Consider the following 68,628-nt stretch of genomic DNA (forward strand, 5'->3'; position numbering starts at 1 on the left):
CTCTCTCTCTCTCTCTCTCTCTCTCTCTCTCTCTCTCCCTCTCTCCGTCCCCTAGGTACGAGGAAGCTGGAATATGGTGGCTCTACGTGGCATGAGGCCTGTTTCATTTGCCACAGCTGTGAGCAGCCTATTGGCTCTAAGTCCTTCATCCCTGACAAGGATGAACACTACTGCGTGTCCTGCTATGAGGACAAGTTCGCCCCGCGCTGCACGCGCTGTAAAAAGGTACCACTGTGACTCATTTACTTAGTTGTTAGCCACTTAAAACCCTAGACAGAATACTTTGTTGACCGTGGCCTGAACATCTGGTATTAAAACATTTTCAGACACAAATGTTGCACGCTGATTTGCTATTTTTGAGGTTTTGCCTATAATGCTACAGTATGACCAAAATAGGGATGCCAGGCTTAAATTGGTTAAGCATAAGTGGATTAAATAATCATCATTTATCAGAAAATGCTACATCGTTGGTTAGTTAAGGTTAGCTGAGGAGAGGCTTCTGGCTCCTTTCTTTTTTTTTCTTTTTCTTTCTTCGTGTGTCCTCTTTTTGAGGACAAGAGGTAAAACAAGGACCAGTGCTGTAAAAGTGCTCAATCTTAACAGACAGACTCTCCACCTTGTGCTCTCTCCTCCACTTCACATTGTTTAATGTGTCTCGTTTTAGCGCACGCTGCTGTATTGTCACAAGTAGGCTACTTTGAACTGCCCCACTGTCTCAATAAGGTCTTTAAATGCCACTTATATGGATTCAAGTTCTCAGTCGCTGTCATTTGGATTGCATAGAAGCCAGCATATATGTCTTCTATGGAAGCATGTTGCGCAGCGAAAATAGCCTATCTACAAACTCTCAATGTGTCACAGTTCGGTTTGACAAATTGCACATTAGGGCCCTCATTTATCAATTGAGTGTAAAATCTGCCCCAAATTCGAGCGTCGGTTTTGTAGTACACTCACGTCGCCACGGCATTTATAAAGTGATCGCAAACAGCTGATCCCCCCCCTCTCATACACAGTTTACACACACACAGACGCACGCACTCACACACAACTTGCAAGCCCAACTGGTGTGTTCTTAAATAAATAAAGAACAAACACCTGCATGAATGTCTGTTTCTCCTCTCGCCTCGCTTGCCTTGCCAATTTCATATGACACAAAGACACATCGTTGATGTATTCCTTTAGTGAATACATATGTTTAGATGCCTGTGACAGCCTGATCAGCTGGTCAAACAATGCTGCTCCGCTTTTCTACGACAGAAAAATAGGTGAGGACAAAGCCTACGACAGCTCCCGTCCTGGCTCACGTTCAAATTCAAGGTTTTGTGGAAATGATAAATGCCGAAAATTGCGGTAATTACGGTGTGCACCCATATTTTGGCATACGCCGCTTTGATAAATGAGGGCCTAGGACTTTAGGCAATACAAAAAAGTTCAGCCGTGAGATTAGATTCTAGCTTTTTAATCCATGCATATCCATGTGTGTACTGTATATATTTTGACAGACCCTGGCTAAAGGTGGAGTGACCTATCGGGACGAGCCTTGGCATAAGGAGTGTTTTGTGTGCACTGGGTGTCAGATGCAGCTCGCCGGGCAGCACTTCACCTCCCGAGACGACAGCCCCTACTGCCTGGTGTGTTTTGGCAGCCTCTACGCCAAGAAGTGTGAAGCCTGCTGTAAACCCATCACAGGTCTGCACTATATATCACTGTGTTAAAATCCTTTAAAACCGGGAAAGCATCTGTGCCATTTTAGATATTAGCTACTGTATATTTGAACTCATTTTAACACATTCTCTGCCGAACCCAAGTTTCCAGAGTTTATTTGTATTGATCCAGCATAGCCTCGATTAGATCCACCGAGTAGTAGTAGCTTCCCGTCGCTAGGCGGCAGTGGCTGGTAGAGCAGCTGGATGGGAACCGTAAGGTTACTACCAGTTCCATCCCGGGCTCTCCCGGGGCCTTGCATGGTTTCCTCCGCCATCAGTGTATGAATGTGTGTGTCAATGGGTGAATGCAATGCACAATCTATGTAAAGCGCCTTGGATGAAGGCGCTATATAAATGCACCATTTACCATTTAGACAATGCTTGTTTCCACGGTGTGACGTCATTGAAATGTTTCCGCTCCGTCCACTTCTATTATAAGCGCGATCTTTAGCTGGGCTTTTCTCTGAATTGAGGTGCAGAATGAGGTGATTATACAGAACGTCGATGTTAGGAGCTCAATAACAAATCCCTGCGACCTCGCAGTTACTATATTAGCGGTTCTGACGAAAGAGTAGTAACTAGCGGCCGCCCCGGAGATGACAGATTACTACTTCCGGTTCGACTTTCCTGGTGTTTCAACTAAAAAGTCTGTGGAGGGCTTCACCATGACTAATTTGCATTGACGTTGATCTCCTCCTTTCACCAATGAATCTAGTGTGAATACTTCCACGGCCTTACTAAAGGATAAACTCTCTCAATATCTAATGTAAACAAGACCAACCAAAAGTGGTGACCTTGAATGGTGATATTGAATACGGTAGATTACACCACAGACGGCAAAGCATGGGTCACCAACTTTCGTGCAACACCCGATACCCGTGTTTGTGCGTCTCCGTTTACATAGACGAGCTCATTCATTCAGGAAACGGCACAAATGTGTCAGATGGATTATTTTTTCCTTTGTGGCAACAGAAAGAACAGGGAAATATAGGTCTTAAATGTTAACTAAGTAACGCCATTATTAAACGCTGTCTGTCTCTCGCTCCCTTGTGCCTCAGGCTTCGGAGGAGGGAAGTACATCTCATTCGAGGACCGCCAGTGGCACCAGACCTGCTTCACCTGCTCCCAGTGTTCGGTGACCCTGGTCGGAGCTGGCTTCTTCCCCGCCGACGGCGACAGGATCCTGTGTCGCGACTGCAACAGCAACAGCAACAGCAACCTATAGAGCCACTCCTCCCACTCCCTCCCCTTTACCTTGATCTATAGATTCTATACCATGCTCCTCAAGCAGCGTATGCAGAACCCCCAAACCATCGCCGAGGCTCTTAACACATGCATAACACGTACATAGATGTGCGTGTCCTTTTTGACTGTTTGTTCAGCCTCCCCTACTTCTTAACACATGCTTCCCTTCAGATTAGTGGTTCTCAAACTTTTATATATATATATTTTTTAACAAATTTCGAGGACCCCTCGTAACTCTGAGAATGTACAAATCTCTCATAGTTACAGATCTGTAAATGATCCATTTGGAACCCCCTTGAGGAAACCTGAAGATCCCTGGACGCTTTGAGAACCACTGCTTCAGATGATTCTTATACACACACACACACACACACACACTTATACACGCACACACACACTTATACACGCACGCACGCGCACGCACGCACGCACGCACGCACGCACACACACACACACACACACACACACACACACACACACATAGCCATATGCAGTGAAATATGAAGCGCTAATTTAACTCACATTTAAATGAACTCTCTAGATGTTACTAAGAGATGCTCTCTGATTTGGGTGTTTTTATTTTGTATTGTCCGCATTTATCGCCACAGTTATTTTGCCGAATGAAAAGAACAAAAAAACAGATAATAATGATCATATGAAACTAAGTTTATGCAGTGCCTTAACAGTAAAGTCAGATATTGTATGTTATGTAATGTCAAAACCTAAGAAAACCGCTATGCAATCATTTAGCGAATATTTGTTATGAATGAATTGGCCACCTCAGATGACGGTGGTGACATTCTGAAAAGCAGACCCAGGAGTCGGGACACAACTACTAGTATGTAAAGCTGTTGAGTCTGCATATGTTCAGGTGTGGTTGAGTTGCTGTTTTAATTGCATTTGTATGCATTGTTTTGAATGTCCTCGAGTGTCAGTTCTCCTTCTACACTGTCTTCATGTCCCTTCACCAGAGTGTCAGTTCTCCTTCTACACTGTCTTCATATCCCTTCACCAGAGTGTCAGTTCTCCTTCTACACTGTCTTCATGTCCCTTCACCAGAGTGTCAGTTCTCCTTCTACACTGTCTTCATGTCCCTTCACCAGAGTGTCAGTTCTCCTTCTACACTGTCTTCATGTCCCTTCACCAGAGTGTCAGTTCTCCTTCTACACTGTCTTCATGTCCCTTCACCAGAGCAACCTAGAGTAGTGCTTCTCAACCTGTTGTCTCGTTCGCTGCCCACCCATCTGTCCACGTAACACGGCCGGTTAAAGTGACATACATACTCTTACATAAGATCTGTGTGGCGAAATTAGGAGGGGAGGGGGAGAGAGATTTCTCACATTCTGTCCGTCGAATTTTCTCTCCGTTCGCTTGCTGACTGGGGCCATCCCGACGTGTACGTGAAATGTTTTCCTCTGGTCCTGGACTGGTATTTTAACTAACTAACTCAGCCATACTAAGCCAAATCTCAATTGATTGTTATAATTCAAAGGTCTCTATTATCTGTCAAGTGTCTATTTTAATGTGGTGTACCACTCAGGTTTATATTAGAAGTAGGTGATAAGTAGTGGCTTATTGTCAAACTATACACGGAGGCGTAAAAAACGTACGAGCACACCTCACCCACGTGAAAACCCGTCTCTGTTCAGTATGTTAAGGGTCAGATGGGTGGGCTGTGTGCATTTTCAGGATTTAAAGAAGAAAATCATGAGGTTTTTCTTTTTTACATAATCTTTTGATGTTTTATTATCATTAAAAATCTTAGTGTTTTGCCAATTATTTGGGGACCCACTTGCAATAACCCCACGGCCCACCAGTGGTACCCCGGCCCACAGGTTGAGAATCACTGACCTAGAGAGAGCAGGATAGGTACTGTATGGACATTGCTGCAGAAAGTGAGATTCATAAGGTGTGTGTAACCTTAGAGTTGAACCCTGGTCTTCTGTGTGGGAAACCCAACAGCTACCGGTCGTCCTAAGTGGAGAATGTGCGAAATGCAGGGTTCGATTTGTTAAAAAAACAAACAAAAAAACAAACAGGAGGGGCCCTATATACACTTAAATTGCAGATCTATAATATCACAACAGATCTGGTATAGAGTTTTAATAAAAATAAATAACATCATTTTGACAAATTTTACATTTTACAACGTACTTTTCTTTTGTATTGTTAAATTGTTAAATAGTGACATCAAACATAATTATTAAATATATCAAAGCCATAATGTTTTGACTTAATTCAGTCTGACCAGAAGCAGGGATCAAATATCCTAAAAACTCTAAACCTGGCGATAAAACATTAAGAGGGTATCAAAAGAAGAGGCAGGATTCCACCTCCACACACACCCTCCACAAGTCCAACCCTGGCAAAATGTGCATTATAGCCCAAATATACTGAGGAAGAGAGAGAGACCGAGATTGAAGAGAGATTGACAGAGCCATTATAAAGGTTTTAGAAGGTAGTCCAAGTTACTCGCAATCAAGTCATTTGCACTATGGATAAGATATTCTCTTGCTACCATGTTACGTGCACATACGAACACGATTCAAAGAATTTATTCATCAACCATATTCACATGGTGACCATTTTGCTATTACTGTGTACACAGGGTGTATGATGATGAAAGACTCACCACCATGTGAATATGGTGAATAGACCACTCTTTATCCTATATTGTCTTTTTGTTGACTTTTACATGTTGTATTCCTCATAAAGGCCCTGCCTTTCGTTTGTTGTCTTAAATGTTTCTATATTTCCACATTGCTCAGAGCCAGCATTTAAGAGTGAGAAATGGGCTTGCCCGAAAGAAGCCGGAATTAAATATTTCAGTGTATTGCTACAGTTTCAGTATGCATGTCTTTGTACTTCATGGCTATTTGCCACAATTAATATTTTGTTGCTGTTAATGTTGTTGTTTTGTTATGCTTGTTTGTCACATTTATATGAAAAGTAAAAAAAATAAAAGAATGCCCATATTTCATTGTTTGAGCTTTGATGCTGGCAAGTCAGAGTTGGCAAATGTGCTTTTTAAGATGGAAAAATAGACCATCAATGTGAGAACGATATAAACTTTCAAAACAGATGATGTGACCAAATTTGACATTGATGTGATTTATTTGTGAAGTCTTATCAAATAAATGTACATTAAATGATACTTTATGTGTTGTTTCTTTCTTCTACACACAGGCTACCTGTGTGTCTGTAATTGGATAACAATTCAGTTTGAACCTGTTTGTATCCTGTAACTTAAGTTTTCTGTGGTCTTGCTTCCAACATCCAGAGCTAATCCCAATGGTGTGCTAACCATCAAAAGTCTTTCTAGGAAAGCCCCCCTCCCTCCCTCGCCCTGTGTGCGTACGTGTGAGCGAGTGCATGCCTATGTGACAGACAGAGGGAGAGCGAGAAAGCATGTGCTTGTGTGTGTGTGTGTGTGTGTGTGTGTGTGTGTGTGTGTGTGTGTGTGTGTGTGTGTGTGTGTGTGTGTGTACGCATGAGCTGGTGTTTATGCTGACGAGACTGTTTCATGGCCTTGATGAAGCACACACACATACAGGCCAATAACAAACAGACCGCCAGATACGCTCTCCTGTCGGCATTGGTGGTGAATGCGCCACCCCCCCTCCAACTCCGTTTCAGATTTTTTCACCAAAAAAGGAAATGGAAAACTCATAGCCACATGGGGGGAGGGGGATGTGAGAGAGAGTGTGGGAGAGGGAAAGAGGGGAGGAGGGAGGATGTTCACATCTGGAGTTGCTCCATGGCACTTTCAGGGGGGGGAGGGGGGGTCAGTTGTGCTCACGCATACACATGCCGCGCGCACGTGCGATTGGATTTATGGGAAGGGGTACTTAGGCGAAGAGGTGATGGGTGACAGGAAAGGTCAACGAAACCATCTCACAAAGAACAATGTGGGCAGATCTCTGCCCAACTTCATATGAGAGCTGCATGCATCTTTTATAAACGCAAGAGAATTCAGTATGTTAACAAATTACGGTAACTCACACCCTGCTAGTATTACTATCCATTGCAATCGATGCACTGGCACTTTAGAATATGTCACTGAAAAGAAATGGATTGGAAATGAACTGTCAAACAGTCTGTTAATCAGTTGTTGGACTGTTACTGTAACTGGCCGCTGGAATGGACAGTTTTTCAAACTGCTGCAGTATGGCCTTCACGCCTTATGTGTTGTACTGTCCCCTGCTGATACTGTCCCCTTTGATTTTGCTGTGTGTGCTTGTTGTGCATAATGACGATTAAAAAAAGAATTGAATTGTAATAGACAAAGTCATGATCTGTGTCATGGCCTGCTCCCCTGCCCCTTCTCGTCATTATGTCCAACCCCTGGACATTTACAGTATGGCTTCCTCTTAGTTTTGGCCATGTTCTTCAGTCTTTGGACTTTTGGTTGCATCTATTGTGTTCATGTTCCTTGTTTGTTTTGTCTTGTTTTGTAGTTTGTGTTATTGCATTTTATATTCTATGCCTAGTTTCTGTGTGTGTTTTGGTCTATAGTATAATTGTTCCTGTGCTTATATTACTGTTTCTTGTCTATACCATGCAGTCCTGTGATTTACCACGTTTCCACCTGTGTCCTGTTAATCCCCTAGCTAGCCTGTTGATGTTATCCCTAGTAGTGTATCGTTGCTGTCGGGAGGAAACCATCTACATTTTTGAGGTTTTTTCCCCTGTAAATCACTGCTATTGAACACCCTTTACGTCTGCGTGTTGGTAAAAAAATATATTGAACCAATGAAAAGTAGTAAAAAGCACTTAGGAAAAAACCTCTTAACCCGTTTGCTAAAGTTTTTTGTTTGTTAATAAACCCCTATTCGACCTTCCCTTTCTCTGCCTCATCCTGCCTCTGTGCTGCAGATTCACCTCTTGAAGTGACACGAATACGTTAAACTAGTGGTAGGATGATGAGGCCAAGTGTTGCTCATAGGCAACACTTGACACTGTCATCACTAGATACTTTGAATCAATTTTGTTCAAACGCTTAACCACTTTAACCCTGGAGTCCCCGTTTTGGGCATGTCATTACAGGGGAAGAGCTCCAAAAGTTGTGATTTAACCGATGACAGACATTTCACAAAGAATCGGATGGCTGTTTATTGGAAAGAGATCATCCCCCTTAAACCCCATTTATACTTGTATAATACATCTAATAAATATAATAGTGTGCATAAATTAAGGCAACATTAATCATTTTAATATCTCATTCTATTCCTCTTTCTCTACTCTTCCAGCAAAAACAGGAAGAGACACAAAAAGGTTTCTCTTTTTGTTTGTTTTTTGTCTGTGTCAAGTAGAATCAAGCCTGCCCAGCTGGAAAGGCCTGAGAAAGTAGTGCATTCTGACCCTCCATTTAGCTTGTTATTGAAATGCCACGTTCACTTTAGCTCGTAAATGTTAATTCAATAAATAGCATCACAGCTTGATTCTCATACTCACTTAGAGAGGGTGATTCACCGCAGACAAAACACATTAGCTTGATTATTTAAGTGGCCCTAAAATACAACGTATTGAATCAATGAAATGATCATATTCAGGTCATGGGGCTGAAAAGAATAACATGAGTTATACTCTAGCTTCATTCTATCAGCCGTCTTTAACGGTGGACATGTGAGTGTGGCCTTTAGGCTGTGTGCCAAAGTTGTCATGTCCAAACTACGCAAAGATGGGGAAACATTTGACTAGAACTCGCTTTAGTTCACACAGATGCACATGCATGCACGCAGCACACACACACATATCGCTGAGATTATTGATACTATGTATACTGTCCTTCAGCGGTAACTTCTCAAACGTTTTAATTTCGAGGACCCTTAAAGAACTTCACTTCAAAAAAACTTTTGGTCATTTCATCGTCTACTCAGGCTTATGTGAACACCCCAGACAGTTTTTAAGTTGCTCGATTCAGTATTTAGATATTTGATATTCATTTTCGTTGCCCCGCCCCCTTCCTATACAAACCCATTGTAACTTCAAACTCCATTTTAACCAGTTTGATTAATCGAAAACCCCTTGTTTCCCAAACAGTTGGTCGGGACCCATGTTTGGGTCGCGGACCAAGTTTCATGGGTCGCAAGTTATAATATCTCCTTTTTTTTTTTCCAAAAACAACTTTTCATCAATTAAAAACATTTTTAATTGAGTAAGTATTTCATATAATAAAATTACAAAATCTAATAATTTCCATAAATAAATAAATAATAATAATAATAATAAATACATATATACAAAGCTTAAGAAGTAGTGGAAATAGCAGATCCACAAGTAGAAAATAGCAGATCTACTATTTTCACTAGTGTTGGTACGTTTCATTTCTCTTTTAGGTTGTGATCGAGCCAAAAAGTTTGGGAACCAGCACTGTACAGAATCCAGTCCCAAAGAAAGATAGACAAATAGGATAAACTAGTCTGTACTACTGTAGCATGATGAGATTGTTGCTTATTGTCATCACTAAATACTTGAATCAATTTTGTTCAAACGCTTAACCGCTTTAACCCTGGAGTCTAAAGTGGCTAACTGAGAGACAATTCACCAAGAATGGAATGGCTGTTTATTGGTGGCTCTTCCCCCTTAAACCTGATTTATACATGGATAATAAATCTAATAACATAAAATATAATTTCAGCATGCTCCTCTTCATTAAGCACTTAAGTTCTTTTATACCTCCATGGGAAGGTCACAGAACCCGTCTTCAGAAACAGTGAACAGTGCTTCACAGAAACACGTCCGTTTGTCAGACTGCTAATGAACATTCAGCGTGTTTCAACATTTCTCAGGCCAAGGACCCCTAATTAATTGAGAGAGAGATGAAGTAGGCAACTTCAGTACTAAACACCAATACTAATACTAAAATTGTGTTGCAGATTTCTTTCTTTTTTTGAGTGTTGCAGCCACTCCAAGGAACAGCAATGTGTGTCCCTTTGTATGTCCGTTTAGAGTACCAACAGGTGACAAAGTGGCACTGTTGACTGTACACTGTGCACAGGTGCATGATGGGAAGCTGAGTTTTTAGTGTAACACCAGTAGTTTTTAGTGTAACACCAGCACAGAGCACAGTGCAGTACAGACTACGGTGTACCTATACGCACAATACGCACTGCGAGCAGGGCAACACGCCGAGGGGGGCAACAAAATGTGCCAAAAAGTGCCAAGCCGACCCTCAAAATAAAATAAAAATCTCCGCGGCTCCGGCACGTAATAACGAGCGGCCGTGTGTGCGTCCTCACAAACAGCGAAAATAGGAATAGCAGCGCTCTCGTCGGGAGGGGGGGCAGCACAAATATCCTATGAGTAGGGCAACCAAATGGTCAGCTACGTCCCTGGCTCCACAGGTGCATGATGAGAGGCAGTACGGTACAATACAGCAGACTACATACAGTAGTCTGACAGCCAATAGTCCGACAAACCTACAATATAGTAGTAGGTGTTAATATGTTTAATGTGCAATTTGGCCGGTCTCGCGCTAGCGCACCAGATTTTTTTTAAATATATATATATATATATATATTAGGGATGTCCCGATACACTTTTTTCACCGATACCGATACCGAATACCGATACCAGTGTCGTGATCTCATGTTGTGTTTATAGCTATCTAGCTATATATCTCGTGTTGTGTTTATTGCAGACTCCTCACTCAAATATCCACTTGCAATATGGGCAACTCCAAAGCAAACATCCAGCATTTCATTTACCTGCCATAGTGTCAACTTACCCCTGTGTCGGATCGGTGGTTAGACTGGCATATTCACCGATACCGATATGATCGGTGGTTAGACTGGCATATTCACCGATACCGATATGATCCGATATGATAAATAAGGGCCGATCTGATACCTGTCCCGATACCGATACAGTATCGGGACATCTCTAATATATATATATATATTTAGAGAGAGAGAGAGAGAGAGAGAGAGAGAGAGAAACTATACAGAAACCTGTGGCCTGTAGAATGATGTTACTATAAGGTGCATGTCGCTGTTTGATGACGTTTCCCATTAGGACAAGTGGTCCTAATGGGCCAAAGAGGTGGCTGAAATGTGCAGATCAAGCTTGTAGATTGGCTATTTTCGCTACCGGGTGGAGACTTGATCTCCACCTGACATATCTTAATATCGGTATCTATAGGATGCAATAAAATGTATATGTACAGTATGTGCTAAAGTACAATAAGGGTTGTGATATTTCAGACAAGACAGATTCAAGATATTATTTATTCAAGGGTGTTTATTTGGCAACATCTAATGTTAAAGCTGCACTATATAACTTTCCTCTTCTACCCCAGTTTTGAACCCGCATTTCCTGTGCTGTCATTTTTACTATGAGCTAATAGAGCCTGCCTGCTTGCTCGGGGGATACATTGAATCTTGACCATCACACGCACGCATGCATGCATGCATGCATGCATGCACGCACGCACGCACGCACGCACGCACACACACACACACACACACACACACACACACACACACACACACACACACTTACCTTAACATCTAGGTACATGAATGTATAGCTTAACAAAAATAACGGACCTGCTAATATGCGGGTCCGTCACCTGCATATTAGCAGGTGTCGGACTGTCACAAGGTAGTTATACTGTAGCTAGTTAGCATGGTAAACGTGATAAAGGCTAAGCTGTAATCAGTTTCTTTTTTCTATTTATCTAGAAATACATTTTGTAATTTGGTTCCATGGAACGCTTGTTGTTTGTCTTGTTACACAATGTGCTATTGAATTACCTGTTGATAAATCTCATTTGCTCGCTAAACAGAAAGGCATTTGTTTCATCCAGGAAGAAACACATGGATTTCAGGATGCCACATAAAGGCCAACAATGGCCAACGTTTGATTGTTTGTTTGGGCATTTTGTTTTTCAGCAGTATTTCCCATGCGTGTGGTCCTAATTGAGTGAATTGAATTATTAAGCAATGGGCTGGCATTATGAGGCAAGGCACCCAACGTTGTTAGTACCATTTAGCTACTATACACCTTGTGTCTACAGCAGAAAACTATAACGCCAAGTAAAGATATAATTGGGGCTGCAGTGGTTCAGGAGGTATGGGCTCCCTGTTAGTGTTGATTTTGACACCAAATTTGGTTTAGTTTATATAGTATTTTAAATAGTTTTAGTTTTAGTGATATTTTAGTCATCTGAAATGTTTTAAATGTAGTGTCAGTATAGTTTTAGTTGACTAAATATAAGATTTTAGTTGACTAAAATGTACAGTTGATTTAGTCAACAAATGTATTTTGGCTCACGAGCTTGTAGACAAGCTTGTAGACTTGTCTCTAAAGTTCTACTGGATCTCTACTCCACTAGTCCCTCCAAAACATTATAGTCTAGTTTTATTTTGTTGAGGAAATCGTCAATATATTATTCAATTAGTCTTAGTCATCATATCTTAGTTTTTATGTAGTTTTTGACAGTGAAAAAAGGTAGTCGACGAACATTTTTGATTTGCAAATAGTTTTGCAAATCAAAACTGCTGTATTTCTGTCAAAGTGTCCTTGAACAAGACAGAGAACCCCGTATACCTGCTCCCAATGAGCAGGTTGGTGTCTTCCATGGTTTCTAGTGCCATCGACATGTGAATGTGTGTGAGAAACTGAGAATTGATGAATATAATCATGCACATTGTAAAGCGCTTTGGAAAAAGTCACTATATAAAATGCATCATTTACCAATTGCAGAAACCTGATCAAGTCAGAAAACAGGTGGGTTTGGTCTCTCTCATCAACCCCAGGCCATGCAACGTTGACTACAGTGGATGTTGTCTAGACAGGCAGGCTGATGGATTACTCAGACCGTTACTGTTCACATCCATTGCCAACTGTTAAGCAAGACATTGTGATGTGAACATTGCAAAACAGTTTTATATATCAAGCCAACGGGTTATACTAAAGGATATCTGATCTGACACATTTGTGCGAGGGGCAGGTGAAGGGTGTCCCTTGCAAAAACCTGCACGGACAACTGGCATTGCTCATAGACAAATGAAAAGTTTGGACTCTTACAAGTACGTACTGTGCCTATTTTGATAGATGCAAATTAATGTCTACAAAGACAAATAAAACCAACCGAAACTAAGATACTTTTTAAATAATCATAAATAATCATATTGTTGTCAAATATCTAAATCAGGGCATCATTGTTTATGAGATACATTGTTCCACTGTGATGCAACAGGGCATGCGAAAGGGCTGAGTAAGCATGTTGATTCATTGAAGATGACTCCAGGAACCTCAGGACTGACTTCTGGAACGGTGTCCAAATTGCAATGATAAATCAAGCGCTTGGTAGTCCTCCTAACTCCCTGAAATTAGGGGTCCATGTGGTAACACTGCATGTCTACACAGTACACACTGTCTCAACCCCTTGTTGTCTCTCATGGAGCACAAGTAAACCCAAAAAGACAGTTACTTACTTTCCAGTAAGTAACTGGAAATATAATTCTTCTTTGCTTTTGCTTTTTTAAAGCAAGCTAGATAATTACATTATAATATAAAGTATAATTACAAAATATGGAGAAACATTTCTTTCTTTAATGAAGTGGCTATACATCTGAGTGATGTAATTATTACAGTTTGAGTATAAATAGTAAAAAAAAAAGCATATATAACTAGAAAAAGTGCCCTTCTGGGCACAGGTCTCCACCAGGAGGATAGGAGTGTGTGTGATGTTTGGCAAAATGTTTAGGAGTGATATAAACATGTTTGTTTGTTTTTTGCAACAATTTTCTTCATTTTGTTGAGGAAATGCAGAGCCAGACCACTCATAGCATCTCTGAGGATTGAATTCTGGATGAGCAGGACATGTGCAGCATTTTGTACAAAACGGGCCACTCCTGAAAACTTTGGAAGGCAATCTTAGCCAATCAGTGTAGAATCGGAGAAATCAAACAGCCTCGTCTTGATCACATGACTACAGAGATCATGTATACCGATTTGCATGAGATTTGGATGAAATCTGTGCGACTAATATAAACAATGTGTTTTGCAGAAATCGGCCTCATGGTGGCGCTATAACCGGTAGATGTGGAGGGATGCAGGGAAAATGTTTTTCCATGGCCTCTAGGGAGTGCGCATAGAAAGTTGTACACAGATCGATGCAGTTATAGGTAAAAACAGGAATTGCCCTGTTATAGCGCCACCATGAGGCTGGTTTGGAAAAAAAAATATGTCATGTCGTCCTCAGCCTAGTGGAAATGTGTGTGTATAATTTCACAGAAATTGCACACTGTGTTTGTGATTTGTGGCATTTTGTTCGAAAAGGACCAATCATGTGAGCTTTGGAAGCGAATCTTAGCCAATCAGGAAGGAAGATGGGAAATGGTGCAGATCCGTGTTGATCACATGACTATGGAGATAGTGTATACCGAATTGTGTGATGTATGGATAAAATGTGTACGAGTAATCTACAGAAATGTGTTTTGCCTAAATCGGCCTCATGGTGGCGCTATAACAGGCCGTTGAGGAATATTTGGAGCAGAGGTTCGTCGTTGGCATCCAGGGAGTGTGTGTGCAAAGTTTGGCATGGATCGGGCCAACGGTGCCGGAGATTAGCTGGTAACAGACGGACGGAAGGAAGGAAGGAAGGAAGGACGGAAGGACGGACGCACACACACACACACACGGACGGAGTGCAAAACATACTCTCTCCTCATGCCTTCGGCCTGGTGGAGACAAAAAGGTATAAATGAGAAAATATAGACAAATGAATAGTTGAGCGTGTGAGCCAGAGCAGTGACGGTCAGTCTAGGAAACTGTTTCCTTCTACAGCGAACACAGTCAGAACTAGAAAAAGAAAACTTTGTTCTTCTTTTTGTTGAGGAAATGCAGAGCCAGATCACTCATAGCATCTCTGAGGATAGAATTCTGGATGAGCAGGACATGTGCAGCATTTCGTACAAAACGGGCTACTCCTGAAAACTTTGGAAGGCAATCTTAGCCAATCAGTGTAGAATCTGAGAAATCCAACAGTGTAGTCTTGATCACATGACTACAGAGATCATGTGTACCGATTTGCGTGAGATTCGGATGAAATCTGTGCGACTAACATAAACAATGTGTTTTGCAGAAATCGGCCTCATGGTGGCGCTATAACCGGCAGATGTGGAGGGATGCAGGGAAAATGTTTTTCCATAGCCTCTAGGGAGTGCGCATACAAGTTGTATACAGATCGATGCAGTTATAGGTAAAAACAGGAATTGCCCTGTTATAGCGCCACCATGAGGCTGATTTGGAAAAAAATGTCGGCCATGGCCTAGTGGAAATGTGCGTGTATAATGTCACGGAAATTGCACACTGTGTTTGTTTCATTTTGTTCGAAACGGACCAATCATGTGAGCTTTGGATGCCAATCTTAGCCAATCAGGATGGCAGATGGGAAATGGTGCAGATCCGTGTTGATCACATGACTATCTAGATAGTGTATACCGAATTGTGTGATGTATGGATACAATGTGTACAAGTTATCTACAGAAATGTGTTTTGACTAAATCGGCCTCATGGTGGCGCTATAACAGGCCGTTGAGGAATATTTAGGGCAGAGGTTCGTCGTTGGCATCCAGGGAGTGTGTGTGCAAAGTTTGGCATGGATCGGGCCAACGGTGCCGGAGATTAGCTGGTAACGGACGGACGGAAGGAAGGACAGACACACGCACGCACGCACACACGCACGGACGGCCTGGTGGAGACAATTAGGCGATATATATGGTGATAATTATCATCGAGACGATATAGTATCGTGATACAGTCAATGCACATTCTATTATTTTCAGTTCTATACCTTAATTAATTTAAATACTTCTGTAGAGCGACGCTTTCGTTCACCAAAAATAATAAATACTTAAATACTTACTTAATACTGTCTAAATGGTCTGTTACTCCTTTTTCTTTTAGTTTTTGTTACCTTGTATAGGTAGCCTCGGAAACCCAGACGTTTTTATTTCCAGGGAAATAACGCAAGTTACGAATGTAACTATGGTTATGTGAATTCCTGGATGACTGCCAGTAGGCAGTAAACAATAGTGAATATACCTCTCGCGCTCCGCGTAGGTCGAGTCTTAATATAAACAAAGTCATGTGACGTGTAGGCTGACCGTGCGTCCCGGTAGGCTATATAAGCACGTGACAGCCCACACCCGGCCTCTTAAGAATCTTCTCGCCCTGAAAGATTCCGAGTGACCGTTATTACTGGCAGTCATCCAGGAATTCACATAACCATAGTTACATTCGTAACTTGCGTTATGTTTCATTCCTTACTGACTGCCAGTAGGCAGTAAACAATAGTGGATGACTCATACCAGAAGTGTCACGAGGAATCGAACCCACCTACTAAACTGCCGTAGCAGCCAGTGGCAGGATCGCTGACGTCAGTGAGGATCCAGAGGCCACATCAAGGCGATAGAACCTCGAGAACGTGCAAGGGGCTGTCCAAGACGCCGCCGCACAGATGTCCGCCAGTGACACCCCTCTCATCGCCGCCCAGGACGTGGCAATGCCCCTGGTAGAATGGCAGATGACCTCGGAGGGGGCAGGTTTACCAGATGCTTCATAAGCCTTCTTAATCGCATCCACTACCCAGTGGGATAGCCGCTGTTTAGACAGCGCGCCTCCTCTATTCTTTCCGCCGTAGCACACAAACAGTTGCTCTGAGCGTCTAATATCCCGTGTTGCCTGAATGTACAGTTGCAACGCACGGACTGGACACAGTAAGTGGGCCCTTTCCTCCACCTCGGATGTAAACGGGGGAGGATGGAATGCCGCCAACTCTATGGCCTGGTTAACATAATCAGGGGGCAGAACCTTAGGCATGAATGACACATTAAGCCAAAGTGTGACCCCAGTGCCACTAGCCTTCCACCGAAGGCATGTGGGGCTAATAGAAAGTGCGTGGAGCTCACTCACACGCTTAGCTGTCGTAACTGCCAACAGAAAGGCAGTCTTAATCGATAACGAGCTCAAGGACGACCCAGCCATAGGCTCAAAGGGCGCCCTGCTCAATGCCTGCAGGACCAGAGGCAGGTCCCAAGCTGCAGTACGCCTCACCCTAGGGGGGCGTAACCTCTTGGCACCGCGCAGAAACTGTGTCACCCAGTAATGCGCACCAACTGACCTGCCATCAATATGGCTATGATTGAAGGATATAGCGGCCGTGTGCACCTTCAAGGTGGAGGCTGCACGGCCGGCATCCAGTAGACACTGTAAATAATGTAGTACGTGTTGTATAGGGCAAGAGACTGGGTCCAGACCCCTGTCGCTGCACCATAATGAGAAAGCAGCCCAGCAATTAGAGTACACCAACCTTGTGGAAGGGGCCCTTGCATTTCGCAAGGTCTCACATATTGAGGGGCCTAGCCCACTCAAGAGTGACTGATCCCTTTCAGTGGCCATACCCAAAGCTGAAGGAGGCTCGGCGATGGATGCCACACCTTCCCGTCCAGCTGGGACAGGAGGTCTATCCTCACTGGAAGCTGCCATGGATCCCCGTCCAACAGACTGAGGAGCGTTGAATACCATATTCTCGAGGGCCACCTGGGGGCCACCAAGAGAACTCTGTGATCTGACGATCTCACCCTGTGAAGCACAGGCAACAACAGGGGGATCGGGGGAAATGCATAAAGGAGCGCTCTCGGCCAAGCGTTGGCGAGAGCGTCCATCCCGAGTGGGGCACTGGTCTCTGCCAGGCTGAACCACTGAGGACAATGAGTCGTGCCTTCTGAGGCGAATAGATCTACGTAGGCTACCCCGTGCCGATCCCAAATCAACTGTACCACCTGGGGGTGCAATCTCCACTCCCCAGGGGGCAGTCTCTGACGAGACAGATAATCTGCCACAGAGTTTAATCTGCCTGGCAGGTGCATAGCCCTCATCGAGGAAAGTAGAGGATAAGCCCACGTCCACAGGCGATGGGCTTCCCTCAGGGACTCCAGAGACCTGGTCCCTCCCTGATGGTTGACATGAAACACCACTGAGGTGCTGTCTGTCCGAATGAGCACGTGCTTCCCCCTGAGAAAGGGCAAGAAGTGCTTCAGCGCCAGAGAAACAGTCCGGAGTTCTAGCACATTGATATGGCGTCCTCTCCATCGAGAGCGCCATACCCCCTGGACTGACCTCCTCTGCCATACCGCGCCCCAACCTTGAGGCGAGGCATCTGTTGTCACCACCTCTCGTCTCGCCGGGACCAAGCCGAGAGGGACTCCACTCAGCAGGAATGCATTGTCCCGCCAGCGGCGGAGATAACCAAGGCACCTGCGAGTGACTCTGACCTTGACCCCCCAGTGTAGACAGGGGTCCATGTGAAGGCCATTGAACCACCTCTGTAATGGGCGTAGATGTAGCAGCCCCAGAGGAGTGATTGCTGAGACTGCAGTCAGCATGCCGAGCAGTCTGAGCCATGTTAGGACGGTCAACCTCGCCCCCAGGCGGAAAGACCGCAGGAGGTTCTGAATTCTCCCCACCCTCTGTGCAGTCGGTCATGCCTGCATCGATACCGAAGCTAGGGACATGCCGAGGAAGGTGGTCTGTTGCGTTGGGAGCAACGAGCTCTTTTCGAGGTTTACGGTCATGCCCAGTGCCTCGATGTGAGCGAGGACTCTGGACGTCACCTGTTCCGCCTCCCTGAACGAGGGGGCGCAAATGAGCCAATCGTCTAGGTAGGGAAGTATCTTCACTCCCGACAGGCATAGCGACGTTAAGGCTGCCCTCATACACCTTGTGAAGATGCGGGGAGCCAGAGACAGGCCGAACGGCAGAACGGCAAACTGGTAGACTTTGCCTTGAAAGGCAAAGAGTACGTACTTTCTGTGCTCTGGATGTATAGGCACATGAAAGTAGGCATCTTTGAGGTCTATTGTGGTGAACCACTCCCCCTGTGTGATAGCCTGTAGGACGTCGACTGTGCGAAGCATCCGAAACGGAAGGACCTTGAGGTACACATTTAACCCTCTTAGGTCTAGTATAGGCCTGAGAGACCCATCTTTCTTTGGGATCAGAAAGTAGGTGGAGTAAAACCCATCGTTCTGTGAACCTGGGTGAACCGCTGTTATTGCTCGTTTGTCCAAGAGCTTGGCTACCTCTTGAGACAAACACTGGGCCTTCACGGGGTCTGTGACTGAAGTCACCCTGACCCGTGAAGGTGGTGGGGGTCGGCGGCGGAACTGCAGCCTGTAACCTTGGGACATTGTTGTAACGACCCATGCATCCCTGGCATGGTCTGCCCAGTAATTCAGGTGCTGCTGTGAAAATCTGCCCACCGCCGGCCCCAGATCCTCAGGCTGTGCCTGGGGGGTTATATGGGGGCTTGGGGGGGCGCCGGCTATGCCCTCGCCCACGCTGGGGCTGGCGAAGCCGCTGCCCACCTCTGGGCTGATGTTGCCCTCTGCCTGCAGCCGCCTGGTCACGTTGCCAGGTCTGAGGCTGAGGATTCAAGTAGCCCAGGCGTCGCGGCTCCCGTGCGCCACGTGGCTTAGCGGGTCGACCGGGCGGTGCCATCGAGCCTCTGGCCCGTTGACCCCAGTCCTCTGAGGCCTGCCTTGACTGCTGCCTACGCTGCAGTGCCTCGTTTGCCTCCGGGCCAAACAACTGGCCCGGTACCACCGGAAGCTTCCGTAGCGCCTGTCTGCAACTGTCAGACATAGGCGCCTGAGCAAGCCACACCTGACGTCGTGCCACGACCAAGGTGGACATCACACGGCCAAGTTCGCTTGACATTAGGGCGAAGGACTCAAGAGCCACATCATTAAAGTCGCCTAACTCACTCCCTGGCCCACTCTCCAGGATCTTGGACTGGGCGAGGAGGAGCACAGAGAGAGAGTTCCCCAAACGGGCCATTGTGGCAGCAGAAGCATATGCCTTTGTCAGCAGGTCGTCAGTGACTGCACACTGCGCACTGGGACAGCGGGTTCTTGCCTTCAGTGCCTCATCTGGGGAGAGAACCAGCGCCGCAATGCACTGGTCTACAGGAGGCATGCGAACCAGTCCATGCGCTTCTGCCTTGTCCATGGAGGCCAGGGTCCTTGCATCCTTGCCTCGGTGGGCAGATGCACCCGGCTCAGCCCAGCACTCCTTCAGCTGACTTAGGTAGTCAGGCGAGGGTGGGACAGCAAAGGGTGGCATTTTAGCAGCGGCAGCCCGTTTGAAGAACGGGTTACTCGCCCCACGAGCAGCTGACGGGTCGTCCAGCTCAATCTTAGCCAGGGCAGCACGCAGTGTTGCGCGCAATGTGCAGGGCCCGATCCCCAGCTCAGTGCTTCCCGAGCTTCTGCGGGAAGTCTCTGAGCCATCCTCAGCCTGCACATTATTCACCTGGGGATCATCCTCGTCATGGAACATAGAGTCTGAAGCTCTAGTTGACATGGCGTCATCCTCCTCATAATCGTAATCTAATTCTAGATCATCATCGCCCTCCGGCTCCTGGACCGCCTGTGGCGGAGGAGGCGGTGGCTGCTGGACCGCCTGTGGCGGGGGAGGCGGTGGCCGTACTATTGCCTTAAGGCGTTCTATTTCAGCCCGCAAATCGTCCATTTCTTGGCGATATGGAGCAGTCGTGACAGCCGCCGTTGACCTCTTCTGGGCCAGGTGACCGCGCTCGGCGCGAGACCCGCGTTTGCGCTTCACCTTCCCATCAGAAGGGACCCCAGCGGGGACCCCAGAAGGTGGGAGGTTTCCTTTGACCAGGAGGTTCTCCACCTCACGCAGCCTAGCCTCTCTCACAGAGAGTGGTAGAGTGCCACAGTTCATACATGGGTCAGTCAGGGCTTCCCTGAGATGACCGACCCCCAAGCATGTCGGACACAAGTCATGTCCATCGTCGACTTGGAGCTGAGCGCTACAGGACGTACACGCCATAGCTCAGTAGTCTCAAGCCAGTTGTATAGCCAGGCAATACCAGCGAGAACTGTACGATCACAGAACGCGTCAGTAACCTCCAGCAAACAGAGTAGCTAACCGGTCAGGCTAAGATGGCCTGCTGTTAGCTTAATGTCAATTTGACACTTAACTGGGCAATCCCCGCGAGAGCTGTGCAACCACAGAATGCGTGGGAACCTCCAGTAACCAAAGGTTTTTTTTTTTTTTTTTTAGTTATTTAGATTGATTAATTAATTTAATTAATCAAACAAAAATGTCAATCAGATATTTAACTAGGCAATCCCAGCGAGGACTGTGCAGGCACAGACCATGTGGGAACCTCTAGTAATCTGAATTGTCTTTAAACTATTTAAGTTATTTAGATTAACTAATTAATTAGATTAATCATCAAACAAAAATGTCAATCAGATATTCAACTAGGCAATCCCAGCGAGGACTGTGCAGGCACAGACCGTGTGGGAACCTCCAGTAATCTGATTTTTTTAAACAATTCAGTTATTTAGATGAATTAATTGATTAGATTAATCATCAAACAACAAATGTCCATCAGATATTTAACTAGGCAATCCCAGCGAGGACTGTGCAGGCACAGACCGCATGGGAACCTCCAGTAATCTGAATCTAATTATATATTCTTAATCAAATTAAGAATTAATAATATTAGTTTAATTATCAAACAAACAATATAACTAGGTAAATTAGGCGAGTGCTGTGGGAAACCGGCAGCACGCGGCCAACACCCAGTGTGTGGAGGAAGCCCTTTAACAACAATACATGAGAGTGTTTGTTTGTAGCTAGGGATCCTCAAGACAAACAAAGAGAAATGGTGATAATTTTGACAACCACAGCCTTGAGAGGACAACAATTTGCGCTCTCGGCAATAGCCACAGGCAGGATGTCAACACCACGACACATATAGTGTCTTAACAACTCTTTGGACCTGCAATACAGAACTGATGTACAGATTCTAGGAGCTACACTTACCTACGATACTCACGTCAGGTAGCGAGAAGAAAAAAGAGGCCGGGTGTGGGCTGTCACGTGCTTATATAGCCTACCGGGACGCACGGTCAGCCTACACGTCACATGACTTTGTTTATATTAAGACTCGACCTACGCGGAGCGCGAGAGGTATATTCACTATTGTTTACTGCCTACTGGCAGTCAGTAAGGAATGAAACATAACCATGGCACATTGTTGCAGATGGAGGCATGTGATGTGCATGGATACTTATTTGAGACTTATTTGATAACTTCCATACTGTAGATGTAGATTATGCAACTCAATTAGATGTGATTTTCAGAGATTCTTTATTGTCCTAATTAAATTAAATGTCCTCTGTCCTCATGTGCATGCAGCTGCATAATAATCTACAGTATGGCAGTTATCAAATAAGCCTCCTGTACAAGTGCACATACACACTCCACCCCCACCTGACAATGCTGGAGCTCATTCTCAAATAACATAGATCACCAATGAAATGTTTTTCAATTTAAATCAATCTGATGCTACTTGCTATGATGTATGCAATGAATTTATTATGTAAATATTTGCATCGGCTTAAAAAGATGGTAAAGTGTTTCACACTTGTTTACTCTTCAATACAGCTATGATGAATAAGCTAAATACATTAACCAGTGTTAGCAGCAGTAAATATTTTTCTCTGTCAGCAAAGGAAATTAGATTCTCCCCCATTTAGGCAGCGAGAGAGAGAGAGAGAGAGAGAGAGAGAGAGAGAGAGAGAGAGAGAGAGATAGAAGAGAGAGGGAGAGAGAGAGAGAGTACAGGGTTTTATTTTGAATGTATGACAAATTTGACCTTTTCTGTGTTTTCCACAGTGAGACATGGCAATAGACAGACACCACCATTATGTTTATGCTTAGGGGGTGAGAGGGAGTATTGTAAAAAATATATATATAGGGTTTGGTTTAGCTTAGCCTGCTTAGGTGTCCATTTGACAGAGTACAATCATCCACCACATGTCTGTTCACAGTGAAATCCTCAGTAACCAATAGGCCTATAATTTGACCAACCTCAGCAGATACAGTCTAACCCTAAAGTGTGAGTGGTTACTGGTTATGTTGTGCTCTTACTGGCAAGTATTTGAATCAACAATATTTAATAATTATCAACCCACTCAACCAAACCCAAGTTGCCCTCATCTTGGCAAAGATATAGGATCATTATTCAATTTTAAGGATACCGCTGTAACAGCAGCGCTGTTGTTGTTTTCACATTATGGTTAGCCAGAATCCATGATTGTCAAAGCATTTTGTTGCATTGTTGTCTGTCCAGTCTGTTTGAGTGTTGAATATTTTATGGAACACAATGGAAACAAGCCTGTGGCTTATCTGTGTCTCATCAATTTGTCGTTTGTAACCTAAAAAAATTAAATAAAATCTATATTTTTCAAAAAATCTAAAACACCAGGTAAAAGAACAATAATCTTTTTAGTGACATTAGTGACCATCTTCTCTAAGCAAAATCTAATTGACTGCTTAAGTTAACAGTGTCAACTGACTCTGTACTGTAATCATTACAGTATTACATTACAGTGTAATGTAATATAAGTGTCTTAGCCTGCAATGTGTTCTGTTAGAGAAAACCAAAACAATCACTAAATCACCCAAAATATTGTATCATGTCAGTTCATTCTGCTACGGTACACTACCAAATAAAATTGAACAATTAATGTCCCCTGTAGTACAGCAGATTTCTATTTTTCCATCAACATTTCTTTTCCTCTCTTTTAAAATGTTCTCTCAATTTAAGCCAGCGGCTTCTTTTCACCAAAAGGTTCACCAGGAGGGTGTAATGCATGCTGATATCTGTCCAGGGCCGTGCTTAGCTGTAGGCGAACTAGGTGGCCGCTTGGGGCACCAAACTGTCACGCTCCTTAAAAACTGCAGTATAGGCCTATAGTTGTTTTTGCCTAATTCACCAAACCAAACTTAAAGCTACCTAACTTCTGGTTTGCTAAATCGGAAACCCCAAATACATACAGGGGCTGCTCGTCAGGCCAATCACCATTCAGTAGAGCTACCCTCGTCCATAGGGATGCACAGTTTGCCTTTGTCTTTATGGGGTCGGGTCTGCATGGGCTTTACTGGGCGACTGTGGCTCAAGAGGTAGAGCAGGTCGTCCAATGATCCATGGGTCGGCGGTTCGAATCCCGGCTCCTCCTGTCTACATGTCGAAGTGTCCTTGGGCAAGACACTGAACCCCAAATTGCTCCCGATGTGCTGGTTGGTACCTTGCATGGCTTCCGCCGCAATCAGTGTATGAATGTGTGTGTGAATGGGTGAATGTAATGCACAATCTATGTAAAGCGCCTTGGATAAAGGCGCTATATAAATGCACCATTTACCATTTACTCACCTGGCAGGTTTTTGGTGCAACAGTTAAAGAACAGGAGCTTGCTTCATTTTGGACACACCTTGCTATCAAAGAACGCAAGGGAGATAATTTGGCACACTACTCAAGGATTTTGGACATGTGCACATAGTGGACAACCTCTCACCTAAATAGTCTGTATCTCTATAGAGGGTATGCGCATGCTTAAAGTGAATGGCACATCGAGTGGCAAATCGAGTGGCAAAGCAACATGCAAAGTGAGTTTAACATTGTTTAATGTTGTTTAATGCAATCAGATAGGACTTTTCTGTGTGGATGTATGGGCTGTCAAGGCCAGAAAGTAGTTTTTTGCCACTCAGTAGGCGTTCCTGCATAACTTCCTGGTTTGATGATGATGTCACGCACATACCCTCTATAGCGATTTAACTGAAGGTCTGAGCTTGAACACTATTTGATTTTGCTGTTAATGTTGCTGTTGTAATTGCAATGTTAAAGTTGATTAAACTTTTATTAACGCTTCTCAGTCTGACAGATATTCTTTTGAGAACCCCAAAATGTTCCGCCTCCTCCCCCACACCTGCAGCTTCTGGCTAGGGGAAACACTGACTCATGAATTTGTCAAAATGTAGGAAACGTAAAATAGAGGTGTATTTACTAGCGACCCTTAAAAATTGGTCCGTGACCCACTTATGGGTCCCAACCGACACAGGGGCAGGGGTTTGCCTGATCCCTAAGCAGCACGCGGCCCTGTATCCGTCCCAATTCTGCCCCCTGCCTAGCAGCCGCTCTGACCAACCTGTATGAGTTGCTGGTGCAGCGACAGAACTCCTACCGGCTTCCCTCATCCCATGCACCCATGAACAGGAGTGCCAGCCAAGCTGGAGGCACGATGGAGCAATCCAGCCACTTTCTTTACAGTGGTGGGCCTATCATTTATCCCTGAGCCACCAAGACACTATAGACTACCTGCATGCGATGCAACCCTGGAGTGAGCCACACCTTTTGGCGATGAGATGTGGCGATGTTGTAACTGCACCTTCAAGTCAGCCTGGTCACAATTTCGGAAACCAACCGGCTATCGCCTGACAACGATTTAAGAATTGTTTCATTTTTTTACGCGTACAACTAGATTGTTTCATTTTAAAGCAAGATATAGTTGATGGGTAACTATATCGATGGGTCTCTCGAGCAGGTTTTGAGTCGGGATTGTATTTTGAGACAGTTTACCTGGTTGGTGAGGGATGCGTTAAAACGACCAGGTTACGGTTGGTGAGGGATGCGTTGCTCCCGTGCTTGTGGTTATGTTTAGGTTAGATTTCTGGTTTAAGGACTTCAGTGTTTTGTACCGAACAAAGAATGTTTGCTTTCGCCATCTTTGTTGAAGAAGAGTCTGGGCAATTAAGTTTTAGTCTTACTAGAAGTACTAAAAGTTTCTCAATTTTATATTTAGTTTCAGTCTGGCTTAATCTAGTTACCTCTGAGGTCAATGATTAAAGTGTGATTACCTTTGAGGGGATTAAGTCCACCCATCAAGACCATTAGTGTCAACCTCAGACCAAGATGGTCTGATTTTGAATCTGAATGGCTTTGTGTTTCTTTTCTTTTTTTTAAAGGTTTATTTATTGATAATGCAGACATCATCATTATTCAAAACAATGAATTACAGAATCATGATTTCCTTTTTTTTTTTTTATGGCTTTGTGTTTCTGCTATTGTCCTGGCTCTGCTCTAATTAAGAGCAATTTAGAAGTTTAGCATTTAAGGGTTTGTTTACTACCCTGTTTCCTGTACTAGATTGGTATTGTTTAAGCCTTGGGGAAATGTGGTGTTTAATTTTAAAATCCACTGCTTCTCTGCATATCTCCTTTCCCCCTCTGTCCAGGTTTGATTAGATTCTAATCCACAAACTTCCAATACCATGGGTCATAAAGTGTTGTACAATTAAGACAGGGTTAGTAATGGTATACTTTAACTACAAACTGAATACAAATGGAAACAAGTACAATTGTGCCACCAAAAAAAGGTTTCCCTTGCCTACAGAGCATTGGTATGCAGCTTAGCCGCATGGTCACAGTATACTGGCCAGCCAACATTTTAGACAAAAAGCCTGAGTGATCTTCTGAGCGCAGAAGTATAGGCCTACCTACAGTAAGTGATGCGGATGAACTAGTGTGTATAGAGAGAAGGCGCCACTCTCTATCTGTGTCCCAAGCTGACACTCTCGGGGCCGATGCTTGTTTGGGAGGTTTGGAGCCTGCGTCTGTGGCTTGGCTCAAACCCTCGTCCTCTCCGTTCACTCGCGTCTGAGGTCAAGGAGTTGTGCTTCCTTGCGGGCTGTTGTAGCCGGAGTGGGAAGCTCCCATACCGTCTGGTAATGAGCCCTCTCAGCAGGAAAACAGGGCCTTGCTTTTCCAGAGGTTAGAATGAGATGCCTCCGCAGCTCTGATCACACCCCAAGTCAAATCCCTTTTGTGTCTGGGAATGACTGATGACAACTGCAACCACACTGATCGGGCACGCTCCGGGCAGCGGCTCAGTCATTGTGTTGCTCCAAAAGGATGGAAGGGTGCTCATGATACCAGCAGACTGCATCGCTCTGATAACAAACATATCATGCATGAGCATTCTAAGGATGGAGGAATCATCTTTCGACAGAGTTGATTAGTTACTGTAACCACTTAAACCGTATATAGTTTGTTGTATGTCAAATAGTGAAACTAGACCAACAGCTTTGTGATTTTCTATATTTTTGCAGAACTAGAGTGGTTCCCGTGGAAGTTGGAGATCCTTGCCCCACCCGGCTATGCAATACCCGTTGTACCCGTGTCAGAGTACCCGTTCCACCCATCTGTCTGTGTCCCTTTTATGCCCAGATATGGACATTTCTGTATCTGTCTGGAGTTATGTGTAATGTGTCAGGCATGCCCAAATATGGAGGATTGTGATGTCGCATGCCCAAATATAGAGTGTTGTGATGTCAGAACAGGCCAGCTCCATATATGGACCATGGGCAGGGGCCCTTCCAGGGCCCGGGCAGAGGCCTTTTGTGTGTGTGTGTGTGTGCGTGTGTGCGTGCGTGCGGCGTGCGTGCGTGCATGCGCGTGCGTGCATGCGTGCGTGCGTGCATGCGTGCGTGCGTGCGTGCGTGCGTGCGTGTGTGTGTGAGCGCACACGTGCGTCTGGAAGTAATATAACTCAAGAATTGTCATAGATCTTGGTGGGAATGATCAGCAGGCTGCTTAGAAGATATCCTTAACTTTGGGGGTTGAAAGCTGCCACAAAGTCCAGGTCGAGGACAAAGTAATAGGTGGGAATTAAGGTTTTTATGAAACTTGATAGGAATGGTCAGCAGTGTTGGAAAAGTCGCTTTGACATGTAGGCCTACTGTATAACTTTAACTGTGTAAAAGTAATGTGTTAAAATACGTTTGAGTTACTTTCACAAAACTCCCTCAGATGAAGTGCAAAGGGACTAGGCATAATAAAATGAGAGGGTAGTCTATACCAATAGAGACCCATGCATGGGTCCCGACCCACTGTTTGCAATTTTAGCAGCTTTCAATCTCATGATGAAACAAACAACTCAGAAGCTGCAGCACCCTCTATTGGCCTTTTGAAAAAAGTGATAACCTAGCCTACACATTTGCATTTAGTATGCATGAATTCATTAACAATTTGCTGCGTCAATAGCTTAAAAAAGCCTAATATGTGGAATTTATGTGTTATTGACTTAAACTATAATGACTATTATAACCAATTTGTACAAGTAGTGTTATATAATTACTTTGTTATTGCTGAAAGTAATATGATTTCATAAAGTAGCCTATTACTCATGCATAACCCCAAACACTGCTGTAAACTGCCATATATATGATTCCGTTTTTAGGTTTTAGGTTGAAAAGATCACAATCAACTAATAAACGAATCATCTTGAACTAAAATAATACATGTACTAAATAACTAAACTTTAAAAAAGTGGTTAAGCCGAGTGGTTAAGGCGCCTGAGAATGAGTCCCATGCAGGTTTGATTCCTGAGCCCAATGGATTCTTGCTGCATGTCACCTCCCGACTCCCCCTCCCTGTTTCCTGTCTCTTTTCACTGTGGACTATCAATAAATACAGAAAAAAAAAATATATATAAGAAGTGTCCAATATGCAGGAATACTGGGAATTTGGTCTCTGTCCATTGTAACACTCTGGGACTCTACTGTTTATGTTTTTGATGAATTGAACATGGTGGACCCTATTGTAAACAAGTGTAATGCTTAATTGGGTCGTCCACTCACAGTTAACAGCCTTTGTATTGAGTTTGTGCTTGAAATGTACTGTAATTCTGCAAACTGTTAATAAATATTTCAATCAATCAATCAATCAATCAATCAATCAATGTGTTAAGCAACTAGACACAAAACATTTGTTTGTTACACGTTTGTTAACTTCTGTACATGTAATACTCTTGAAAATTCAATTCTAACTAAATTTAATTTAGTCGCTATTTACAGAAAAAAATGTTTTGCAGACTTTTGGGAAACCACCTCAATTTGTGCCACTATGTGACACAGATTAAGCCCTGCTGGCCGCTAGAAAGAATGCTTTTGATGTTCTACATCTACACAGTGAGCGAGTGGATTCTTTTGCTCATGCAGCACCATGTAATAACTGCCGGCGCCCTCAAATTGTCATGCACCAAAAACAGCTGATGAACAAACTTAAAGCATCAAGCTCTATCAGGCTATACAGGTGGGTGGGTGGGTGGGGCTTAAAGCAGGTAATCACTTAACCACTTCCCAAAACAAACTGGTCAGGCTTCTACTTGGCCTCACTCCTCGAACCCACCTCGCCCCTGCCCATTTTGACAGGCTGGAATGGAATGGCTTAAGGTTGACGACAGAGTACAGCATCTTGCAATGGGTCTGGTCCACAAAATTCGCTACTCCACCAAGATACCCATGTAGTGACTACCTGTCAAAAATAGTTTATACCCACAACACCAGAGGGAGTTCAACAAACCATATAGCCTACAACCAAGATTCGGCACAAACAAGGGACTAAATTCATTCCGCTCCTATGCCACCAAAATGTGGAACACCCTACCAACAGTCATAAAGAGATGTGAATCCCTTGACTCCTTCAAAACCGTTCTCAAAGGGCACCTATACGGACAGCGCTGCAACTCAAAACTGGCCCCCGTAAAATCTGAACACACACCTTTTTTCCTCATTGTATATGTATTTTTTACCTTTTTACCTCCTTTTATGATGATTTCCTATTTTGGTTATATAGAAGTATATATTTGTATACGTCTCTACATGTTCTGATGATAAGATTATAAGATACAATGGTGAGTACCATAGTTATCACCCGTAATAAATCGAATCGATGAGTGATAAACAGAGTCTAGGGATTTAAGAGTGGATGCTGCTGCATGTCTATAGATGATGTCTCCATAATCCAAAACAGACAGGAACACTGCCTCAACTACCCTCTTTCTGCTAATACAAAAAGCCAATTTCCTGTCGCAATTTACCAGCAAGGACCTCTACATGGTGTTTAAAAGTAAGTCTCTCATCAGTCCAAATACCAAGATATTTATACTCTGTGACTCTTTTGATATCAAATACTTCAATCAATAAATCAATCAAAAAACCGTATACAATGTTCACCGGGGTCCCCCAGGTGTCTGTGCTTGGACCTCTTCTTCCATCTACACCAAATCATTGCTAGGGTTCAGAGGAAGAATTCAGGAATTTCACCCTCACGCACGCACGCACGCACGCACGCACGCACGCACAGCTTCATTTTCATACAGTAGAGTTACACACTTTTTCTTATGCCTGGAATCTCCTCAATTCAATTGTGGTCTTCTACTGTTGACCGCTGACTGAGCCATTCAAGTGGATGCATTTGTTTTCAGATTAGATGTTTAGTTTGATTAGATTTAGTTAGAATGAATAACTAAATTATGAGGAATAGAATTTATATATATTTTATAAATTTGAAAATACCAAAACAAGGTTGGGAATGAAGTCTATTTTGCCCCCCAAGCTGCTTCCAAGCTGGCAGCACACTTCAAACGAAAATGTAAAAAGAAAATTGTCTTTCTGAATCCAAACGAGTTCTCTGAGGACAACATATTTTACGGTTCCTTTCTCATTCAAACCTGAAAGAGCTTGACGTTCTGCACAGTAACATATAATTGAACTGTGGGAGTTTCTGATTTTCTTTGGGTGCAATGTGCCAAACACAATGGGCCTACACAAAATGCAAAATGACTGCACTTGATCAACACACTTGCATAATATCATTCATCATCATTGGTACAATGGCCAAAACATTAAACTAGACAAGGCTCCAGCTCGCTAGCAGTCCCTAGAGGCTGGCCTGCTCTTTTCACCCAACATGGAACCTTTGGAAAGACCATGGGGTCACTAAAATAAGTACTAGGGCTAAGCAAGCCTTATGGCAATCTGCCCCATAGCTTTTGAGATAGCTTATTTTGGAACACAGTGTTGGACAGATGGACAGACCTGAGCTTTTCTAAACCTTTAGGCTTTGCAGAGTTTTAGCGAGGTTAAAAATAAAGAACTATACACAGCTTATGTGATGCACCTGTGCTGTGTAGCACCGATTAGCCTATAATGGAAGTTGTGTCATTCCACTTTTACATGCCAGTGATGCCACTTAACCTAAGTGTAGCCAATAATGGAGCAGGGCCATAGTCTGTAGGCTACTGATGATGCCACCTCTGAAATCATTCATCATTTTGTCATCTGATCTGTATTATATTCTGGTACTGCCTGCAGTCAGTAATGAGGGAAAGCCCAATCAAACATCAATTGGAAAGGTGCCAAGCTGTAATGTAGAGGAGGAGGAGGGGTGTTTGGTTTCATGGGTTAATGTAAATGTTGGTTTTGAGTGTCTTGTGAAGGTACGGGTGCCCAGAAAGTAATATGATTTTGAAGGTAAAATATTTGGTAATTGTGTAAAATAGCTCATGGGGCTTTGTTAGTTGTATTTGAGTTAAATGAGTTGCCAATTACTAATTGTCATGGTTTGTCCCACCTATTATAAAAGGGAGGCTCCAGGTGAAGAATTTCAGTTTGGCTTGGGCTAGAGAGACGCTAGAGGCTAGGTAACAACACCAAGGGAGAGCTGCCAGGGCCTCTGTCATGGAAGGCATAGCCTGTATTCAGTTAACTTGAGTTCTTGGTTTGTTTCCCTAGTTAGCTGTGTTCATTTCTTATTTCCTATGTTGGAATGTTATTTTTGGCCAGTTAATTCAGTTTTGTCAAGTTGTCATCTCTGCCTATAGGCTCATTGTGCATATTGCACTGACTTTTTATTGGTGGTTGTGGAGGGAAAAAATTAAAATGGCATTCCTGGACTGGTCCAATTCTTAGAGCCTTGGCAAATCGGTCAACTTTACACTCCTCAATTACTTCTAAAATCACAAGATCTTCAGGTTCTCCATGACATAACAAAGAAACACCCTTTGGCATTATTTTGGGCCAGGGTGGCTGGCGTAGCCATTTGAGCACCTTGGCTGGTAATCCAGTCTGGCAGTGTGCCGTGGGTTCAACTCCCGGTCCCGATGGCCTTTACTGCATGTCACGCCTCTCTCCCCAATTCCTGTCAGCCTATACTGTCATTCTATCCCTATAAAAAAATTAAAATAAAGGCAAAAGCCACTAAAAATATATTATTTTTTTGGTCAGACCTGTGACTTAAAGGACCACTTCACCACTTTTCAACCTATCTTCATATAATAGGTCCTCACTAATAATCATGAAAAAATGGTGCAATTTTTTTCTACTCGGCCTGTGTCTCATAGGAGGGATGTGGGCAGTTCAGAAACCGTCTTCCAGTGACATCATCCATGGGGAATCCAAGCTAACAGAAACTGCTGGCTTTCTAGTCCTGAAAAGTTGCAATGCGAAAATGGAAGCCATCGTTCTCACGATAATGAAAATCTAAACATTTTTGTAAAAAAAATCTTGTTTAAAAAAAAATCTGCCTAATGATGTCACTGGAAGACGGTTTCTAAACTGCCCACAGCCCTCCTATGAGACACAGACTGAGTAGGAAAGAAATCGTGCCATTTTATCATGATTATTGGTGAGGACCTATTATATGAAGATAGGTTGAAAAGTGGTGAAGTGGTCCTTTAATTCATGTTTTTGTTCTTCACACATATTCCTTCTTTATCATTTTCATGTTATTGTATGTTATGTTTCGTCATGAGACATATCTCTAGTGATTTAAGGCATATGGCCCATGTTTCCATACAAGCAGAACGTGCCATAGAGGACAGATGGTGCTCTTAACCTTCTGTCTCCGATCAGACATCTGCACTCACAAGTTCATGAGCCTATTGTCTGTTGCTCCTACAGGGAAACAACTTCTGTTATTGTCAGACTGAAATGGGAGGGGAATTGAAAATATGATGTTCTTAGTTTCATGGTACACTGACAGTAGGCCTAATCAAATATAAATGGGAGCACCATTTCAATTTAATAAGTTGAAAGAATGTTATACACCTTTCATGTGGAAATTTGAAAACATATGTGACTGCAAACACATGCACTAAGTCATGACTTAGAGTAGACAATGTTTGTACAAGGGTCTTCGACTACAGGGGGTCTGGTACCCCCATAGGAGGCCCTCAAGATACAGGTGGCCGCCAAATCCTTAATTGTGTGATAGGGACTTTATTTTTTATTTTTACATGAACCATTTGAATCCTCGCATCCCTATTCTGGGGGGAACATTAGCCAAAAATAGCAGATCTGGGGAAAAAACTGGGGAAAAAGAGCAGATCAAGTAGGTTGTTTACAAAGAATTGAGGGCTTAAGTGGTTAAATGTTAAAAACACATAACATGAATCCAATATGTAGGCCTAGTGAGTGTCCCTGCTTCATCTTCATCTCTTTGCTAAGGGGTCCTTTCTTGGCCTGAAAAACATTACAGTAAAGAGCCCTGGTTTAGTAAGGTATTAGGATGGAAACCATTTGACATGTTCGTAGCATCCTCTAGTGGTCAGAATGTACATTACACCACAGCCTGGGAAACCCTAGGTTTGTGTTTTTTTGCTGCATGAGCCAGCATGCCATATAGCCTTTTTATACTTTGTCTTATGTTGATCACAAAAAAGAGAAAGAAAATAAATCATGCGTAGTAATTGACTGAACTTACTAATTTTGTGTGTTGTGTTTAATATCTGTAGGCCATCACGTTTGTAGTCAGTTTTTATTTGCAAATATATATTCATATGTAGGCTACTGTAGTAGGCAGAGGTCAATAAATCCTGAAACCCCCAGAAACAGACATGCAGTTGTTCCGTTCCAAGTAGTACACAATCTTTCCAACAGAGGGCAGCATATATCAAGTAATGTTACTTGCCACTTTTTTGTTGTTCCATGTGCCCTTTTCTCCATCCAGGCTGAGGTTTTTGTCTGATTTCTTTTCAACCTCAGATTTATTGGGGTGTATCAGTTTGGCCCTGGGACGCCAGGCACACACAATCCTGTTGTTGTGGTTGTGGCCCATATGATTTCTTCTCACACCTTTTAACTTTTAATGTACACATTTAATTTGTACAATGTCTACACTCTACAATGTTTCTACAATGTCCAGTTGGAACCATAGGGTTGGGAAAACCCTCAAGGAGCCCTGAGGGCCCCTGCATGGGCCCCACTTTGAGAACCACTGGTTGAGTTTATTATATTCTTGAGTGTGCCTTCTGCCATATAGACAAACATCATACATCTAACATGTCAGTCCATCTTTCCTTTTTCATTCTTTTTTGACACATACTGTAACTCCTCTCCTCTGTTTCTCTTTGAATAGAATTCCAGTTTATGTACCTACAACAGTCTGAGGAGAGAGAGAGAGAGAGAGAGAGAGAGAGAGAGAGAGAGAGAGAAAGAGAGAGCAGAGAGCATGAGCCTCCTCCATAGACATGGACAGTGTCATGGATCAGTGGTGTCACTCGAGGGGTCCTCCAGGGTTCATAAAAGTGCTAGAAGACACCGTGCTGTGTTTAGTGTCTTTGTTAAGACAACTGTCATAAGACAACAGTTGGTTCTCAACCTGTGGTTGGGGGTCCCTTCTCCCCACATGATTTTTTTTGGGGGGGGGGTCCCCAGATGACAATGGAGTGACATTTCTGAGGACTTTTAAGACCTTTTATAGCTATAGATATGTAATATCTATCGATATATATAGATAGATATAGATATATAACACACTACCTGTGTGAAGTGAGTGGTGCAGCTCCGTGTGGGGGTCCCCGGAAGTTCCAGACCCACAGGAACATGCCCAGGGTGCCGGCCCAGACGGACGGACGGACACACCCAGGGACACACAAAGCTGTCTATAGGAGTGGTTGCACCACTCAAAAAAAGTAATGTGTGTTAAAATTATTCAACAAACTATAGTATAAGACCTGGTCAAGCATTTGCCAAATTGTCAAATAATAATATATTACGAAAGATTCAACTTTGAAAATAGATCTACACATGCCTCGGTGTTGTGAGCTTGTAGATCAGCTATTTTTCCACAATATCTGTGGAACTTTTATTTATTATTTACAATTTGTTGTTAATTTAAAAGAATCTAGTTTTATGTTGTATTTAATTGTTGTTATCATTATAATTATTATTACTATATTTTTCCCTTTTTTTGTCAATGGTGGTTGGTGCGGGGGTCTGGGGGTAGGATTTAAAAAATGGGGGCAAGCCACTTACTGTAGTTGGCAAAGAATCTGAATTAAGTTTATGTGCATTTTTTTGTATGCCTGTACCTGTCCCTTTCATCTTAAAATGAAATAAAAATGTATTAAAAAATATATCTGTGGAACTTAGTCAAGGCTAAGACTTAGTCACGCCTCAACTCTTACAATTCCAAGTGATTGTCAAGTTGTCAGGGTGGGTTGGGTCCCCAATTCAAATACAATTATTTTGGGGGGTCGCAGCCTGCAAAGGTTGAGAAGCACCGTCATAGGGTCTGTGCTCTAACAGTGTAAAACCTCCTGGTGAATCAACGGTAGGTGTGGAATGATGGCCTGAGAGACAACAGTGAACTCATGTGCCCTTTGCGACCTTCCAACAGAGCCAGGGCTCTGATGGGATCACACCCTGCCCGGACTTAGTCCACTGGAATCTGCCTGAAAAGTACGACAGCTTCTGCAATTTCCCTCAGAATGAAAAATAACGTTTTCTATCCGTCTATCTAGATAGAAATAGATCTACTGTAAATCCTGGGCAATCTGAAAGGGATTTGATGGACCTGCGGGCACTTTGAGTGAAACTCTGTGGGCGGAACAGGTACACAGAGGCAGAGTAACGTACAGTAAGCAGGCCGACACGGACATGATGGAGTGCTTCACTCCCAAGGACCAGTGGGTCCTAAAAGCAAAGTTAACGTTAATGAGAGTATCAAGTGTTTATGATCCTGGCAAACGGAGGGCATCTATTTACTCCCAAGATTTACCACCAATTTCTCACAGAAAATAGTGAGTGGAGGGTGGTTGGGGGGCTGGGGTAGGGTGGAAAGAAAAGGGAGAGTGGGAGGTGAGGGTAGAGCTCCGTCCCATGGAGCTGGGGTAAGAATTTATGGTCAGGAAGAGGGATGAAAGTGTAATTTACAGTGCACGCTCTACCATTCCCTTGCCCTCCCCTTTGGTAATGAGAAACGGCTGTTTGGTTGTAGGGCCCAAGCACTGGTAGGCCACTCCCCCTGGCTATGACACATCATTAGTTTTTATTTCAGTCTCAGGTTTTACAGCCCCTGCCCAGGCGCCAGCCTTTGGCCGGTGATCGAAGCCATTGCCCCGGCTAAGCCCCGTCTTATACGTCCGTCTTCACAAGTTCACACTCCACCTCCCTTTAGTAACCCCTAACTCCCAAAGTGCATTTAACAACCTGGCATCCCTATTTGGGCATGTCATTTCATCAAAAATGTTCAACCACTTCAAAATAGCAGATCTACAAGGTCACAACGCGTCACATCAGCAATTTACCCATATGATTAAATGGGGCTTAAAATAAATAAAATAAAACTTACATTGGCTCAGAGAGACTGACTCTACATGGTTATAGACTATAACCATTTGTGATATTTATTTTAGTGTGTGCAGCACTATAACTTATAGTGCTGCACACACTAAAATAAATATCACAAATTGTCAAAGTTGAGTCTCTGAACTTCTAGGACAGATTATTCCTAACAACATTGTATTATTAGTTGATGGTCTAATGGTCTTCAGAGAGGACACACTGCATATCACTAAATATAGCACATGTTTAATAACTGAAGAGGTGCAGATGCCCTGCCCTGCAGCATCACACCATGAAAAGCATTTGGCACAAAATAGAAGTTATCAGTGGATAAAATGTGGGCATTTCGAATGTCTTCCAAAACAACTCAAACTAAACAGTTTGTAGTAAACTCAAGCATGACTGAATGAGTTTCAAAAGCCTGCTGCAACTTGTTAAGTATATCAGAATGCTTTTTTTATTTAAGCTGTCACAGAATACAATATATACTATGATGATGTTTATGATGGATGATAAACAGATTTTTAACAGTTACAGTTTCAGACATATTCAGTATCACAATCCATAACATGAATGCATAATGTAATGTGCACCTTCTCTTGAAGCAAGTATCTTGTGGAAAACAAACAGACCCAGGGAAAGCTAAACAAAGCATGTGACAGTAATTGCTCAAACCATTTGTGTCAAACGATACAAACAACTCCAGGGTGATGTCACAAAGCCAGTTGTTGTAGACTGGAAGAGTGAAAAATCGAACGATTCATCTGAAACTCGAGTAGGCAAACACAATACGTCTGTGCAATATTTCAGACCCTGTTGCAAACATATAAATTGCTGAGCAGCTGACAGCGTGATGATGGCGTAACATAATAATCAGAGGCTTGTAGTTGTCGTATAATTTTGCTTTTGATATATTGCTGTGCACTTGGAACGCTTCCTCTTATTGTCGCCGTCGCATTTCTTCATCCTGTGAGGCCAATATTAACACACATGTACAGACGTCAAGCTTTCTGAATAGAAACGCTTACAATATACACAACACAACCACGCAAATATACATACAATCATAGGAGTACTCCCTAGGCCTACTTTTGTTGTTGTGGAGTTTACACGGACACACATGTAACCTGTTTATTTATTCCTCTTTTTTTGTTTCAAACAAGGATAGTTATTTGGAGACAAACAACTAGGCTATCAAATGGCTAACTGTTTGTCAGATACCGGAGCAGGTTTTGTGCTAAGTCCCCACTAATCCCCCTTACATCATTTATCCGGTTTGTTTTGAAACCCAAAATATATCAGACCTTCTTTCCATCACAACCGCAAATGAGTTCCAGTGCCTTTCTTTTTTGCATCGTCATAAAATAAGAAATAAAACTACAAAGACCCTTAATACTGTTCATTTTCCCTATATCACGTACGACATCTCTTTAGAGGCTCTTGAGAAAATCCATCTGCTACCTCGCACAAACATGAACGCAAATGGAAAACAGGTTGCGATTAAAAGTAGATTGGAAAAAAGATACATCATGGAGTACAACAGGCTTGAAGAGATCCCTCGATCATTACAGGCCTCATAGCCTGTCTACTCGGGTCTTCTCAGAGTTCAACAGAGCCCTATGTGGGTTCACGAGAGCTCAAATGAATGCAACGTCTCGTCCCAAAGTTCTTAGATCCAGCAGTGGTCGCTCGCCGTGGAACTCAAATCCACAAGTCTCCCCAGAGTACTTCTACGACGGCTCGTCCAGACACACTCTTCTCTAAACTCTGAATTATGCTTAGCTGCGTACAGGAGTCACGCACCAAAAATAGCCGAATTACAAGTAGATCTGCTATTTTCAGTGTGTGACACCGGGCACGCAACACAGCATAAATCAGCCATTACTTCTTGGTTCTGGACAGTCGTGTTTATTGCAGTGAATCTGAACCTCCAGTTCTCCTTGGACATCTTCTAAACATGCATAGCAGCATTAAATCATTTCCTTCATCATTTTTTGACGTTGTGTCAGGGGGTTTCTGCCTGGGGAATAGCCAGTGCTGAAGGTAGAGGGGGTTGGGGCAGGGTGAGTGTTGGAAAGTCTTGTCTGGTGAAGGTTAGGTGACGGAGGTGGGCGTGAGGCTGGATGCAGTGGTGGTCCTGCTGCTCTGGGTCTTTCTCCTCTTTCCCCCTCCTCCACCTCCTCCACCTCCTCCACCTCCTCCGCCTCCTCCACCTCCTCCTCCTCTGTTGCCTTCTCTTACTCGCCCTCTTCCGCCTTCTTTCTCTCTCCTATTTGGCTCATCCCTCCTGTCGCCTTTAATCTTCCTGCCTGAAATTAGAATGTGCAGGAAAACACGATACTCAGTATACAGTCCAAACAGAATTCTCTATTATGTGTTGATCAACACAAGTGTTTGCATCGTTTGTTTGTAGTGTAGTATGCATCATCAATCAGATTGGTTTGACTTGGAAACAAGTCCCCAGGACCTTTTTTGTGTTATCATTTTAGCTTTAATGTCTTTACTGTACCATTATACTGTTTACATTTCTGAGGGTTTTTCCTGGTTAAAATGTATACAAAATGTCTAAAAAATCTGTGGATCTCGTTATCCTCATAGGAACGGCGTGGATCTAATGTGGATCTGGGACTTCATGTGGCCAGCCTGTGATGAGAGCCCCATTGATTTCCATTATACAATTGAAGTTAAAAATTCTAAAACATACAGTATAATAGTCAAAATCATATGTGGGAAATAAATGTGTCGATGCACTTCTGTGACCTACGGGCAGTGTTCTGATCGGTCTAGCGGTTTTGCGAGATTAGCTCTGAACACACAGACTGACAGACAGACAGATAGACAGACCAACCCTCTTATAGATGGCTAGACTCCTGCAGAGCCACACCGTAAAAATAAACACAATAAAATAATGGAATCTAATCTTGTCTAATCTACTGTAGGCGTTAGCAGTCTGACATGGCAGTCACACAAAAAGAGCTCTGCATTGTGAAGTGAAATTCACAACATGGATTCCTGGAGAGGATGTGGGTGATAAGGCCATCGTTGTGTCAGCGGGGCTCCTCACAAGGCCTTTTAATGCGGGCTAATCATGGCTAAGCCTTGTACATCCAGCACAGGATGCAGGGCCCATTCATAAATGCCAATGTGATGCAATGCAGCGCTGTGCCGCATTGACAGTTTACACACAACAGTGCACACTGTAACTATGGGCCGGAAGAATAATGAGCAAGCATTATTGGTGAGCCAGACACTTCTTAACACGGACAGCCTCTGATGCGATCTAATAGTCCATATAAACATTTGTGGAGCTGGTTTGAAGTGAAGCCCTGCTTGACCATGCACCCCCTCCGCTCCACCAGTCCTGACTCCTCACCTGTTGTCCTAATGCTAAAAGCTACGCCTCATCCACCTCTTCCAACTTAGTTTTTCTCTCCAAGTTACTCTTGTACTTAAAATCCTGTACAGTAAAATCCTCAGTCTTAGTTGTTAACTCTCTGAGTTCAGAGAGTAAACTGAACACTAAGGATTTTCTAGTGCACCTGTCACACATTTCACGACTAAACTTAGTCCGTACAAACTTAGTCCCTACTCCCTACTGTTCCCTGAACATCATGATTGATTGATTGATTGATTGATTGATTGATTGATTGAAAATTGTATTCACAGTATGCAGAATGGGTACATACAACAAAAGCACAAGTCAATACAAAAACTGTTACTGTGGACGACTGATTAAGCATTACACTTGTTTACAACATTTTCAATTCATCAGAGCATTTAGAGACGTACAAATATACACTTCTATAATAATAAAATAAATCACATCCGTGTGAAATGAGGGGCGCTCTTATCATCGTACACCATCCATTCATTGTCAACGGGAATTTAATCTTTGTGTAGGACACATTCTCCATTCGTTGTCAATGGGAATTTAATGTTTGTGTAAGACGAAAATCTACACGCTCAGCTCAATATAGGACGCCCTAAAGAAAACAGGAAATCATCATATAAAGGAAGTAAAAAGGGAAACACGGGAAACACATTTTGGTGGCATGGCATAGCAAAATTAATTTAGTCCCTTGTTGGAGCCGAATCTGGGTTGCACATGGTTTGTTGAACTCCCTCTGGTGTTGTGGGTGTGGACATTAGGGAAGTATTTAGACAGGTACATGGGTACATCTTATAGCTTGGTGTATCTTGGTGGTGTAGTGAATCTTGTGGATCAGACCCATTGCAAGATGCTGTACTCTGTCGTCAACCCTAAGCCATTCCAGCCTGTCAAAATGGGCAGGGGTGAGGTGGGTTCGGGGAGTGAGGCCAAACTGACCAGTTTGTTTTGGGAAGTCTTGAGCCTTGTTTTTAGGGCCTTTGAGGAGCTGTGGTAGAGGTGCATGCATAGTCTAAGAAACCTTGTACAAGGGCTCCTGTTAGGGTCTTCACTGACGAAGCACTGTGTGAGGGAATGGGAAATGGATGTTTGTGTCAGGTGTGAGACGGTGCATGTTTATGTGCTGTAGTGCTGGTGCTGTTGAGAGAGTTTGCTCTCCCTGGAAACCAAGTCAACATGCGTGCGGCTGGAAATCGTTATGCATTTCATAAAGTTAGGGCTTATGTTGCCACTGTGCTTGCTTGCTGTTGTGGGTCATAATTGTACTGTATGCTACTTTTCCTCAAGTCTTTTCTTTCACTTTAGCTGTGCAAACAATGTCACTTTTCTTTTTTTTACAAAATAAATCAAAAGACCTAAGGGTATAATAAGGACTTAAGACGTAAGCTTATGCTTATGCTGTCATATGACAACTAGTAACAATAGCCCAAATGTCTATTTTTTCTGTTTTTAAAACACATTCTTTTTTCTGTGTCTAAAATAATGTTAAAGTGGTAAAATAATTATCAATTTACTAAAAAAAAAAAATTGATACGGCAGTACATTGGTTAGACATTTAATAGTGTTCAGAGTCAGGAGAGTAGGAGGCACAATAGGCACAAGCCTCGCACAGTAGCCCACTGTCAGGGAAAAAGCTCATGTTCTTTGTCAAATAGCATGGGTGCCAAACTCACGAAAGCATGCTATATGTCACTGTTTTCAAACCTTCTGGTCAGCGGGCACAGACCACATCAGAAACATAAGCGTCTAACATGCTCCGCATGCACGCGTGAAGATTTGAATCAACAAACACATTTGGGAGCTATTTGGGAGCGATAATGAAACAAGTTCTCAATGTTTGGAGGTAATTGTTTCTGTTTATGTCAATGAGGCATGGTGAACCTGAGAGGAGTTAAGGGCTCTCTCGCTCACAGACACGCACGAACGAACGCTTGCACCCACGCTTGCACGCACGCACGCACGCACGCACGCACGCACGCACGCACGCACGCACGCACGCACGCACGCACGCACGCACGCACGCACGCACACACACACACACACACACACACACACACACACACACACACACACACACACACACACACACACACACACACACACACACACACACACACACACACACACACACACACACACACACACACACACACACACACACACACACACAATATGAAGGACCAACACCGGTGTGTGCTTACTGTGTAAGGACTTAATTAGCGCCACTAATGGATGCAGGAGACAGGGACTCCACCAATTTACAACAGCCTTGATTGCAATGGCTCTCCATCCAAGCTAAACAACGTTGCCTGACAAAGGCAATCACTTGTCCAAAAATAAAAATGGGTTTCGTGCGAAATGTTTTTGTAGCGCTTCAGCAAAGGGTGGGTGGGGGGGCAGTGAATGTGGCCAGATCAACACAAAGCGTGAGATCTACAAACCAGTAAATCACTAATGTTATACAAGCTCTGCCCCTGGTGTTTTTTACAGCTGGCCTGTCAGCCGGCTCCCGCGGATGAATCTGCTGTCGCATTGATTTAGCACATGGTGAGTTTATGAACACAAGACGTTGGTGTGGCAACGAGTCACACGACCGCCGCCCATCACAGGCTCAGTCACGGTCGAAAATTACTCTGTACACACATTGGCAGGAGGAGAGTACAGTAATTTTCAAAGCAGTTTATATTTTGCTGCTGTATGGATTGGAATTGAGCAAAAATAAAATACTGCTCAAATGTTTTCATGGCTCAACCTCCAGTAGTCGAGCCACACCTCACTCATCACTCAGCGTGCCTCCCTTTGCCCCTCCCCTAACTTTAGACATTTGGCAGACGTCATGGTCCGAACCGCTTTTACGAAACGGTTTATAATATTTCAACGTTAATTATTCTTCTGACCCCAAGGCACAAATTCTTTCCAGGATGCAGACGTCAGGGTATAGATTTGTTTCTCATATCTCCAACGATGCCGTCACTGACTTCTCCAGTCAGTGCATGGTCCGCTCCTCACTGAGGAATTAGGCTTACCAGTAATATATACTTTGCGATGGTGTGGCTAACTGAAAATAGACGATTTTCACGTTCAAGACGTGTCATCATCAGTCGCGACGTTCTGCGAGCTTGTAGATCGGTTATTTTCAATGACTTAACACTGACTGTTGTGCGTATAAGTAGAATTCTTACTAAACATCTACATATAGACGAGTTACACAATTTACAGATCACTGGAATGACTGAGCCTCCCCATCTCTTCTTACATTATTTATATGTTAGGCTGTTATATGCAGTTAACGTTAAAGAGGGAGTGCCACAATTTTTTTTCATGTGTCTATGAGGTGACAGTACTTCATTAGACACCCTGGAGTCGTTTTTATGTGCAATGGTGTATTAACTTTGTATTAAGGTGTTTCTTCCTGGAGGCTGAACCCTTGACAGTCAAACGGGCCAATGAAATAAACAGTAATATAGTGACATCACACTATCAGCCCCTCCCCTAACCCCTCCCCCTTTATCATACAACTACAGCTGTGGGTGCGGCTTCAGTTCAGGTGGATCATCACCCATCACCACCCACCAGGCAAACCAGGCATACTTAATGAACAACACATAAAAACAACAACAACATTTTAACAAATACTGTACACTTTTTTGAAAAAATTATACCTCCTTATATAACAACAAGACCCGATGATCATGTTTTAGGGTGGAAAAAAATCACGGCACTCCATCTTTAACATTTGCACAGCAGAGATCTCAGTGCTGCCCAAATCTGTGCCCTGAAATCTCCTAAGCGTGCCACCCTCCATTTAAAGGTTTTGAATATAGCTGGTTTACAATTCAATAAAACCTAATAAAGAAATGGTGGTTTCCAACTAAGGCTGGAAATGGCACGCTTATTAGACAACAGAGACTAAGCAATATTACACGAGAGGGTACCTTTACTGTACTAAATGAGCCAAATTAAGGGCACTGCCCTAGCAATGATCCAACCCGAACAGATGAAGAAGCTCTTTAAAACAATTTAAAGATTAATAGGTTTACGATTTTACGATATGATTTTTTATTGGGTACTTTTTGAATGTTTATCCTCCTCGACATCATGTTAAAAATGTGTTGCTTTGTGAATGCAGTCAGGAAACTTTCAAGCAATTTGACCAGAGTCAACATTGTGCCCTCCATTCCAGCTAATAAACCCGTGACCAATTGGATATAAGTGTCTTTAATCGGCTTCAGCTGCAAATGTCTCCACCAGGTCCTACTCAGCCCCGTGCAAGCCGTCAATAATGGTCTCAACTGATTGATGGGCGTGGCTGTTAATCTACAGGAGAGGACGCTGGTGTGTGGATGATAAGAGCCCGAGCAAACATGTCAGGACCACATAAACCTCCCGCTGCGTCGAGCTTCAAAACAAACAGCTCTCTCTCCAGCTCTGGTCCTACTCCAGACCCGCATGTGCAAAGCACCCACCCATCGTCGGCTTGGCTCGCACTCACGGTTTATTGTTTACATGCTGAGGAGTCAAGAGATCTGTGTCCTTCTGCGAGGGCAGCCAAACCAAACCCAATCAACACATTGCGGGTCACACTCACAGACATACAGGCGGGTAGGCCAGCCTTTGAATGTTGAGTAATGCCTCCATCACTCATAATATTGACCGCTGATGGCTTTTTCAAGTCTCACATGGATCTGATCACAAGTTCAACTGATTTACTGCTGTTGTCGGCCAAGGAACAGAACACATGACATCACTGAAATTCATTCTGCTTGCATAGTACGTATGAATGAAGTCGTACCTTTTTCTATGCATGCGTGCGTGTGTGCGTGTGTGTGTGTGTGTGTGTGTGTGTGTGTGTGCGCGCGCGCACGTGCGAGTGTGTGTGCGCGTGCGAGTGTGTGTGCGCGTGTGTTGCATGTGTGCACGTGTGTGGCCACTTGCAAGCCAGTTCTTTACCTTTTGCACAGGGTGTCTTGAGCACAGTGCATTTTCTTTTCTCCGTCTGCGGCAGGCACGGCTGAGAGGTGACCAGAGCCGAGGGCCGGTCCTGGCTGGAGCCCTGTTGAAGGGGCTCACGTGTCCGGCTCTGGGAGCCTTTCTTAAAACCACACGTCTTGTTCTTCTTCATGCAGGGGCTCCACAGGCTCCATTCCCCCAGACTGCACTCCACAGGCTGGCCTGGAACCAGACCAGGGGAGAAGAAAACCGCTGTGGTGAAAAGTGTATATCCCGCAGTTAAAACATCTCACACTTTTTAGGGGTTTCTCCTCATTCTCCTGCGTTTAACTTCTAATTTGGGCTTTCATTTTCTTCTGCTGAGCTTAATAAGGCATGTCCAAATTTGCTGACAATTTAGAAATAGTTATTTTCCGCCTTATGTCTTCCAATGGATCCAAGTGGTTATTAATTAGTTACAAGCTCTTGTTAATACTTTTCATTTGTTTCAATGTCTATATAATCTTTTTCTAAAATAGCAGATATTGTTGCTACTTTTGTGTTATATTGTAGTATGACGAAGTAAAGCATTAACCCATTAAAATTGGTAAACCATCTGCTATTTTAGATATTAACCACTTTAATTATAAAAAATATTTTATATTCTCATTATTATTATTTTTTTAACTGAACATTTTTAACTCTGTTTCTGGGGGTCCCTGGAACAAAATATTTGGAGATGGGGGTCGACGGCCAAATACATATCATTTTGGTTGGTCCTTGACATGAAAAAGTTTGAGCACCACTGATATAGAAAAATACATATTTTCAGAAAACTGTTAGGATTTAGAAGACATTATAGAATCAGCCTCAGGTCTTGATAAATAAAGTTGAAATAAGGAGATATGAGGTTTCTGCCTGACAGCAAACAGAAAGAGCGTCATAACGTGTGCGTGTCCGGAGCGGCGGCTCTGGGTCCTCTTCAGAGGAACAGGAGGGTGACGTCAGCGTGTCAGGCCAGAGGGATGGATGCAGCCTTCTGCTTCAGGCAGTTGCTTGGAGGGCACTGCGTCTTCAGATTGATGCACTGTTTGCTTACTTATGACGGGAATAGTCTACGAAAAAAAGAATATCTAGAAAACGTCTTATCGGCCAGCAGGCCCTACTCCAAAGTTCAGCGCACTTGTGATTGAGAAACAGCAGACAGAGAGAGAGAAAAAGAGAAAGGCAAAACTCAAGAGAACATGAGTGTTTTTTTGTTTTGTTTGTGTAGAACTGTTTTGTTCTAGGCCAGACAGCCGTGTTCTGACCAGCGGAATATAACTTAACGGCTTGGAAGTGGAACTCATGTGGTGAAGGCAGTGTGGGCTATATGCCTTGGGCAATTTACAATTTACAATTTAGGCATTTAGCAGACGCTCTTAATCCAGAGCGACTTACATTAAGTAATAACAAAAGCATGGCATACATCACATATATAAAAAGTAGTTATCATGAATCATGCGTAAACTAAGAACGGCAAGCGTATATCTATTCTACGTCCGAGCATAGACATGGTAACGCCCCGCCTGCCTCTGATTGGCCAACCGACACTGCCCAGTCTGCCCGTCTTGCCTGTCCTCCGAGATGCAAGAGCAAGTACAAGAGAATTATGGAGAATTAAATGGCAAAATGCGACAGTAACTTGTAACTTTAATTTTTTTAGAAGAGGCAAACTAATATTGTTTGTGCCGTTTGCTTTGATTTAATAATTGATTGAACTGTTTGAACACGTATGTACTATGATTTGATTTGGCTGTGTTCTAAATTAAAGTGTTAGTGTTGATTATCGTGTATTAATCTAATTATAGTAAACTAATACTATTATACTAAAAAAGATAAAGATCAAAGTATTAATCTAATTATAGTAAACTGATACTGTTATACTAAAAAAGATAAAGATCAAGGGAAAAGAGACCTTTTTACAGTACAATAATGTTTCAAGTTTACACATAAACAGGCCAACGGCATAAACAATATAATATAATAATCTTCTACAAAAATAAAAGTTACTGTCGCGCGTGCCAAGCTGTCATTCTCTTGTATTATATATCGTACTTACTTGTATTATTTATTTATTTCCCACCACAGAGTAACCTCGCGGCAGACTATCCAGCATGTATCTTCCACCTCAGAGGAAACTCTGGTAAGGCCGGCAGTGTCGGTAGGCCAATCAGAGGCAGGCGGGGCGTTACCATGTCTATGCTCGGATGTATAAAAGATATACGCCTTGAGCAATAGCTCTGCACCTGAGAAGTGTTTCAGTGGTGTAGACTATAGCAGTGGTTCCCAAACCTTTCAGGTCGAGACCCAAAACAGACATCTTATGTTTCCCCGGGACCCAAACTAGTGAAAGTAGCAGATCTACAAGTAGATTGGCTATTTTCACTACTTCTTAAACATTTGTTTTCTAATTTATTTAATTTCTTAATTTCTTTTCATCTCTCTGTAACCCAGAGAGTGGACACATGGACCCATTTGGACCCATTTGCTTCCAATCACACTCTCAGAGTAAACATTTCACCGAGGATTTTACATTGTAGATTGGGTTCCTACTTCCTAGAGATAATTTTTTTTTAATATCAAATGGGGTTTGTTTCCTAATGCAGTGATTCTCAAACATTTTAATTTCAAGGACCCCCAGTTTGATGCATTAAGCCAAGGACCCCCATTTTAAAAATATCCTCTGGGACGCCAATCCACCACTTTCCTCTTTCCTGCTTATGTTCTGACATCTGACATAGATCATGTGTCTAGGTGAGACATGACTTTTGACACGATCTAATGTCTCAATAGAAGAGCAGGGAGACATAATACAACCACCCCAATTGTATATAAATAATATTGTATTAACATACTCTACATCTCTACCATAAAGATTGGACACAATTAAAATGTATTCATAAAAAGGTTACATAGTGAGGCTTAACACTGCATATACAAAATTACAAATGAAACAAAATGGACCCATAAGGTTCCATGTATTTCCAACATTTGTACCCTCTAGAGGGTACAGACCCATAAGAGTCCCTTTGGTTCCTAATATCATTATCAATCGTTTAGCTGTGGACCCCGTGGAACTCTGCTCAAGGACCACTGGGGGTCCCCAGACCCCATGTTGAGAACCATTGGTGTAGAGGAAGAGCTAGAAATGATAAGCCACTAAAAGCCATCTAAAGAAGCCATGAGGGTTGGACAAATGTCGGTCGCTCACCTACACACTCCATGGTCCCGTTAACGCTGTTCAGCCCTGGAGGGCAGGTCACGTGACATCGTCCTCTGTGTGAATACAAGCCCTCCTTACATTTTGTGCAAAAATTGCGATTGAAACACGCCTCACAATTGTCTATTTTACATTCTGAAAGAAAGAGGGGAGACAAAAGGAGAGGATCAAATAAATTACACGACCAAATCCGCACTTTGTGAGCACATTTATTCTACAGCCTGATTTATGCTTCGACACAACAATGTCGAAAGGACGCGCGTTTCGCCGAAGCCCAAGTGAGGCTTAACAACAGATGCCTTTGTCCTCCCAGTCCAGTCCCCTAGTGCCCACTGTTTGTCCCAGTGCAGTCCCCTAGTGTTATGCACTGTTTGTTCGTCATCATTTAAAACTGAACAATGAAAATATTTTTATAGAATATCCACAGATTTTCTGACTGCGTTCAAGCGGTAGACTCTGCAGAGGGAGGACGATGAGAACTTGACTTTTATTCCCTCTGAGAGATTTATTAGTGATAAAACTACAGGAGATGTTTAAGGGGATATTTCATGAATAACACTCATCTCCTAAAAGCACATGCATTCCACAGGCCCTTTTGGGGGGGGGGGGGGGGGGGGGGGGGCTGGTGTGAATCAGCACAAGGCTGGCGGCAGTTTGTGTCACTGGATTTCTTTAACCACATGAACCAGAAAATAGCCAGTCTACAAGCGCCTCGTTGCAACACATTGTAAGCTTGTAAAACAGGAGGGTTCGTAGTATAGACCCCTAGGGTACACCGGTAAACTAATTATACTGTGTATAGGATTTCACAGCCTATTGTTAAAATCCTCTAATTCTTTACTGAAACAAGCAACTACTTCAGGTTGGGATAATTGCAGGCGTGGGAGAATATAAACCAGATGTTATTTATTAGATGATGACCAAAAAGGCGTTGGTCCCATCCCATCATTACCTACGTCTCAATTAATTAACACAGACAGGTACTTGAAAATGGGGCTATAAAAGCTTTGGGCAAAGACACAATCCTCTCAATTTTAGGGCGAGTCTTTGATACTCTATATCACAGACTCGTTCAGCAGGAGACATTATTTTGTTCACATGTGCTGAAGAATGTCTGCTTTGCCGCTTGGGTTCTTGCCAAGGTCAGACATGAGCTAACGCCGAATCCCTTCGCTGGAATCTTAATGTTCTAGCCTCTGCTCTCAATTATAGTTTTTAAGCCCCTGACAGCTAAATTTGACAGGACTGACGTTTGTAGTCTTAATGTAAGACAAATGTTGCTAACAAGACATGCTGGAATGACTTGATGATTAGATAATAAGCTCAGGTTATAGCCACTGAGGGCCGCCATAAAGAATCCAGGGAAGCCGAACCATCTTGCTCTTGTCTGACTCCTATACCGCTTCTGGTATTATGATGATGATGATTTCAATATTTAAGCACTGTATCTCAATTTATCTGAGTGTACATTGACTTGCTTCTCCAATACTGGCACTCCTGTTCAGTTGGAAGGCTGCTGATGATTTACAACGTTAAGATATATGATGCTCAGAATCTGTTTGGACAATAGGCTGTGCAAATACCATTAGGGGGCTACAGTATGTGATTCGGAATGCTATCTAATCTACCTGCTATCTAATCTATTGTGGGTAGTAAAATACAGGCTGCAAACATGAAGAGGGCATCATTGTGAGACGTCTCTGTGGGGGTACGCATTTTAGCTCCTGTTTCCACAATCTCTGGAGTGAAATTTAAAGCTCTTAAATCAAGGACCGGGTTTATGCTTTTGAGTTTTATCTGCTGTTGGGTGTGTGAGTTTGAGTGAAAGCATTAATGAACACAATAACACATCTGATATATATTACGTGATGTAGCAACAGGACATCAAACAAACAGTCTGTATTTTTTTCCTCCTGTAGCAAAATAAAATAATGAATACAAGCTGTAGGCCTCCCTAATTACCGACCAAAATCTATATCTGCACTACGAAAATGGAGATCACTTGAGTATGGACTGGCAGTTGGGCAATCCGTTCTCATTGTACTTAAAGGGGCATTCCACCCATTTTCAACATTTTACTATGTCATTAATGTACCTTAGAGCTGTTGTGTGGAAATAATAAAAAAGTACCCCCATTCTGTGTTTCCTAGAACTAGAGGTCTGTAAAAAAATCATTAACATGGTGAAACACATCTTGATGATGTCATCAAGATGTGTTTCACCATGTTAATGATTTTTTTCATAATTACAGTTCTAGGAAACACAGAATGGAGGGACTTTTTTTATTATTTCCACACAACAGCTCTAAGGTATATTAATGACATAGTAAAATGTTGAAAATGGGTGGTTTTCTCCTTTAATGTGACCTAGCTATAACTACATAACTAAAGAACATTAAAGTAGCACAAACTGATGAAGTATCTTTTTCAACCAACTGTATTCAATAGATTTAAATTAGTCTTTTAAAGAGAATATACAAAAAAGTCAGGTATATTTGTATATGCATAAAGCCAATCGAAAGAATAAACAAATAGTGAGCCTGGGCTGGCCTGCACCCTGAACATACTGTAAGAGCCAAATAAATACACAGACATCCTCGCAAAAATAGACAAACAATAGTGCATTAGACATGTTTTTGCAGGGATTTTGTTCCAATCCTGTTTTCTGCCCACATGTAAGGGGAAACAGACCGCAAACTGAGCTGCTGGCATTCATCGTCCAAAAACATGGGGCTAGTGCCACCCGAGCCAACCGGGGAAGTTTGATAAACACTGTGGCCACACGCCTTCCATATTAGAAAAACCTAGCTGCAGCCAACCCTAAAGACTGAAAGTTCTACTGGTTTATCTCTACCTGGTGCGTGTGCGTGTGTGTGTGTGTGTGTGTGTGTGTGTGTGTGTGTGTGTGTGTGTGTGTGTGTGTGTGTGTGTGTGTGTGTGTGTGTGTGTGTGTGTGTGTGTGTGTGTGTGTGTTATGTTATGACATTATTGTGTTGTTTGCCATGTGGCCAGGAGGCAACTGGTTGTACAAACTGTTCTGGTGCGTATCTATGTGCCAATGTACAGTAAGTTTAAAGTAAAGTTCGTCCTGCTGTTATTAATTTCAGTTTCACAGTGAAAGAAAAATGATTAGGGTGTGATACTATTGTCACAATATAACATATGATAATAAGGAGTGACCTAATACGCTTTAAATGTCAGTGAACCAAATGCAAATTATGTAATATTTATTTAATGTCAGTGAACCAAATGTAGATTTTGTCATATTTATTTTAATTTGCCAGTCATAATGGCAGTGTTTTACACAGTTTTGGCTGTGATATCACTCTCGACAGGCTGTAAAATAGGGAGTAACTCTGTAATCCGGCAAAAACAGATACTTATACTATATACTATAGCATCATTGACCACAAGCCCTTTATACTTCATTGTACGGCGAATGGCAAAAATAGCCAATCTACAAGTTCACAAACAAGACGTGATACGGTGTGAAAAAATGTTGCAAAATGTTCACCTATATTGACACCAGGTTGAAAGTGATTAACAAGTCGGCTGCAGTGACCAATATGGCCTCTTTGGATCTTATGTGCCCAGTACCTCAACTTTTCGGGGTCTCAGTGTCCCTCACCATGCACCTGAGTAGGGGGGTCCAAGAAGACAAGCTCAACTCACGGGTGCATCTATTGGTCTCTGGGTTCCTCATGCCAAAGTATCCCACGGGGCAGGAGGCGAGGCACACTCCTATCTGCCGAATGTCGTTGCGCTCCAGGAAGATGAACAGCTTGGGCTTACACTTCACACAGCCATTATACTCAGAGCAGCGATCGCAGCCTTTGGGGCAAGATGGCAGCACCTCTCGGCTAACTGTGGGAACATAAAGTAAAGGAGAGGGAGGGGAGGGGGGGGGTTGTATAGGTACAGAGAGCATAGGCATCACCAAACAGCACAGCATGGGGTATCGTCAACATCAGTTGACCATCTTCAGCCTGAGGTTTTTTCATGGGAAAATGAAACAAAGACAGCTGTCAGTTTCTGTGGTGCCAGTAAGAACAACATCAGGGCACGTTTCTCATTTTTGCAGGCAGTGTGGCCATAAACCTGACAGCGCTTTATCACCCCAACTAGCAGGGGTTAATGTTTGCAGCTTAATCTAACCAGGGGCCATGCCAAACCTCTTTGTTTGAACAGTTACTCACTGTTTACTTGAAACTGCTCACCAGAGATCCTCCACAGATTTCCAGTTGGAGAAACCTGAGTGTTTGGAACTGACAGTCCGCCAATGTTCATTCAAAATCAGGCACTGATATCGCACAGCAACCATATGGCCACTAGCGTCAATCAGAAAATAATGATTCTGGGAATGCCCAATAACAATGGGGGGTGCGTAACACCAATGTAATTATGTGCAAAACCTCCCTGTGCTTCTGTACAGTGCTGCAGCTCAGCAGTGGCAAGACTTTTCAGTAATAATGTGTAAAGCTGAATAGAGCAACTCACTGACCCTTCAAACTCTAGACATACCACAGCCGCACTTACACTTAACCACCATGTAAGAACCATACTTTATATCCCAATTGCCTCATCTTCCAGAAAAGCAACGATATTGTACGCATAGCCAGTAATCTAAGTTATTGCCGGGGAAAAGCATGTCAAAGTGCACATCCTGTTTCTAGGGGCCATTCGGTGCCGAAACTGCAGTCATCAGAGTTGATTTACAGTCCTGTGCGGTATCGGCTCTAAATATATACACACTCACACGGCAACACATCCATCCATCTGTCTCCATCAGATAAGTTGAACGGTTGAAGCGCTAGAAAAGGGTTCTCCCGCAAATCTATTACACCATATCTGAGTCATGGTACTCTCAGATGCAGGGGGAGCAGTTACAGACATGTCTTATCGCTTCGCTAATAATGATAATAGTCATAATGATCCATGCGTATAATATTTAACCACCAGTAGGGAGGGGTGTTAGGCTATGAATTTGGAAAATGTGGTGTTGCAAACAGTCTCTGACCCTTTGCCTGTTCAGAAGAGAGAGAGTTCATGCGGTCTGGAGTACGAGGAGGAGCAGAGAAATACTGCAAATGTGCAGACAAGTGGTTAGCAAAGCAGTCAAGGACAGTTAAAGAAAACAATTGTTTACAATCTTCATATTTCATTTACTGTATATCTTTGGTTTCAAAACTGTAGGCACTGTACATGAAAGGTGTAAAATTCAGACTCAAGTCATGAGACAAAAGTATCTGCCCACACTGCAATGGCACAAGACAAGCCATAAACAGTATCAAATAGGGACTTTTCCATCCCCTGAATATTTCATGCTTAATTTATACTTGACGCCTGCTGAAAATAGACAATTTACAAACTCACTCTGCTATTTTTGGCACAGGACACCATCGTGTGATGCTTTAGAGAATCATTCCAGAGCATTGAACTAATTGGACTCTAACATACAAGTAACGTCTCACTAATAATAACCCATGCTGCCCATTGCCATGTTTGCGGTTGGCACAGGCCTACATGTACATCTGTTGCTGTGACCAATCGTGGTTCAATATAAATTCCGCTTCATTGAGCTGGCATTCCCTGAAAGCTTCTTGTGTGCCGAGAAGCAATTGCCTCGAAACCTGACAATAACACCCAATTCACCCCAGGTCTCTGACGCCAGAGGTAGCAAGCAAGTGAACACTTTCTATGTGCATAAAGCCAGAACACAAGGCAGCACGTCTGGTCTGGTTTCTGAATGTCACCAGACAGGTAGCCTACTCATGCCACAAACTTCCCCCAGAGAGAGACCGACGCAGAGAAAGCCATCGTTCCGGAAGGTGAATTCATTGAAAACCTCACTATAAACAATCTTAATACCCATAAAAGCTTAACATAAACCGAGAAAGGTATAATCATAAAAAAGAGGAAGAAAGGCGAGCTGTTTGGGGTGAGCAACTTAAAGTGGAGCATATATCACCAAATAAACAAAAATGATGAGAAAACAAACAAGAAGTAATCTTACTCTGCCTGTTAAATGTTTATAAGACATCCACAACCGTGAAAAAGGCCACAGAAAACGAAGGTGGAAAGGACGAAGAGTCAGAAAATCAGAAAAGAGAGAACGATTTTAACCATATGAGCTGCTAGCGTCCCTACTCTGGGAATGCCAAAATAGACGAAAATTGGGCGAAAATAGCTATTTTCAGTATTTCACATACAACAAAACATAACAGTTACAATGGTTAAGTACTCACTCCGTCTATGTCTTCTGGCCTTGGGGAGCTTGACAACATCACTGTGACCCATGGAGCTGAGGAAGACCAACGTCAGCGCTGCCAATCCCAGCTGCATAGTCCCTGCTGCCGTCCCGGCCGCGCGGGGTTCCCCCCCCAAGCAGCCAGCCGGACCACGCAGGGGGAACCCCGCCCCCACCCTTCCGCTCTGACAGGTGGACCCCTTTTGCCTACCGCTGGTGCCGAGGACCACCGGCCACTATACAGTTCCCTTTGGGTCGCTTTCTTGTCTTCCTTGGTATACGCTTGGTCTACGTTTCCTCTCCTTCCTCCGTGTCCCTCTCCTCTCCTCTCCACTACTGACTGGCACTGCGTCCGCAGCTCCGTTGTGCGGAGGGCGATGCCGCCGCGGCTGCGAGTCCCGACAGGTCCGGGGCACGACAAGCCATCGTCGCCTCTGGTGAGTTTGTTGTAGCAGCAGCCGAGGGATGGGAAGGAGGAGGCTATTGTGGGGTCTGAAGTAGTGTGGATTGGGGTTGCATGGATGATGAACAGAGCAGTGGTGGAGGAGGAGAGGAGAGGAGAGGAGAAGAACTGAGGGGGAATGAAAGGAGAGGAGAGAGTGAGGCGCTTCTTCTGACGATTCAACCCATGAAGCTAGTGGCGGGCTGGCAGGGGAGCAGGCAGCCTGTCGTTGGTGAGGACGCCAGGGAGAGTTTGGTATGAGTGAGAGACTGAGCTCAGGAGCATGTGTCTTATTAAAGATGCTCTGAGGGAGGGTCACGAGGGGGGGGGGGGGCAGACAGGGAAAAGCCTGACGGAGATAGGTTCTGGGCTCCTATGCGTGACAACGCATCTGATCTGCCTCTGCCAGGACCTGCCGGGGAGAGATGGAGGGAGGAAACACGCACACACGCACACCACACGCACACACACACACACACGCACGCACACACGCACGCACGCACGCACGCACGCACGCACGCACGCACGCACGCACGCACGCACGCACGCACGCACGCACGCACGCACGCACGCATGCACGCACACACACACACACACACACACAAGCAAACACACAGGCAACAGAGTTGAGGGAGAAGGGTGTGTGGGGGAGGTGGAGTGGTTGGGAAGTAATGGGGTGAGAAAAACAATGAAACATGAACTCTAAACGCTATGCCATTAAATCAGCATGACAAAAGGATAGTGATATCTTGGCGTAAACTGCACGTTTTCTGACAGCTATGACATGATATCAATACCAGTTATTGAAACCTGCAGAGAGTTGAATTCTTATCCTGAAACGAGCAAGTAATAGACTCTGTCATGGGGGAAATCACTGCAACTAGATTACACCATGTTGAATAATACTAATGAAGTAAGATAGAATGTACTCCGTCCACAGAAGACTGTCAGTTTGAAGAACAGCACCCTTGACTGATCCTCTCAAAACAACAGCCACAGCACAAGGAAACAAAAAGCCACAAATGTTCTTACAGTAGGCAATGCAGGCATCTCTCCAAGCAGTATTCAAACTACAGAGTGATAGAATAAGCATGTTTATTCTATTCCTATACAAGATGAAAGTGTTGTATACCCAACTCTCTCTGGGAAATGCAAAACACACTTGGACTAGAGGACCTCGTCATATTTGGTGCCGAGATCTCTTCAGATAGTGTCAAACTCGGCCTATATTTACAGCTCTTGTGTGAAGAGGACACACAGAACATGTTGGGATCGCAGCAATGGGGGGTCCTCCCTTGTGGCTTGATAAAGAAAAACAGGGCCATATTTGGCTGTTGAGATGGTTGTGGCCCTGAATCATGCAAAGGACAATGTCATTTGGTACATCGAAACATTCCAAGATACAACACTGTGTTATTTATTATTTAAACGAATGAACAAAAAGGGCTAATCTTGAGATCTCACCATGCAAGTCTTTTTATAAGCTGCTCTGCCAAAGGAATTGAATTGACCTTTAAACTTGAAGTAATTCATTTTGAGAATCCAAGAACAAGATCATTATGGTAGATGTCAACCATAAACTAAAAAACTGTAACATATGACAAAAGAGCCTGATATTATATCACTAGTGTGATGATATTGTCCAGGAACCCTCTCATTCTCTAAATGGGTGTCAACGTTAAAATGTGTGCAGAGGGATTTGTACAAGACAACTTGTCTTACTATTGTGAAATGTAAAAAATGTGCGACGGGATGCTATTAATTACAATCACTCGTCCATCATCCCTAATATGAGCATACTGAAGTATGTCTGTCTCTGAGGGGAAGCTCTCAGAGCGAAGAGGCTGCTAAACAGTGGCTTTGTTCTGTAGCCCATCCATGTGGAACTAGTCAAAAGGCTGGAGTACACACAAGCACACATATGCGCACGGACACACACACACACACACACACACACACACACACACACACACACACACACACACACACACACACACACACACACACACACACACACACACACTGTTCCTGAATACCTCCACTTCCAAGGGTTGAGGTAAAGTTCCTCAGATCCAAATTTCTGAGAATGAACCAAATGGGAGCCCTACACACTGCCCCGCAATTCAGCCGTCTCTCCTAATTTGGGAAGCACCACAGACCTTTTTTCCACCTAACTGAAAGTTTGTTTGCCTCGTGGAGCTTAACGAGAAAAGAATTTCTATGACACCTCTCGTTTAATGTCATATTTACTAAAAAAGAGCCAAAAACGTCAAGCGGCCTGTCGTTTGCTGCACCTGTTTGTTCGCTGACAGAGTGATGCTTGGCAAGAAGGACATGCTATGGCTGTGGACCAGTCAGAAGAACACAATATTTCTGGGGCTGAGTAACTCAGGGAAGGATATGTGTCAGAGCCTCTTTCATAATCTAGCACTCCCACGAGACTGTGCAGTGCAACCTGCCAAAGAGCCCACCTCAGCCCTTCCATATCTGCTCTGTCATAGCATGGAGAAAGGAGACATGAACAGGCTGTGAATTACCAGGGAATATGCAGGCCATAGTAGAGCCTGCTGGTTGATATACTCTCTGCCCCCCATCATATGTTTCATTATTTAACAATGCTAAGGATACCTATCTTTTGGCCAGGCTACATCATGCGTGGTCATCTTACGGAGCCACCATGGGAACACTGTGGCAACACCGTGGCACCTTTATGTGTTTTGAAAGATCTCTGTCTCTGCTCCCTCATCCATTAAAACAGCCACAACATGCACTGTGTCCCTTTCCTCACCATTGGCCCCATTCAGCTAAAGTCAATGGAAACCAAGCCGGGCTCATCAAATAGTCAGGAGATTAAATTGCCTGCTTTGTAAGTCCTAAGTTTGATCTATCAATTATTCAAGCGCTGAAAGGGAGCTCCCACACTGGGAATTTGTTGAACCTGAGAAGGTGCCACCTAGAGTCACACAACCTGCCGATGAACTTTTTCCCTTCAAGTAGTGAACGTATTGGGTTGCTCACACAGATTCCTGCAACTAAAATATATACATAAATAAAAAACAAACACATGCACAAGAAAGACAGCAGTGGCACTTCAGCAAGTGCAAGCACACAGCAAAATTCTGAGACCCTCATAGTTAAATCAATTACTGCATGCGTGACACCAGTAAACGAACAATAAATGCAAGCACTGACTAAGCGAACCGTTCCATCATTTCAGGCACCCAAAATGCAGAGTTCTTGATTTTGTCCCCCCCCCCCTCCAAAAGAAAATAAAGTGCCAAAAAGCGGGAGCCTGCTACTACTTGTGGCTTTGTGCTCCAAATCTCTAAATCCCAATTTATTTTAATGAAATGACTGTGAAGTGGCTCCTGCAGCATGGATGGACACATCAAAGTCCACAACTAATAACTATATTGGATTTATTTCCATTTCTTACACACCCTTATCTCTACATAAAAGCCGCAAGATGTTTTGCCGCTAGCCGGACTTACCCGAAGAGATAATGTGGGGGAAAAAGGGAAGAGGACGGAGAGAAGGAGGAAGAAATAGGGCATGCTAACCACATTAAATCTGGCATCCTTATTTGGGGCATGTCATTATAGATGACAATTCTCAAAAATAACCTACGGCTATAATGCTTGTACGCCAGCATCACACAGCAGAAATAGCAGATCTACATGTTTGTACTACTTTTAGATAGATCGATGGGCTATTTTCACCATGTGGTGCCATTATACGGTTAAGTATAATGTAAGTGGTTATAAGTGGAATCGGTCTTCATCCATCTTCTGCTCGCACTTGGCCACACTTGGCCTGGCTGAGCATCCTATCAACACCCTGTAATCTAAACCAGAGGGTGGCAGGTAGATACCCTGGCTGACTGTGCACAGTACAGACGTGTGCAGAGAAACACCTGGCTGGCTGCAGTTTTCTGGACCGCACCATGATACGGGCAGTGGTGGACAAAGTACCTAACTCAACCCCATGCACTACTACAACTACTACTACTACTACTATTAGTAGTAGTAGTAGTACTACTACTAGTACTACTAGTAGGCCTACTAGTACTAGTACTACTACTATTACTACTAATACAATACTACTACTACTACTACTACTACTACTACTACTACTACTACTACTACTACGACTACAGTAGAGTCAAATTATAGATATTACTCAACTACAAGTAAAAGTTGCTCTTTATTCAAAAGTAGTAATGTTTTTAAAAATACTTTTGTATTCAAAAGTACAAATTCAATTTTCTTACTTTTTTTCCTTTATCCAATTCATCTGTTGTATTAAACTTTTTACATTTTCCAAAATAATTCAAAGATTTTCCGAAATATAGTAATAATAGTGAACATAGCAGATCTACAAGCTCACAATGTGTAACATCACGTTGCGTTATTATATTTAAAATAAGTGGTAAATTAATAATGTAACTTTCCCCTTTGTAGAAATTTATACTGGAATCAAAAGTACAAAATAGCCTACAATATTTGTATTGGAGTGAAAGTCACATCCAAAATGCTGTAGTATGTCAAATGCTCAAGGAAAGTACAGATACTAAAAATAAATACAAAATAAAAGACACTTAGTTATTACTGTCCACCAGTGGTGTGCTGCTGAGCATACATGCATGATGCATGCACAGCATGCTAACTTAGAGCTGTACTCTGTGTGGGGGATCCAACATCAAGTGGAGACATCCACCTGTCCTCTTGCCAGCAGCATTCTGTATGTCTCCTCATGATTCTACATTTGTTCATCCGTCTCCCTGCATACGCCTATAACTCTAAAAAACGGACAGATATAGTTAAGTGACAAGTCTGTATTGAAAGAGAGAAATGACAGACAGACATACAGACAGACAGATAGATCGATAGATAGATAGATAGATAGATAGATAGATAGATAGATAGATGGATAGATGGATAGATGGATAGATGGATAGATGGATAGATATAGTGTGCAGACTAGTGTAAACTGCAAGGAAAGAATGAAAGTTCGCTCCCTCTCCAGCTCAGCATAATAAAACTGTCAAAATTGCCACCACTCATGGATGTGCCAAAATAAATGAACCATTTACTTGTACTCAGTTCTCTAAATATTGGCTAAGAATTAACATTTTACTGAAAGCTACACTGTAGAAGATAGAAACTTAAATGTGTCAAAGTGTCATATGCAATCTTTAAACAGGGGTAAAAACAAAATGCTATGAATTTGAATTTGAACTGTTCTGCATTGGTATATACATGGAAATGAATAGCCTACTAATAATAGGCCTACTAGCCTAATAATTATAATAATAAATAGCCTATAATAATAATAATAATAATAATAATAATAATAATAATAATAATAATAATAATAATAATAATAATAATAATAGAAAAAGGGCTGTGTCTCTGCATATTTATAACAAAGTAATTAAGGACATCACACTGTCACATATGGTTAATTAATATAGTATTTTTTTCAATTATGGGAATCCATGCGATATATTAATTTGAAGAGGTAACCCACCTGCGCTGAGAGATCCTTCAATAGCACCTTCCAGTGAGTGGTCGGAGCATAATTTCCTTTTTTATAAGAGAAAATCCGTAACTTGTTTGGTTATTCAAATAACTCCTCCTACATGATACCTCCATTTGAGCTGGGAAAGACGTGCATTTTTTACATTGCATGGACAAATGATTTTTCACGTAATTTATCACAATCAAAATCGCCCACTCAGACCTGGGACTAGCCAGCTCACACAAAAAACGCGCAGTGAATTTCTAAATAAGAAACTAATACATCAAAAATAAAATAAACGTATTCCGAATAAGTTTTAAATGTAGTTATGTTGTTGTTTTTGTTTTGTTTTTTGTCAGAGTTCTTTTCTTAGTGACGGACGCTCCCTCTTGCAAGTTGCTTTTTCCCACATGAATCCACTTGAGCGTCAAGTCACAAAGACGTGATATTTGCATCCTACCACTGGCGCTTGTCCCAATGCTTGGCCCCACCCCTCACATTCTCACTGAGAGATGAAAAACCTGCGCTGGATCTGGAAATGTAAATAATCACTCAACTCATTGAGAAAATGACTCCGTGAATCGTGTTTTGGACACCTGTCAATGTCCTGTCAGACTGTCCTGATTCTTAATAAGGTAGGCTGCTAGCCTCGGATCAATTATAGGCCTATAACAGACCAGTTGAAAGAGACAAAGGGAGATTATAGTATATAATATTATAATATATATATTATATTATAAATGGTAGACTACCATTTTTTATATGTTTTGATTGATGTTTTTGTTGACATCTAGATTCATGAATTAGAATACAACATTTTTATATTTTGTCAAAACACGGAAATTATGCTTGAGAGTTTATTTCCATATAGACCTATAGAACACTAAGACTAGTCCTTTTGAGTGCATGCAAGTGTGTGTGCGTGTGTGTGTGTGTGCGTGTGTGTGTGTGTGTGTGTGTGTGTGTGAACCGAACCGAACCGAACCGAACCGAACCGAACCGAACCGAACCGAACCGAACTGAACTGAACCACTGGCGCTTGTCCCAATGCTTGGCCCCACCCCTCACATTCTCACTGAGAGATGAAAAACCTGCGCTGGATCTGGAAATGTAAATAATCACTCAACTCATTGAGAAAATGACTCCGTGAATTGTGTTTTGGACACCTGTCAATGTCCTGTCAGACTGTCCTGATTCTTAATAAGGTAGGCTGCTAGCCTCGGATCAATTATAGGCCTATAGTAACAGACCAGTTGAAACCTTGAAACAGTTGAAAGAGACAAAGGGAGATTATAAATATATATTACATTAGAAATATATTATAAATGGTAGACTACCATTTGTTGTCTCCACCAGGCCGAAGGCATGGGGAGAGAGTATGTTCTGCACTCCGTCCGTCCGTCCGTGTGTGTGTCCGTCCGTCCGTCCGTCCGTCCGTCCGTCCGTCCTTCCGTCTGTGAACAGCTAATCTCCGACACCGTTAACCCGTTCGATACCAAATTTTGCACACACACTCCCTGGATGCCAACGATGAACCTCTGCCCCAAAATTTCCAGAACGGCCTGTTATAGCGCCACCAGGAGGCCGCTTTGTGCAAAACAAGTTTTTGCACAGTACACCTACAGATTTTGTCCAAACATCACACACATTGGTACACAGTCTCTCTAGAGCCATTCAACGAAACGGGTCTTTCAGATTTCTCAGACTCCATCCTGATTGGCTAAGATTGGCTTCCAAAGTTCGCAGGAGTGCTCAGTTTCAAACAAAATGCTGCAAATCATGAACACATCGTGTGATTTCCGTGAAATTGTGCACGCACATTCCCACTAGGCCGAGGAAGAAATGCCACATGAACATTTTCAACTCAGCCTCATGGTGGCGCTATAACTGGCCGAAATGTGTTTTTACCTCTAACTGCACGGATCTGTGGATAACTTTGTATGCCAACTCCCTAGAGGCCAAGGAAAAACCTTTGCCTGGAATTTTTCACATCTGCTCTTTATAGCGCCACCAGGAGGCCAACATATGTAAAACACATTTTCTAATATTACTCCTTCAGATTTTATCCAAATTTCACGCAAATCGGTACACATGTTCTTCATAGTCATGTGATCAAGACGGGTTTGTTTGATTTCTCATAATCCACCCTCATTGGCTACGATTGGCTTCTAAACTTTTCAGGAGTAGCCCGCTTTGTACCCGTTTTGTACAAATCGCCACAACTACTCAACGCAGTGTCCGATTGTGGTGAAACTGTGCATGCATATTCCCACTAGGCTTTGGAAGAAATGCCACTTGACAGTTTTCAAATCAGCCTCATGGTGGCGCTACAACAGGCCAAGCCGCGTCATACACACACGTTTATATTGCTTCTAAACATTTTGCCAAACACACACTCCTATCCTCCTGGTGGAGACCTGTGCCCAGAAGGGCACTTTTTCTAGTTTTATATGTTTTGATTGATGTTTTTGTTGACATCTAGATTCATGAACAAGAATTCAACATTTTTACATTTTGTCAAAACACTGAAATTATGCTTGAGAGTTTATTTCCATATAGGCCTAGAACACTAAGACTAGTCCTTTTGAGTGCATGCATGCATGCATGCATGTGTGTGTGTGTGTGTGTGTGTGTGTGTGTGTGTGTGTGTGTGTGTGCTTGCCTGTATTTTGGGGCAGAGACACACAGAAACATTTAACCAATAGTAAATACATTCATACCATTTGCAAAGTAGGCTACAAATTACTAGACCATGTGGTTCTCAACCTATTTCAGGCCATGAACCACCCAAAAGAATCATACCGTATTTGAACTGGGGACCCCCCACCGGGCCCACCATAAGCACTTGGGATGTATAGGAGTTGAGGCATAACATATTTATTTTTGACTCGGTTCCACAGATACATAATGTGAAAATAGCAGATCTACATGAGCTTGTAGATTGGCTGTTTTCATAAAATGTTCTATATATTTTTTTGACAATTTTATTTTGACCAATGTTTGACTTTGACCCGTTTTTATAGTTGCTGATTACCTACTTTTGATGCAGTAATTGGTTTGCTTTCTTCTTCTTTTATTTATGCATAAACATTAAATGTAATTGTCACTTCACTGTCATCTGGGGACAGCCCCAAAATCACGTAGGGGTCCCGACCCACTGGTAACCACTGTAGGCCTACTCTAGAGTCTACAGTGGTAAAGTTTACTAAAGTAGCAAAAAACAACAACATGGGGCACTGGAAGTGGAACTTGATGGTTATTTAGGTAACCAGCTACAGCTGCTATTCAGCTAGCTCTTTAGGACTTAATGTGACAGCAGTCCCTCATTACAAAGCAAAAGAAGAAAAAACTAGAAAAAGTGCCCTTCTGGGCACAGGTCTCCACCAGGAGGATAGGATTGTGTGTGATGTTTGGCAAAATGTTTAGGAGTAATATAAACGTGTGTGTGTGTGTGTGTGTGTGTGTGTGTGTGTGTGTGTGTGCTACTCCTGAAAACTTTAGAAGCCAATCGTAGGCAATCAGGATGGATAAATATGAGAAATCAAACAAATCACATGACTATGGAGAGCATGTGTACCGATGTGCGTGAAATTTGGATAAAATCTGAAGGAGTAATATTAGAAAATGTGTTTTACATATGTCGGCCTCCTGGTGGCGCTATAAAGAGCAGATGTGAAAAAATTCCAGGCAAAGGTTTTGCCTTGGCCTCTAGGGAGTGTGCATACATGGTTTTACACAGATCTGTGCAGTTATAGGTAAAACACAAATCGGCCAGTTATAGCGCCACCATGAGGCTGAGTTGAAAATATTCAAGTGGCATTTCTTCCTCGACCTAGTGGGAATGTGCGTGCAAAATTTCACGGAAATCACACCATGTGTTCATGATTTGCAGCATTTTGTTTGAAACGGAGCACTCCTGCGAACTTTGGAAGCCAATCTTAGCCAATCAGGATGGAGTCTGAAAAATCTGAAAGACCCGTTTCGTTGAATGGCTCTAGAGAGACTGTGTACCAATTTGCGTAATGTTTGGACAAAATCTGTAGGTGTACTGTCAAAACATTTGTTTTGCACAAAGCGGCCTCCTGGTGGCGCTATAACAGGCCAATGTGAAAACTTTGGGGCAGAGGTTCAGCTCTGGCATTCAGGGAGTGTGTGTGCAGAGTATGGCTGCGATCAAGCCAACGGTGCCAGAGATTAGCTGTTCACAGACGGACACACGGACGGACACACGGAGGGACGGACGGACGGACGGACACACGGACGGACGGACGGAGTGCAAAACATACTCTCTCCCCATGCCTTCGGCCTGGTGGAGACAACAATCTGAGATATTATCCATTAGCTAAATGACTTCACAACCACATGTTGAAATACGGTAACCTAAACACAAACACTGCCTTGTGTTGTTCACCAATAAGTATAATTTTCAAATTAGTTTTGGCTTACCAATCAACCAAAGACATTTTGTTGGGTTGTTTGCCGCAGCTGGACCCATATAATCTTGCCTGGCAACCAATGGTCCTTAATAACGGTCAGGGAACACACATACCGGGGCAATATAGGCTTGAAAACTCGGTAATAAGACCTTAAAAGTTGATTGATATCTGTAAATGTCTTTGTCTTTGGCTAACTGAACTTAACTGAACTGATTCACCCTCTCTCCAAAACCAGTTTCACATAATTAACCTGAGCTACAGTATGTTCATTTGGGGAATACAGTGACTTTTACATGCAGTAGATGACCCTTTAGAGCAGCAATCCCTGGAAACAAATGCGTGAAAAGCATTACTGTCATGGTCTGTCGCCCTACAGACCATGTCTCCTTGTCAACCACTCCCACATTACATTCCATGTCTCCTTGTCAACCACTCCCACATTACATTCCAGCTCTGTCCTTGCCACACACCTGCTCACACTCCCTCATTAGCCCAACAGTGCCATGCCCCTTTCACACCTGAGGACACTTCTCCAATCATCCTGCCCCCTATAAGACTGGACTCATTCCACACACACACACACACACACACTGCCAGTACATACTATCTGATCCTGAGATGTTTCCTTGCAGTTCTGTCTTTGTCATGTGCCTCTGTGAGATTTTGGTATTTTGGACATTAGGCCTACGCTTTGTGTAAGGTTGGCTTTTTGAACTATTGCATCCCTGCTTTGTGTTTGAACAGTTTAGCTTTTGCTTCCCTGAGTTTCTGCTTGCAACCGTTGTATTTTTTGTGTAAGCTTTACCTTTGTTGGAATTTAATAAATAAGTTAATGTGAACTTTCTCTGCTTGTGGCTCTGCGCTTGGGTTCAATCTTCTGCAAATCGTGACAGAATGTACTGGCCCTAATGAACCCAGCAGAGCTAAAGCTTTTTCATAGAAAGGTGGCTGAATTAGAAAATGTGGTTTCTCGTCTCTTGGCCTCTCCACCTAAACTGCGTACTGAACTCCAAGTGGAGATATCAACACAGCATCAGTGGTTCAAGGAGAGACCATGGGTAAGCCATTTTGTCCCCCACCTGAATGTGGTGCGTGGGAGGCTTAAGGACTTTGAAGACGCCTCAATACCACATGTTTCTCAGCCAGCTCCCAACTCCATTAGGCTTGGAGTAGTGAGTCTGCAATCAGCCTGCCCTGTTCCAGACCAACAAAGGAACCAACCCTTGGACTTATTTTCATATTTCTGCAAACATGTGAAAATACCTGTGTACTCTGAGCCGGTTCAAGTCCAGGACCCATATGAGGGGTCGTGCCTAGCCCTTTGTGTGGGGAACCGTGGGCCTGCTAGGGGAAGGCGTGGTCGCCATGGCTCCCTACATCCCCAGCGGTCTTCACTGTCCAGCACTTCGCTGCCTGGTGTCCAGACCACCCTTCTGCCCGGCTCTCCGCAGCCCTGCCTGCCCGGCTCTCCGCAGCCCTGCCTGCCCAGCCCTCCGCAGCCCTGCCTGCCCAGCCCTCCGCAGCCCTGCCTGCCCAGCTCTCCGCAGCCCTGCCTGCCCAGCTCTCCGCAGCCCTGCCTGCCCAGCTCTCCGCAGCCCTGCCTGCCCAGCTCTCCGCAGCCCTGCCTGCCCAGCTCTCTGCAGCCCTGCCTGCCCAGCTCTCCACCACCTCATGTGCCTGCAGTTCCACCTGCAGTCCAGTCTCCAGAATCTGCAGCATCCTCCTCATCTCCTGGGTGTGCAGTGTCCTCTGGGGTCCCATCTGCAGCATCCTCCTCCTCTCCTGGGGGTGCAGCATCCTCCTCTCCTGGGTGTGCAGCATCCTCCTTGTCTCCTGGATGTGCAGCATCCTCCATGTCTCCTCGGTGTGCAGCTCCGCCTGCAGCCCCGCCTCCTGAGCCTGCAGCTCCGTCTGCAGCCCCGCCTCCTGAGCCTGCAGCTCCGCCTGCAGCCTCGCCTCCTGAGCCTGCAGCCCCGCCTGCATCCTCGCCTCCTGAGCCTGCAGCTCCGCCTGCAGCCTCGCCTCCTGAGCCTGCAGCCCCGCCTCCTGACCCTGCAGCTCCACCTGCAGCCCCGCCTCCTGAGCCTGCAGCCCCGCCTCCTGACCCTGCAGCTCCACCTGCAGCCCCGCCTCCTGAGCCTGCAGCCCCCGCCTCCTGACCCTGCAGCTCCACCTGCAGCCCCGCCTCCTGAGCCTGCAGCTCCGTCTGCAGCCCCGTCTCCTGAGCCTGCAGCCTCGCCTCCTGAGCCTGCAGCCCCGCCTGCATCCTCGCCTCCTGAGCCTGCAGCCCCGCCTGCATCCTCGCCTCCTGAGCCTGCAGCTCCGTCTGCAGCCCCGCCTCCTAAGCCTGCAGCCTCGCCTCCTGAGCCTGCAGCCCCGCCTGCATCCTCGCCTCCTGAGCCTGCAGCTCCGCCTGCAGCCTCGCCTCCTGAGCCTGCAGCCCCACCTGCATCCTCGCCTCCTGAGCCTGCAGCTCCGCCTGCAGCCTCGCCTCTTGAGCCTGCAGCCCCGCCTCCTGACCCTGCAGCTCCACCTGCAGCCCTCCCTCTTGAGTCTGCAGCAATGGCTCCTGCAGCTCTGACGCTTGCAGCTTCGGCTCCAGAGCCTGCAGCATCTCGTGTGGCGTCACCTCTGCCTGCAGTATCTCCTGTGGCGTTGCCTCTGCCTGCGGCATCCATTGTGTCGCCTCCCAAGTTTTCCGCCTCATCTCTGCCGTCTCTGCCTCCCGGCCGTCCGCCCGACGACAACTTGACCGCCTCGTCTCTGCCTCCCGGCCGTCCGCCCGACGACAACTTGACCGCCTCGTCTCTGCCTCCCGGCCGTCCGCCCGACGACAACTTGACCGCCTCGTCTCTGCCTCCCGGCCGTCCGCCCGACGACAACTTGACCGCCTTGTCTCTGCCTCCCGGCCGTCCGCCCGACGACAACTTGACCGCCTCGTCTCGGCCTCCCGGTCGTCCGCCTGACAACAACCTGACCGCCTCGTCTCTACCTCCCGGCCGTCCGCCCGACGACAACTTGACCGCCTCGTCTTGGCCTCCAGGCCGTCCGCCCGACGACAACTTGTCCGCCTTGTCTCGGCCTCCCGGCCGTCCGCCCGACGACAACCTGACCACCTCGTCGCTGCCTCCCGGCCGTCCGCCCGACGACAACTTGACCGCCTCGTCTCGGCCTCCAGGCCGTCCGCCAGACGACGCCTCATCTGTCTCGTCCCAGCACCCAGGCCATCCGCCTGACACCTCGTCCCAGCATCCTGGCCGCCCACCTGACGCCACCTGCTCGGCGTCAGTTCCCCTCCTCCAGGCCCCCTCCACCCACCCTGCTCTGTGCTCCAGGCCAGCATGGTGGGACGTCTGGAAGCCGTCCCTTAAGAGGGAGGTACTGTCATGGTCTGTCGCCCTACAGACCATAGACATATATACATAGACGCCCCTTCCGGCTCTGAGGCGTGTGTCAAAATTGAAGGCACTATTTTCCCGACATTCCTTGCGAAGAATAGCGGAAGCAAAGCGGAAGCTTGTCAAGCTTCCGCGTGCGTAACATAAGTCCCGGAAAAGACGCGCTGTGATTGGCCAGTAGTCACTTGAGTGACAGCGAATGCCTTCAGCACTTCTAAATAATAAAGCTGCGGAGAACTGTTGCTTTGTGTTCACTCTTTAATGTTTTCTGTTAGTAATCTAATCCCCCTGGCTCTGATGTTGTATTGTTAATAACTTTGTTGTTTGTGTTTGTTTGTTTGTCTTGTTTTGTATTGTAATGTATACGGTCATGACTGTTATAAAGATTTGTTTAAAAAAAAAAAAAAAAAGCCTTCAGCACTGCACTTCCGCCTTCATTGGGATACACGTCGCTCCAATGAACTGCAGCGGCAAATGAGGCATCTATTTCTTAATATCTATGCTACAGACCATGTCTCCTTGTCAACCACTCCCACATTACATTCCATGTCTCCTTGTCAACCACTCCCACATTACATTCCAGCTCTGTCCTTGCCACACACCTGCTCACACTCCCTCATTAGCCCAACAGTGCCATGCCCCTTTCACACCTGAGGACACTTCTCCAATCATCCTGCCCCCTATAAGACTGGACTCATTCCACACACACACACTGCCAGTACATACTATCTGATCCTGAGATGTTTCCTTGCAGTTC

The 68,628-nt window shown here is 43.9% G+C and overlaps 2 protein-coding genes across 3 annotated transcripts in view; one reads left to right on the forward strand and one right to left on the reverse strand.

Moving 5' to 3' along the window:
- fhl3a (four and a half LIM domains 3a) overlaps positions 1–6,095 on the forward strand; it is a 61,128-nt gene extending 55,033 nt beyond the window's left edge. For both annotated transcript variants that reach the window (XM_079504358.1, XM_079504357.1), the window contains exons 4-6: positions 56–225; positions 1,503–1,689; positions 2,765–6,095. In XM_079504358.1, coding sequence (XP_079360484.1) covers positions 56–225; positions 1,503–1,689; positions 2,765–2,931 — 524 coding nt within the window. In that variant the 3' untranslated portion in view covers positions 2,932–6,095. The remainder of the gene's footprint in view (positions 1–55; positions 226–1,502; positions 1,690–2,764) is intronic.
- A 30,477-nt stretch (positions 6,096–36,572) lies between these two features.
- On the reverse strand, positions 36,573–60,237 carry rspo1 (R-spondin 1). The gene is made up of 6 exons (XM_079503558.1): positions 60,047–60,237; positions 54,074–54,929; positions 51,501–51,692; positions 47,821–47,964; positions 44,589–44,840; positions 36,573–38,559 (listed from the first exon to the last, which is right to left on the reverse strand). The coding sequence occupies exons 2-6, from the start codon at positions 54,168–54,170 to the stop codon at positions 38,345–38,347; spliced, it is 900 nt and encodes a 299-aa protein (XP_079359684.1). The 5' UTR covers positions 54,171–54,929; positions 60,047–60,237; the 3' UTR covers positions 36,573–38,344.
- Positions 60,238–68,628: the final 8,391 nt, after the last annotated feature.

The sequence above is a fragment of the Electrona antarctica genome (genome assembly GCF_951216825.1).
Source record: "Electrona antarctica genome assembly, chromosome: 6".
NCBI lineage: Eukaryota > Metazoa > Chordata > Actinopteri > Myctophiformes > Myctophidae > Electrona > Electrona antarctica.

Excerpts from the sequence above, each read along its gene's own strand:
- rspo1 (XM_079503558.1), bottom strand. The coding sequence starts at position 54,170 with ATGCAGCTGGGATTGGCAGCGCTGACGTTGGTCTTCCTCAGCTCCATG. Across the intron at positions 51,693-54,073 it reads GGCCAGAAGACATAGACGGA|TTAGCCGAGAGGTGCTGCCA; the intron begins GTGAGTACTTAA and ends ATGTTCCCACAG. Across the intron at positions 38,560-44,588 it reads CAAGACACCCTGTGCAAAAG|GCAGGAAGATTAAAGGCGAC; the intron begins GTAAAGAACTGG and ends TTCTAATTTCAG.